At 32.3% G+C, this 72,089-nt stretch overlaps 1 protein-coding gene across 13 annotated transcripts; it reads left to right on the forward strand.

The window, feature by feature from the left end:
- Positions 1-295: 295 nt before the first annotated feature.
- LOC119085744 (homeobox protein abdominal-A homolog) lies at positions 296-45,914 on the forward strand. 13 transcript variants are annotated; one of them, XM_037196226.1, is made up of 7 exons: positions 296-2,656; positions 5,629-5,870; positions 9,818-9,871; positions 12,545-12,592; positions 38,609-38,832; positions 40,007-40,124; positions 44,916-45,914. In XM_037196226.1, the coding sequence occupies exons 1-7, from the start codon at positions 2,406-2,408 to the stop codon at positions 45,038-45,040; spliced, it is 1,062 nt and encodes a 353-aa protein (XP_037052121.1). In that variant the 5' UTR covers positions 296-2,405; the 3' UTR covers positions 45,041-45,914. The 13 variants fall into 13 exon arrangements, with proteins under 13 accessions (XP_037052121.1, XP_037052114.1, XP_037052108.1 ...); XM_037196219.1 differs by having other exon boundaries at positions 298-2,656; positions 40,007-40,258; XM_037196213.1 differs by having other exon boundaries at positions 299-2,656; positions 40,007-40,208.
- The last annotated feature ends 26,175 nt before the right edge of the window (positions 45,915-72,089 follow it).

Genomic DNA, 72,089 nt, shown 5'->3' on the forward strand with positions numbered 1-72,089 from the left:
ATTCAAAATCGTAAAATTGGATTCACGTTAATTAGTGTGAGTGAACGAGACAAAGATTTATAAATTTGATTAGAACTAATCGTACGGCTACAAAAAATGAACCCGAAAACTATTCATAAAAAAGTGTGTAGAATAATAAATTGTTTATACCACAAAATGACAAAATACACATTAAACTAACCAATTTAAATGTGTAATAAAAATTCCATGCACACTAAAAAGATGAATTACTATAATACTAACGTATGTATATATGGAGACGCATGTATATATAGAGGATTATAATAATTTTATTTTCACACTAGAAAGAGGTATGTGTTCAAATTAAAACCACGAGAAAGAAAAAAAAAACAACAAAATTGTTCAGTACGATATTTATACATACACCCATTGACATATTCCGTCTACCTACGTATAGAGTGTGTTTTTATATTAGATAGTGAACATATCTCTAACCTATTCAAAAACTAATATAAGACCGTCTGAGACTATAAAGAAAAAAAAAATCGAAATAATTATGTATTTTTTATTAAAATAACGATGCTATTAATATACAACAACAAATTATCTACATAAAATAGAGATGGAAACTAATTTGATTCTTATACGACAATCCGATACTGTAAATGTGCGACAAGAACAAATATCCTGTTTGGTAATGGGTAATACCAACACAAAAAATAGCTTTCGCTCGAATATCGCGCTGTACGTTAAAACGAGACATAAGAACCACAACCATGCTTATGTATATTTGAAAACGTGAAGCTTTTGTATTGTGCCATAAACGAACTACTTCTCATAACGCAAACAGCTTCGGACTAAAACGATTGAAAAAAAAAATTTCAAATCGCTTCGTTGATTTTCGAACACTGTTGCATCCGTTTTTTATTATACCTCTTGCATTTACCGACGACATAATAATAAAAACTTAAAATCCCACCATAAAATAATAACAATAACAATAAAAATAATTATCTAAACAGTTTCGTCTATTATAATTTTCGTTTTTTTTCTTTAATAACTGCAATTTAGTGAATTATTTAAAAAAAAAAAAAATTTTAAGGAAAAAAAAATAATTTTTTTCTTCTAAAATTTGGTCAAATTGTGGTGTATGTTGTTTGATTGAGGTGACAAAAAATATTTTTTTTTGTTTTTATATTTGTTGTATTTTGTATCCGTTCATAACTGTGTGGAACGACGGGTATGACATTCGCTGACTACGACCATCGTCGCCGCCATTACTAGAATACGTAACCACGTGCTACAAAACCATAAAAATGTTGAGAGTTGTTAGTTTTATTACGGTTAAATTTAATAGCCATATTAAACGATAACATTAATAGACATATGCTGTTTAATATTATATTTAAACACGGATATACGAATTAAACTCCATAAATGAATTCGTGATATATATATGATGTACTAGATGTGCAATTTTTTTTATATATATAAAAAAAGAAACGAAAAGTCATACCGAATCGGTTCTAAATCTGAGACAACAGACACAAAAAGGTTACTGAATTGAATGCAGACAAACAGTTGAACAACATCAAATGAATCATTAACACTGCCCGAATTGTTAATGCAAGCATATTCGATGCATTGTGGTGTAACACAACGGTTAAGTTACAAGTGAAAGAAAAACAAACAGTGCTGCTGATATTGAATGGGCTGCTGTTAACAGAATAGACGTAACATCATCGTATTTTATTGTACACATCATAAACCCAAAAAAGGCGTTAAATCATAAAAATAACGATAATTAAACGGCTATGTTTTCTGACACGAAAATTGGACACAATTCGGTTTAGTTTAATGGTTTCAGTTTCTTTTGAAAAATAAATTCGAAGAGACCAAACAAACAGCACGAACAAGAGCCACCAAGAACTCTTTAAGAACATATATATTCAGAATATACTTCCAATAGTTTTTTTTATTGAAAGTATTCCATCAAGTTTGTGTTTAGTTTTTTCCGTTCGTTCGAGACAAATACTGTATCGTTGCCGGTCATTGTTATGTGATTGTGTATTTATTGCTTGCAACAAATTTTATGGTGAACTATAAAACGTTTTTATAGACTATATATTTTAAACGGAGGCATATTCAGTTAATGGGGGACTAAATTCCTTTTCAAGCAATAAAAAAAAGTTAATTGTTTCGTCGACCGATTTGTTTTCATTATTGTAACAAGTGTGAATATTGTTTTCGACAAAAAAAAATTATTTTGGCGGGCTACAGAATATTATGTGATGATTAGTATAAACAAAAATTAATTGAAAGCAAGAATAAGTTTCGCGTCTCTCAAATTGGTCCGTGAATAAATATAATGCCTGCTGGATGGAGCAAAACATTTGAAATAATATCGAGCCAAAAACATTGAAAATACCAAGTTAATATGTGCAATGTCCAAGTTTTTATTCGATAGCATGCTGCCAAAGTATCCACAATTTCAGCCATTCATTAGTTCACAAAGTTCGACATTAACCACATCAACATCGGAAGGCAGTCCGTTGACAAGTTCCGAAGGTAGTCCGACATCGCCACCAACTAGCAAAATGTATCCATATGTTTCAAATCATCCATCATCGCACAGTAGTCTGTCGGGAATGCCAGGATTTTCCGGCCTGGAGGACAAATCATGCAGGTATGTGATGTAAATAAAACTTATCTTATTTATTACATTTACGTTCCAATTGGAAGCTTTTGACAATAATAACAATATCAACACAAAACGATCGTTACCAGTGGAAAATCTGATTCACATAATTTTCAAATTAGAATTTTCTTTGTTACTTCTCTTTAAACTTTCGTCAACCATCATTCTGCATTACTATACCGACGGCCGTCGGTCCACCTATTTTTTTTTTTTTTGTTGTTGAAAGTAACCCCATACGTATGCCAACATGGCGTTATACTTTTACTCATATTGTGGTATAATGGAATCATTTAGGTATGAAGGGTGCCATCTTTTTATGGCCATTTCCCAAGAAAAGGGTATGGTTTAACGAATAATGGTGACGATCGGGGCGAAAAGTTTTTCAATTTAATTTTTACACAAATCATTTTCAATAAAAGTTTTAAGAGTTTTTCGATCAAAATATTTACTTTGGCCATTATGTCCTTTCCTTTAACAAAATTTATCATTTTAATGAATGAAGTAATTTCATATTTTTGCGGTAATGTTTTCGGAAAATTATTTTTGTAAATTATTTGCTTAATCTTTTGGAAACGGTTAGCGTATTGCCACATTAACATTGAATCTGTTACATCTTCTGTTGAAAGTATCTCCTAGAGTTTAATACAAAATCTATTACTTCATTCGATGAACATATATTTCACTATATAAGAACACGTTAACCGGCTGTCATCGCTTATTTTTATCATTCTTGTCGATAGCGATAACAGATTAGTCGATTAGTCGTTTATTCACGTCCTGTCGAATTTAATTATCCGACACCGAAATATACGTGCCTCAGTGGAGGTTTGAATAGCTCGTTGAGTCCATGATGTGACCAGCCTTACCATAAAGCTACTCGTTCACAATGAACCGTTTCGAAATGTTCAATTTGCCGTTTCATACACATAGATTGAATGTTGCAATTTTTCCGACATAGACTTATACCGTCGGGAAGAAGAAATTAACTTAAAACTCGTTCATGTGTCATACAAGAAACTGGATATCTGAGGGTTATTATGTGGTTTATTATGTGTTGAGTGAAATTTTTATCATTAGCAGTCTTTATCTCACATTTCTAAGCTACCTAAATCTTACAGTCATCAATACTTTGTCGGCGAAATATGTACCGCTTTTCTTTGATTATGCAAAGCTGAAAGGTACCACACTGAAATAGGCAACGCAACATTTCGCTTCTAATCTGAGGCCTCGAAATTTTCACCTGTGAAACGATGGGAAAATGGAATATTATTTTGTTCAAATCAAAGCGTAGGTGGAAGAGAAATTCGTACATTTTTGCAATCATTTCAAAATGGATTCACTTGAAGCGGTAAATTGACATGCGCACAAATATGAAGAGTGTACCTTGCGCTTCACGTATTTCCAATTTTCGTCAACAATCATTGCGTTTTTTGATTTAAGAAGCTAGGAAGTGAAGGGTCTTAATGTAACGGCAGTTGAATAAAGAAATATTTTTTTTGTACCATTTTTAGTAGTGAATTACAAATAGACTCTTAAAAGCCGAATTTAACAGCAACGGTTACGTCGACCTGAATGATTGGTAAGCGCGTGCTTTGCACATTAGAACAAGACGTACCGGTGAATTTAAACACACTTTCCGTCCAAACAATCAACACTTGCCGACACTTTGTTGCAGAGTAAAAGTATACCGAAATGAACTGAACAACAACAGTCGTTATAATATCGCAATGATTTCATCTATTGTATGAGTCTTTCCATTTCGCCAACATTTGTTTCCATTCAGTAAAACTTAAAGAAAACATTCTCAAACAGTCGTTCATGCCAAACATACGAGCATTTGATAACTTTCTGGATATCATTTCGTTTTCATAATTAGTTTTGTGTGTTTCGTTTCGTGTACATTTTGTATCACGAGTCTGTGTAAATTGTCTTCTTAAAAATTAATTAAAATTGTACAACACCGAGGATACGTGGTTACAATTTTATTGTATTCAATTTTAACGATTGCAGCGCAATACATATTCGGTGAATTCACATGCACAGGTACAGAGTCAGACATGCATTCTATTCCACATTTGGTTAACACAATAACTACATGCACCTGCTCGCGTCAACTTAGATTTTTTGAACTGTGTCTTGGGACTTTTATTGAAAGATTCTGCATTTATTTGGCATACTTTAGTTTAGGAAATTATTTCTGCATTAGACTTGACGTGCAGTACCTCCATTACGAATTTATGAAATGAGTTCGAAACGGATAGCATCTTAGGAATATTTTCAGGTTGTTTTCCTAGATTTAGTTCCTGTAATTGAAGAGATTCAACAAGAAAATTTTGAATTTTTAGAGTCCTTTGACCTGTGCCAGTTCTGTTTCAATATAAATTTTATTTCAAGTTTTCCAAATTAAAATTTAATGAATCTCCTCTGTCCTACTTAATTTCTAAGTCCAATGGATATAGACCGTTGGGATGTGAGTTAATTTGTTAGACTTGAAGCTTTATACAGTGGTAATGGTAAAACTTATGATGAGTAAATAAACTTACAGTACATATTAGTTATAACAATTTGATAACGCTAAAAAATGTTACCGAACATTGAACAAAAGTTTCAAAGAAAATGACATAATTTATTATCACACTCATATCTTGCACTTAACAACAATTATACTTTAGAATATAAAAAATATTTTTATTCATAAACTTCTGCTTGCCGTTGCCATGTGTAATAACTTATGTACATTTACGTTGTATAGACGAAGGAAAGAAAAAAAAACCGACAACACCAACAACAAACTTTTATTTTAGATATTTGTCGCGCCCACTATGCAACGTTTAACAAGGGAAATTGTAGATATCATAAAATAACAGAACGCTTTGTTTATGAATTTTATTTTGATTGCCATTATTAAAGACATGCTGTATGTTTAATCGATAATTCAAATTTACTGACAGACAACCAATAACTTACAGGTACACAGATAGCGTAATGAATAGTTATCAATCCATGGGGGTTCCACCATCCGCAAGTTTTGCACAATTTTATCATCAAGCAGCTGCTGCGTCAGCCGTTTCAGCTGCATCGGCTGGTGTGGTCGGGGTCGATTCGTTAGGAAATTGTACACAATCGTCAACCGGAGTTGTTTCGACTGCCGGTTCGACTGGTGCTGGATTACCAGACTTGCCGAGATATCCTTGGATGGCGTTAACAGGTGGTAATTATTTTTTGGATGTTGTCTTTTGCTTTTGTTTGCTTCTTTTTAATATATTAAATTGTAAGTACGATTATTTCAGATATATATCATTTATGGTTCGGTGGCGAAAGGTCACCGAACTATGGATGCAATGTACAATTTTCGATAGCCTTTTTAATTTGAACAATATTTTGGCTAGTATATTTTGCTGCTGTCAGGTCATTTTTTTATTTTTTGAATTTATAAAAAAAAAATAATTTCAGAGAATGTCACCGTTATATCTTCAGTTAATTCATATAATTTTCCGTACCCTTCTGCAACGCTTTAAGGAAAAGATCACGTTGCAGAAAAAAAAATTAATTTCAAGAAGTTACATTTTCTATGCAAAATATATCACGAAAATGAGCATTGACGTTAACATTACATTGACCTTCTCAATCTGAATTATTCACATTGACATCAGTCCCATGAACAACATGTTTATCAGATTCAACATAAAATCAGTTGATGCCATTTATAAAATTCAGCCTAAAATCAAACTAAGAGGAAAAACAACACTGAAACCCTATCTTATTCGGTGTTTTGAAGTCTCGTTGAATAGTGCAAAAAAAATCGTCGTCTAATTTTGTTCTTTACTATTTCGTTATTTTCGCCGTGCACCAAAATGTATTTACGTGCTACAATGTAGCATTGCTACATGCGTCGAAAACCGTACTTTTCATGTTTCAAGCACTACCTTCGACGCCCTCAGCATGTAAAATCCATTACATAACTCGGTATAAAAATGAAAAGTCTCGTTCTCGTGTGTTTATTGACCTCGGCTTCGCCTCGGATCAAAAAAATTTACACGAAGACTCTACTTTTAATCTTTTTAATCTAGTCATGTAAACTATCATTTCAGAGTCTTTCGGACATTTTTATATGTCAAAAGGTTATCAAATGTTGTCGTAATGCTCAGTATTCAATATTCTTGCAGAATAACCCCTAGCATTACTTGAAGGATGTTAAGCCATTAATCATTTAAAAACGTTCTGTTTTTCTCCCCACGGGTTAACAAACCGCAGACGGATCGTTATAATAATCGTGAGATCTGCTACTTCTTTTCACTTTTTCAAAAGGGCATCGCTCTGGAAAGATGTATCCGTTAACCTGTCACATATATAGATTTATCAGTTTGGGACGATCCTTTGTTTCCATTCCCGGTCATCACTTAAATCATGGCAGCCTTCCTGTTGCCGATAGGAACCTTTCTAAGGCGTCAGGTCCTATTGCAGCAATTTCCGAAGGAACCATCTCATAGTCTCACTGCATCCTGCGTCTTAGTTGAAGAAATTTTGGGCAGTCACATATTAGGTGTGCACCCATTTCTGCTTCTAGATCGCAGGAACATCTCGGAGCGTCCGAAAGCCTGTTTATGTACTGATTCAGCCCGCAATGTCCAATGCTCTTTTACAATCCGACTGAGGAATCGGAAGATGTAGTTCTGTCCCTTTTGCCTGGGCCGCTAAGCCTGCTTTGGCCAGCTTATCAGCTTCCTCAATTCCCTCCACTACACACCGATCAACCGATTAAAGATACTTTGATCGGTGGAAGTAATAGACCCGATAATAATGCAGGTCATGCTTGCCGTCTGTAACATGTTAAAAAAATTAAAAATTAAAAATTAGAAAATGTCATTCTATGAGAAAAAAAATTCAAATCATCACTGGTTCCCTTGGGTGGCTTAAATTACAAACATTAATTAGTAACATGTGTAAACGTTGTATGGATTGTAAACATTCATTGACCTTTGTTATTATGTCGTTAATTAATTTCATAAATTTGTTCAAACTGCTCACTGTGTATTGTGTCTTTTTTAACGCTGACTTGGACAAATTGGCTGTGATAACCATTGTGCAATGTTGTTCAACTCAAAAGTCGAAAAGTCAACGTAACGATGGTTTAATACTTTCGAATACATCCAAATTCTGAGCGAACGGTTTTCTTTTGTTTGTTATGTCCTGTTTAACGATGAAAATTATTAGGAATAATGACGTCCGTAGCGAGGAACAACATTAACCTTTTGTTTAAACCTACAAATTGTAAGAACATTGGTAAATTGGGAATATTAATGAATCGAAATGAAAAACCGGAACGCTCTAGTACATTCGAACGAATTTCGGAATCATTATGCAGAGACTAATATGCTAATCTTTATCACACCCACTCATCAATTGTTGTTAGCTGAACAATCTGTCTCAAAAAATTGACCCGTCCCTGCTCCATTTCGCGTCTTTTAGCATAAACAATGTTGTGAATCTTTGTAATTCGAACACTCTGAAGAATAATATTTTTCTTGAATTGCTTTGCTCTTGATGTCAATTTTTGTTGCGCTCAAATTTAGCACAAACTAATTTATTGATGCACTTATTTTATGTATCGTTTATTGGGTTGTTATGCGTTATGGCTGATGCAACATTGAAAATATTTATAAATTTTCTTAAGTGTATAATGTGTTTCAATTATTTTAATAAATATTTGTGTGATTTTCAAGTAGTTGCAAGTACACACAATAATCATATTTATTTGCGAATATTAGCTGCCGGCACAATGAAGTGGACGGATGTGTCCGAAAATTTCTGTGTTCTTTTTCAGATCACTCTCACTGTGTTGTTTGAGCATAACAAAGTTTTTAGATAATGATGGTTATAAAGGCATTGCGCAATTATACTCAATGTTTACCCGTCCTATTACCTATCTAACAACGGATGTTATTCGCTTTTGAACTTTCTGCTTACTGGCACAAAACTTCTGCAATTTATTTTTTTGTCTTTTCCTCTCAAACCCGGGACTGTAAATTCACGAGAAATGAATCGAACTTCAGCAATTCGCAATAAATTCTGCTGTTACGATTGTGAAAAACAACGTAGAAAATTTAAAGTCCCTCAGGAAGCAATTTTCTTACACAGTTGCAGTCAAAATACGGTTTGAAGGAATATTTTGATCTGAAATCTATTTGACAATGAAACAGAAACTTGTCAGATTGCACTCGGGAGATTAGAGAGACAGGCCGAAGGGTTTTTAATTTGTGTATTGTTTTATTGGGTAAAATCACAGAAATTCGTGAGGGTAATTACTATTGGGATTAATCGGAAATATTTTGGGATTTATTTCGAGGATTTTTTCTTTTCTTTTTTAACTTCAAAACGATTTTCCTCAGTATTTAGATACAAGAAGCTCCCAAAAGACCAAGAAAAAAACCATGGACACTAATTACCTTCTCGCAGAAAAGATATTTTTATTGTTGCGTAGAATGCACTGACTATTTTGAGAAAAACATTCCCAAATTCTCTCTTATTTGATCACATTTTTCCAAAAATATTCTTTGAAAAATGAAGGAAAAAATTAGAAAATTGGGAAAAAGGTGAAAAACTTGGAGAAAAAATTGGAAAATGGAATGGCACATAAATGGAAATAGAATCTTATACGGAGCAACTCTTTGAGCCAATCATATCTTTCATCAATCAATTGATTTCAATTGTTTCGAATAATTCCGTTTTCATGGTTCCTTATTCATTATATCTTCCCAGAATTATTGTTCATAAAACGTTAATAATGTAAGTGATTTCAATACCAACAAAAGCGAAATTTCTCATAGTTCACAATATTTTGCTCACAAACAAAATTTAAACTGGTTGATTTAATGCAACTAAACCACTTAAGATGCTCGATAATATTCACGTTTTAAAGTTTCGTATATATTCTCACAATGCTCAAACATTTAGTGTGAAACTAAGTGTATTTCGTGACGTTGGTGTGTCATCCTAAATAAAATATTTTTTAGAAAACTTTTTACAAAATCTGCACAAGAAATCTATCTTTTTTGTGGAAAATGGTTTACGACAAATACAAATTCTTAGCCCATTTGTACATTTACTTAATTCTAATTTAATCAATTTATTTACGCCAATATCTCATTCTCTTTGCAGGGCTGGTAGACAAACTTCCTAACCAAAATTATTTGAGTAATGCTGGTTATAAAGGTAGGGCCTTACATATTTTTGTGCCTTCAAACAACAATTTAAACTTTTATGTTTCCTTCCCTCATTTCAGTTCTTTTTAACATTTCTTTTTTGTAAGGTCTATCTTAATTTGGGTGTCTAACTAGGCCATTGCATGACCATATCAATATTTTAAATCAAACATTATTTTTTCTCGCTTTTTTGAGTATATTGGGTAGAAATTGCTTTTGTTTCATTTTTGTAATCCGAAAGTAACTTTCGATAAATATTATGGTGCTATGGTGAATTGTTTTACGCGAAGCGACAGAGCCGACAAAATTCTATAGATTAATTTATATACCAATGAAATTCTAATTCACTTCCATCGTTGTTTATCCATTTCCACAGCAGTGTATGTATATACCATTCATCAAAGCTATTTCAATTAAAAAGAAATTTCCCAGCATGTAAGACATTACAATCGTGCCAGTCTGGTAAATAACATTGAATTAATAATGTATATCACTAAAAAGAAAAGAAAGGCGTGATACCATACAAACATATAACAAAAGTAAAATCATCGCCCCCGGTCTTACGGTCTGACGAACACTTCAAATTATTTATTTTTATTTTATTTTACTTCAATTAGACCAAACAGACACACAGTCATTGCTCCAACAGTAAACAGTTTGCACAATTTTGTTGAAGAAATTGACAATGAATTCATTAATTTCTGGATTATAGGTCCAATTAATTTACTTTTAATTCGTGACAATCACGTACTATACATGAATTGTTCATCGATATATAACTGAACATTTTCACTGTCGATAATTTACCTTTTCTACAAGATGTTATGCATATAGGGTTTCGTGGTTTCGTATGAAGTAATCTAGTACGAAATGCACTTTCAATGAAAATGATTCTCACGCCTAATGTTACCAGCACAAAGACATTAGTAGAAAAAACATTTACACAGAAATTTTTATTATAAATTTCTATGTATAGTAACTTCGAAAAGAATAGATTGTGTCTGTCTGTTCACTATCAAAATTATTCCGACAAATTTTATAGAGTCATAAACACGGGGCTCGAAATTAATTAAATGAAACTCAGACATTTTACTTATCAAATTTCACGCTAGTTACATTTAAAGTTCGTAAAACAGACCCGGTATGTTAATTTCATTTCTAAACCCCATTTCATTCTTTCAAAAAAAATGACTTAGCCAAGCCTGAAGACAACTTTGTATTTAATGGCTGGTAGTGTCAACTACCGTAAGAATAATAACAAATTTAAATCAATATTCTAATAATCAATCGGAAATATTTTCTTCTATACGATCTATGGGTTGTTATCGTCAGATTTCCACGTCAGATAAATGTTTTAGCTCAATTCACGCCAGCGTTGATAAATTTATTTGTCATAGAAAAATCTATCTCAAATTGAGATTTCTCCATAAACTTATGGTAGCCCCGAGGCTGGTTTTTGCTAGTCTATCAAAGAATTATATTTATCATCTCTGACAGGAATCAACCTAATGTTAGCTTCGAGGCTAGTTTCTTACCGTTTGTCGACGAATTATATTTAACATCCTCGATAACCTGCGACGCGAATGTACCCATTCTAGAATCTACAATGTAGATGTCTGTTATGTTTATCAAACTATCCAGTTAGGTTGGTTCTACATCTAAGACTAAAAAAAATCCAATTTTCTTTTTATCCCTAGAACAACAAGTTTGTAAAGGTTGCTTAATGAAATACTGACTGGATTATTGTGTAGACTTGGTCTATAAATTATATGAAATTGTAAGAGTCTGTACGAATAATATTATAAACGAAAAAAAAAAATTGTTGTCTGTTATGTGTATAGTTGGTTGGATATAACAACTCAAATAATGTTTTATTATTCATTCGGCGATACAACATAACGAAAAATACATTTTTTTTATATTTCCATTGCTTTGTTTATTTTGGCTTATATATTCCAAGATGGTTGAATAAATAAACACATAAAAGAAACGTTTATCTTTTTATAAGTATGTAATAATAAGGAAGGTGCGCACATAACTATTATTCTAATTTATGAGATTTATTTCGGTGTGTATTTAATCAAACGAAAGCCATTTTGTGTATGTGAAACTTCAACAAAAAAAAAACCCGAAGAATTTTTAACGTCAGTGTTTATGGATAAAATGTTTGAAAACCTAGCATTTCGAATGAGCTTGTTTCTTTGATTGTATAAATACACAAAAAATCTTAAACAAATTAATTAAATCATTACAAAAAAAAAATTGTATATTCTATGGTTACACACGCATTCATGGTTGGTTGTTGGTTTATATTATTTTATTTCTCCTTTCGTTTAGTTATTTTTCTTTACACTTTTTTTGTTTAAAAAAAAAAGTTCGCATGAAATTCCAAATGTCTATCAAAAGAAAGATATCTCTTCATGATATGGGATATATGCGAGAAACTATAATAAACTCGCTATAGGTCAACAATTTCAAAATTCGTTTATTTTAACACAAAATCTTTATCCAACATTTCATTTAATCTCAACTAAAAACAAAAAATATTTTAAACTTTGCTTAATTTCGGATCAATTTCATTGTCCATTTAACTGTTGAGTTTATTTTCTTTAAAATGGATATACTTATGCATTTAACATAAAATAAAAATTTACTCGTTACTAATTAATAACCTTATTTTCAGCAGACTGGATGGGACCTTTCGATAGAGTTGTGTGCGGAGATTTTAATGGTGAGTAACTCTTCGTTTTATTTAAGTAACTACCTGTAATTATTCCAATAAATTTTCTAAATTTATTTAACACACACGAAAGAAGGAAGAAAAAAAAACATAATCGAGAGCGTAAATATTTTGGTTTTCGGTTTGATAATTAAATTATCAGTAATTATTAATTCTGAGTTTGGGGTCGACGCAATGATTACATTGGTTTTTATGCAATGATTATTTCGATGAAATGTTAATAAACACTTAACTTATACCGTACATTAATTGATTTAAATTTATTTTATTTAAATGATTCGGTTAAGTGATATAACGGAAGATATAAATTACCACTAATTGGACTCTTCTTTTAAATACATTTCTTTCTTTTTGAAAAAACAAATATACCGACAATCGTACGCTTTCAACAGATTCCTTCCTCGTTTTTTTTAAGTATTTGCTTACCAGCTTACTGTTTTTCCAACTCTTCTCCAGCCATTAATTTTATTTCTGATTGAACGATTTCGTTAAATTGCAAAATTTGATAATGAATCCGATGATGCTATACAGATTAATCTACTGCTTTAATCTCACTTAAAAGATTTCCAACTGTGACCTAGCAAGAAGACCCATCTACCTTTTATCTTTAATCTTCTGTCTTTTCTTGCTGGAATATTTGCAGAAGTATTTTTAAGTGAGATTGAAGCAGACAACTCTTTTAAACGCTTGTATTGAAAGTGATGTCATCCACTTCACTACTAGCTACACTATTGAATCTATTACTTCTTTTGATTGAATAAACGTTTCGTATTTGATACAAAATCTTTTTCTTCAATCGTATTAACATACATTTGGTATAAAGAAGACACCAACAGTAGGTCATCGGTCATTTTTGTCGTCGGTATCGACTAAAACCGATGACTTGCAGTTTCAGAATGTTTCACATCGGCCTGTATTGACGAAAATGAAAATCTTTGAGCTTTAAAATGTAGCACTCCGGAGTCATTTCAGTTGTATTTTGAGGTCCTTTTTTGTGCATTGATGGTTTCTCTGGGGGTGCCATCACAAATACCAGTACTTTTCATATCAATGAATCAATTGGAAATGATTGCCTTTGTATAATATTTGCTTTCTGAACGCCGTCCCATTAAAATTGTTAGTTTTTTTTATTAAAAAACAGAAGGTAAATTATAGAGTCATAAAATTGTCGAGAAAAAAAACCAAACAATGAGATCACTTGCTAGATTGTTGGGCCATTCTTTAAGTCTTCTAAAATCTAACATGAAGCCATCATATTTCAGAGTTGGTAATATGGTAATACAATATTACTACTGAATCGACTAGCATGTCCCCACAAATTGTTACATCTATTCCAGAATAATAAAGAATTTGTAATTAATTTGCCATTTATCTTTCCGTATTACCCATCATTCAACTTGAAAAATTATTTTAAATAACAAAATGCATTACGGTCATTGTATAATACCTTAACATCTCCAATTTTACAAAACATTTTATCTTTGATTCTAATTTCTCTTAACCGTATCTAATACGACAGAAAGGGGTATAATATAACTTTTACGACGTGAAAGTTTTAGTGTTTGCAATAGACGGAGACATTTATCCATTCAACGTATAATATTTACCACTGAAAAAAGGGTATAAAAAACGTTAAGGGTTAAAAATTTAGAAAGTTGTTAAAAAATTGAAGGTATTATCAGTGTTCCTCTCGAATGTGAACAGACGATAACTTTCTATACACGTATACCAACAAAATATATATATTCAGACATTGGACACATTTTGTGTAATGTATCGTGCTTCATGTTTGAATGAATAATGTTTAGGTCCTATCTGTACAATTGACATAAAAAATGTTGCATAGGTACCATTTTTTGAAAACGTCAAATTCATTTATCGGATGCGTAGGTTGTGTGAATAGAATTAAAGAAATTTTTTTTTATTTTCAAACGAAATTATGATTACGTGCGAAATGGTATTCATAACATGTGTCATATGATATTACATTAATATCGATATTACGTTATTTGAATATACAAAATGGTTATTATACACATGTACGGAGTAGTCTCGCCTCCCGTCTTTTATGATGCACATGAGAAGTATGTTAAATAAATACAGGAAAATACAAATGAGAGCTGATTTGTGGCTTGACTAAAGAAATGTTTTTGAAATGCCTTCAATTTGAACAAATAGTTTGTCCTTTCAATTTAGCCATTTCATATTTTTCGCTTAAATTTGTCGAATTTGTTTTTCGAAATTTTTTTGACGACCCTTTAGTTAGAGAAACAGTTAGATATTTTGTGACACAAAACTGTTTCTAAAAAATAGGATCAGCTGCCTAAGAACATGAAGACCTGTAGGCCCTAGTCAAAAAAGGGAATCGTAATAGGTTAAAAAACACTGAGGAAAAAGAGTTGAAAATCTCACCTGTAGCTGGTAATTTTGACTCCAGGTAATCTACAATAGCTGCCACAGCTGTAGCACCGCATACAAAAAATACAGCTATCGCAGCAATTGTAGATTACCTGGAGCTAAAATTACCAGCTACAGGTGAGATTTTCAACTCTTTTTCCTCAGTGCATCTCAAAATAAATACTTCAGATTTTGTTTTTTTTTCAAGTGAGAGTGAGAGAACCTATTCCGCTATAATTTCTAATCTGGTACTTCATATGTCTCACGTCTTATTTGTCATTACAAAATCCTTCGTTAGTTTTGCTCATCGCTCAATTTTCCAGTTCATATTCATGTCAGTAACAGAAGATTGGACGTTTTAATTAAAATGTTAAAAGTTTCGATTATAAATGGCAAAGCATGGGTTTGAGTAGCACGGTGTCTAACAACAAAAATATGTTGCCACTGGCTTCTTGGAATATTATTAGGACGTATCAAAACAGTGACAGTTGATATTTAAACATATAAGTGTATCTTCGTGAACAGACATATCCATTCGTTAGAATCATTAAATCTGATACTTCATTTGTTGAAAGTATCTCAGAATCTTTGTTAAAAATTCTTTTACTTCACTAGTTTCAAAGAAAACAGTAACCAATTGTTTATTATTGTCGTTGTTGTCTATAGCAAATGTCTAGCCGTCTCTGTCTCCCAATTTCATTTGCATAAAAGTCGACAGTAAATTTGTAATTACCAGCATTTTGTCTGATCAATATGGACTGCATCAACAAAATATTCTGCTGACCCATCACTGTATACACATATAGGTATGTGGGGTTCTTTTTTAACATTTTCTCCACATTCTGACAATATACAACCAAACAAAACAAAACAATGTAATTGCACGTCGTCGTATATATGTTTGTATCAAAGTTACTGTCCCCTTGATAATCACAGTTTTCATATTTTTTGTACATAAAATTGTTAGAAGCATCGAAATATGTTTCGTCGGGCTAACTGAACTTGCACTGTATGAGGTTGACTCAAATTTCATGAAAGTAAATGATGGGACATGACACATATGATAAGGGCATGAAACGATAATGGTTCGATTTATAAATTTTGTTTAAATCATGGGTCGCATGTATAGCGATTAACGAAACATTTTTTTTTGTTCAAAAGCGTTATATACAAACAATGGATAAATTTACATGCTACACCAGCGTTTGTTATCGTCATGTTTGGTGATAAATATCATAAAGGCCAATTAAATCGTTAAGTCGAACAGTGAAAATTTGTTGTTATGTATACAACAGTAAATAGCGTGTAATGTAAATGTGCAGCATTTGTGAAAAAATAGCATGCAATTTGCTTCAATGATTTTTCAAATCAAAATTATAACGTTTCAGTTATACTACAATTTATTTATGTGCATTTCTCATGCAACTAGTCGCGGTTGAAAGTATGTTCCTAAAAAATTTTGTTTTATTTTTCTGGGCACAAATTTTTTTAATGGTCATAAAAATCTGATCACGACGAGTGTCACCTCGTCTTGCAAACCTGCTGCGAATTTATAATTTTTCATACGCCCAACTTATATGATACTTTGCACACGTAACGAGTCTTTATTACATTCGAATGATTTCGACGAGATATAAAATCAAAGCTGTGTGTAACTAAAAATGTCGATCACATTTTGCTGTTCCATTTACATTTTTATTTACAACAAGATCCATATCATTTTATCTGAAATAGTCTCTAAAAGTTTCCTAAAAAGTTTCTTAGGTTAAAAACGGCTGTATATACCCCTCCTTTACAAAAAAGAAGTTTTTCCTAAGTGCACCCGAAAAAAAGAACGCACATCGATTCAGGGAACTATTGGGAGCTCAGAACAGCATTCAGTAAAATCGGACAAGTTCCTTCCCCATACAAAGGTATGACCTCTGTCTATAAAAATTAACTTCGATCAAAATATGTACAATCACTGAACTTTTGTGACAAAACTGTTTCAGAGGGGTGTATGAAATTTCATGAAATTTTGTATGGGGAAGGAACTTGACCAATTTTTTTTTAATGCTGTTCTGAGCTCCCAATAGGACCCTGAATCTATGTGCGTCCTTAGTTTTTGGCTGCATTTCGGAAAAACTTCTTTTTTGTTGAGGAACGGTGTGTGTAGTTATTAACAACTTTCTTTGGATTTGGGATTAAAGAACTCATCTTTCCTTGTGGTCTCTGTTAACGGCTTACGTTTCTCGCAAAGCAATTTTTTTAGCAAATATACTACTCATAAGTTCTTGAAATTTTATAAACGACAAGTGTAACACGACATGATCAATCTGAGTCTTATGTCCTATGTTGAACGTACTAAGACCCAGCTAACTAATCCTTACGGTTCTTACGAAACTAAAAGTTTTCCAACTGAACTGGAGGCAGACCATATCAAAATTAAAAAAAATAAATTCGAAAGCTTGCAAATGTTGACACTCTTCTAATCAGTTCGAAAGAAATTGATTATTTTTACTGTCCAAAAAATTCCTTATCGGTAAAAAATTATTTAATATTTTCTTTTCTGCCGAAGTTATTGTTCAATGAAAACATTCTAATCAGCTCGAAAAGTGCCATAACAACAGTTTTATTTCTAGATGTATCGTGATAAAACTCATATATATGCATTCATATACATTTTGTGGCCATACCAAAACATCTACGAAAACGATTATTGTTTATAGCGTCAAAACGAGTATGTGTATAATATAAAAAAAGTGTAAACATCGCAATACTCATAAAAATATTGTTGACCAATGTATTTTGTTATTTTTTTTTCTTTTTTGTTTTATTTAAATCATAAAATTAAAAAATGCAGGTTCAGCGAATAAAACATATTTTTCTTTTTCAAAAAGGAAAAAATAAATTTATTCATTTTTCGTTTTCAAACAATAAATTTGTTTAAAATGTCAAATAAATCAAATGGAATGTTTGAATTGAAGAAAATGGCAGAGGGTGTAGGCCAAAAAAGTTTACTATTTATGAAGCAATAACATGAAATTTATTAGCATGCAAAAATGCATATTCATGAGAATTAAAATTGTTGGTTATGGTAATGAAAAAGGAAACAAGTTTTTTTTTGTGTATGCAACGCAGTCGCAGATAATATAAATTTTACTATGAACAGCAGGGAAAAAAATCCCATCCACGAAAGAAATTATATTTTGCACAATTACAATCTCTATGTGGGTAATTATAATTAAAATGGAAATTTATTTTCGTTTACGTTTATATCAAACAATTTTCATTAACTAACATTAATTGATTTATTTTAACTAGTCGTTTTTTCCGCAATACAAAGAGCCACGAATAAAATACTACTTCCACGCAACTATTTTGTAATTACCTGTAATAAAATCTCTTAAAATCACGATTATTTACCTTTAATCGTACGAAAGAAAAAGAAGAAGAAGAAAAAAAAAATCCTCCCAGCACATTAAAGATGAATGCTTTACGTATTTTATATATGTTACGTATGGTAGACAATAACTGCTGAAATATTATAGTGAATAAAGCAGGCAAACTCTCTCGATTAAATCGAAAATTGTTTGCATAAATTTGCCGCAACGATCGTATCATATAAGATAATGTTAACCCATCTCTATCTGCAAAATACCAAATATACCAATGTTCGTACCTAATTTTAAAGGTAGGAAATAAATAACATAAAATGGAAGTTCCAAAAATAATCTTCTCGGATAAAAAAAAATCGTTCGTTTGAATAAAATTTATAATTTTTTGAGGATATTAAGCTAGTCTTTATTCGTTTTATAGTTATTCCTTTTTTACCCTGCGTAGCTATAAGCGAACACACACAAAAAAAAACACACGAACCGAGAGAGCGAATATATCCTCGTAATGTATAGCATCCCCGGTATGGATATATATAGATTTTTGTATATATAAATGGCATATCATTTTTGGGTGTATCCATATTATGTTTCATCTGTACATGCGCAAAGTTTTAAGCGATCAATACAATATAATTTCGCACATAGCCCTGAACTGGAAATAGCAAGTTACCGCACCAAGCTCGTGGGTAAAAATTCAATACATAAAATATTCAAGACAGGGTCTGTAATTTTGTAATTTATGAAACTTATTTATAAAGTGGGTGTTTTTTTAATGAAAATATATTCATTTCGTTATGTATCCGAAATACACACAGCAGCATTTATTACACAAAAGAGCTATTACGTAAACAAAACACATTCATATTACAGCAAATGCTGAAACTAAAGCTCGTTATTACGCATTTACAGAAAATTTCGCAATCGCTCGACGTCTATATGGTTATGACAGTTTTCAGTCTAGGCCTTTATATTAAGTGGGAGGTTTCACCCTTCATTTCACTTTGTAAATAGTTATGTACTGACAGCACAATACGCATAGTGATATGTAACGAGAACATTTTCTTATAGCTTCCCATAAAGACAACTTACAATTAGGTATATATAAGTAATGGATTGTTGCTACTACAAATACTGGGATAGTGATAAGAAAGAGGCGTACAGTCAATACGATTATACCTTCAGTTATTGTTATGCGAACAGCCTTTTAATGCCGAAATGATATTCAAGGAATATCAATATTATATACCTTGTCGGTCGTAATAGCCATGAATCACATCGTAAAACTATACCTGCAATGTCAATACGAAAAATCGAATTTGACATGACGTAACCGATGATTTCTTTCTTCTGATCATTTCTTTCGACGAATCCATTTTCAGTTCAAGGGATTTAATTAATAACAGCGATTAGCCATTTCGTTTTATTGGCCGTTTTTTTTTGCACTCACTGCGGTTTCTGCATGTGTTCCGTTTTGAATTTATTATTTAAAGCAATCCCCAGATAAATGCCAACCGTTCAGCCATCATTAACTGAGTGAGAAAAATTGGGTGCATGATGAGACTTGGATTTTAGAATCCAACCAGTCAGTGGAAAGCTTAATGGAATTAAATATTAAATATTCTTTTTCTTGCGAAATTTGTATGCAAACTAGTTGGTCGTTTCTTTTGTTATGCTCTTTGTAGCAGCGAATTAAATTACAATACCTGCGAATTTGACTGTATGAAATTTTGCCATGATGTCTGTGCCTCTTCAATGTCCTTTGCTTATACGTATTCTATAAGACCGTTGAGATGTAGGTACGGTACACATTGCATTAATTTTGTTCACTTGAAATCTTTCTGTAGTTTGGCATTGCTATGTCACATCTGCTTTTTATGTTTTGTTTAGATACAAGGGATACATTTTTTCAGACTGTAAGTTGCACAACAAACCCAGCGGTCTTTGTGTTGCATTCAGTTTTCGATCCTCGAATCCAGCCGCTCAATTCAGCCCAATTTTTTATCCTGAGAATAACCTAATACGACATAGTAGAATTAATTGGTTTCACTTCAAATTCGAGATTTCAATCGAAAGTGTAAAAGAGGTTTCTCTATGTTGAAAGTTGCCGTTCAAACAAAGAATCTTACGTTTTCAGACGCGCGGGCGCAGGTGAGAGGGACAACCGTAGTCACATTTCTGAACAATATTTGAGAACTTGCGTGTGGAAAGTATAATATATGTAATATATGACGCATGAAAACCTATAATCTCAACATGGGCTAACTTTATTATGTTACTTTGAAACTCTTTATCCATGCTTTGAACACCTTACATCATTTATTCTATTAATAGACTACTCTTTCCGATTTTTAGTTTCAAAAAAAATTGTGAAACAAGCTTCTAACAATTCCAAAAATGCTGTAGCATAACAGAAATCCTATTTAAAAAAGTAAAAAGTCAACTTTACAATACGAATTACGTAACGTAATTTACGTTACAATATTGCTTGCCAATTCAAGACTGTTGACCTTAGAATTATTATTTCCCCCGATACTGTCCAATACAGTTAGAAAGAAGTGAAATAAAACATGCTTCGCTTATCGCATGCAATTCGAATGATTTCTATCAGTTTACCATAATACAGTCAATCAATCAATCAATAAATCATTCAATTGAGTATTGTTATATTCAGTCTTTTTTGGTGTAAACCAGTTTGAATAAATAACACGGATCATTAATTCATTGTTTACCAACCGAACACAAGAGCTACGTTTGCATTTGAGCGTGCTTTTTTAATGTCCCTTGAAAATTGCACCGGCCGGAATCCCTTCGAATGATTAAAAATAAGATAATATTCGAAAAACAATGTGCTTATGCTGTCACTAGATTTTTATTAGTCAGTTGAAATGGAAAATATATTTTTGAAATTAGGACAGACTGTATGGAGAAGAATAGTACATTACTATACCAGTGAAGTAATTTGATATCTCGTATCCAGATGAGTAAAAGTATCCGAGGGCTTAAGGGTCTTCACTAGTGAGGGAAGGGCCACATTACCTCACTAGTAAAGTAAAAACTATTTAACATATTGCCTATATATTACCGATTCGGAGATGATTCTCTTTGAATCTTTTACTATAATGACAAGTTTTTCTTAAAATCAATTAATCTGCTACTTCTCTTGTTCAGAAATTACTTTTCAGGTCTTGGTAGAAAATATTTTACATCGTCAGTTGAGATGTGTAGTTTCTATAATAAAACAACTCTAGCTGGATGTCATCGCACATTTTGATAGTCCTTGTCAAGGCAGAAGCTTTCGTTTCTTCTAATTCCAACTGAACGAAGATACTCCACTTTTTATCTTACCTTCATATAAGATATTATGAACAATAAAAATTGAGAACATTACATCCATTCTGAATGCAGCGTCATACCACCGATTTCCGTATATATATATCATCTGCTCTACCTTCCCTCGTATGACCACAGAACAGTGCATTTGGCTGCAGTCCAAATTCAAAACAATACAATGCAAGTGAATTTTTATTACCGAAATAGGTATGCTCCCCGTAACGCCAAAACATTGCCAATTCGATTCGGATTAACTATTTTCAAATGTTTTGGTGCAACTGTTTGCGGAGGTTCTTAAGTCTAAACGAAATTGAACGAGATAATCGTACGTATAACACAACAGACATTCATTATTACCGCTTTACGAATGAAATAAAACGGTTATTTCGTTGTTTTCTTGCATAAATTCAATCCAAATAGCCTTGTCATCTAAATAAGGATCTAACTTAATTGGAATCTTAAACAATTTTTTATGTGCCATGTGCTGTGAAATTGTTGTACGCTCACAGCAAGAAAAAAATGTATCTCGTTATTTATGAATTTATTGTTTGATCCTATTATTCCCTCGCAGACGTGTATGTTATACAAATTTAAAATGTGTGATAGGCTAAATCTGCGCTATATATTCTAGCACAAGGAGAATAAAAAAAAGGATTTACAAAAGAACAATTTTTTAAAGCTAAAAGTTGTTACAACAATAGTTAGTAGAATGTTATTTTGGTTGTTTTTATTAGAAAACATGCGTCTCTCTATTCTATCCTCTATAAACACAATTTCAACGAAACGTATGGTATGATATCTACAACACACGTATATACATCTATGTGCTGTGCGCTTATTATTCGGTGTTTGTACATAACAAAACTTTATCCCCTTCAGAAGCCATTAAATGCAGGCAAACACAAAAGATGTTACCACCGCGTACACATATATTATCATTCCCCTTGAAAAAGAAATTCGACTCTTACTATTCGTAGCAGCAGAGACAATAAATTATAACACCGTAATTTCTATTTTGAAAGCTCGCGGGTACTATTTACGTATATTTTTTACTATTATATTGTGTATATATCCCTGTATCTTATCCTGTTTAATATTCCGAAACTTCCCTTAGGATTTTTTAAATGTTATATAAATAGGGGGGGATCGAAATGAAATGGATTTGCGAAGAAAGTTGTACGATAAATCATGCACATCTGAGGATGTTACCGTAAATGGAAGTTAAGTAAAAATAATATTATTGAAAAGAGAAAGTTATAAAGCCAATTTATCAACAATATTTTGTTGTTGTTGTCGTCAAGAGTGCATCGACAATTGACATATTTTATATCATTCAATTCGTTTCACACTTCAAGATAATTGAATTTATTTCCAAATATTTTCAATAAACGAAACGTTAGGTTACATAGATTTTTACAATTTTCCTATTTAATAACATTAAAAGGCTTGCAGACATATTCCCAGCACCAAAATTGCCTTTAAGCAATAAGCTATCCAGCAGCTGATTCATGATCATATTTAGGCATGTGAACGAAATGTTTAAATCACCAAAATGGAAAACTAATGAATCGAATAAAATTGATGTTTGTTCATATTTTCGATGAGAAATTCGCCTAAATGTCGTTTATGGTAGACCTTTCTTCCTTATTCAACTTAATTGCACGTTTACATTTAACCAATGGGGCAAATTATTACTCAATCTCGTGAAACGGAAATATATTTTGGGCACATAGAAGCGCTAAGAGCCATGGACGTTTCCGTTGCTTCCGTTGCTTGTTAAACTTTCAGAAACTACAAGAGTATGAAAGTCTCCTACTTTTTTCGTTGATAATACTAAATATTTTACTTCATTAATTTCACATACCTTGCGTTGATAGTTGTAAGAGGTTTTACGCCATAGTTAATTGTTAATTTTGTCGTCGTTATTGATGACAGTTAGAGATTATGCTCAGGTTTATTTTAAGAATGAGCCCTAAGGTTTGGGACGTAATCCCTCAAAATTCCTAAAATTTCTAGAGACTCCGACAAGGTCAACACAGTTATTTGAATTATTATTTAGTTATTTAAATTAACTAAGAATTTGACGTACTCTCACATACGATGAACGGTCGCCTCAATTGTTGTCGTCGTTAGAATAATGATTGTCTCAACGCAAGAGATGACTGAAGAGTAGTGACTAAGGGAAGAGCATATTTTCGGAAAATTTGATTTCCTAAATCTTTCCAAAATTTCCTAAAATTTAACAGAATATTCTAAAGTTGTCTAAATTTTAATAAAACATTTACAAAAGTTGCTAAGATTCTAGGAAATCAATTTTCCAAAAATTAAGAAGAATAACTTGAATAATGTGAATTTACAATTTTGGTGGGCATATCACGAACTTTCGAAATCATTTTCATTCTACTACACTACTGTCTCCAATTTGCCATGATGCTTTTTTGAGATGTGTTAAGAGTAATTTACTAAAAGGCCCAAGAACTGTAATTTTGGTAGTTTCAGTTGTCTTCCCTATGATTCTTAGAAAAAAAAACTCCCATAACTTTCAAGCAATATTGTCTGTGAAACGATTAAAACGCATCTACTACTTCAGAAAAAAATCCCCCAATATACCAGAACAATTGCACACAGGTACTTTTCCCTGTTACAAGTAACACATTGCCGCACATATTTCGTCTCGGCAAGGCGATCAATGATATCAATTCAATTTTTATTGTTTTTAAATAACAATAAAATTCTTATTAATATACAATAAAACACCAAAAAAAGATGTTGTAGATCAAAATAATCAATCATAAATTATTGATTACCGCAAAAACTGATTTTATAGATAATAAAAGTGTAATTTTTATGATGCGTGTTAAGCTGTTTTTGTTTGCAATAAAATTAGTTGAAATAAAAGAATCAACAACATTTATATGCTTTATTTAATTCCGATTCCAAAATCCACACTCAGCTTTAACATCCTCAGTATCACCATTATTATATGTCTCCCATTCACATAAATCAAATTCTTCAATAAAATGTATTTTTATGACCATTAAACGAACTGTTTATAACTCATTAAAATGGTTTTATTTTGACATTAAAAAATTATTGGTAGGAAAGGAAATGTAACATCAAAGCTTAAAGGCAGAAGCAATTTAAATAAAAAAACATAAAAAAATGACAAAGTTTGTTACCATTTAACTATTTCGTGAATTTTCTTTTGAACGACTTTTACTCGCTATTTTTATAGTTTTGTGACTGTTGAACCCACACATAAAAACACTCCTGTACCTGTGCATGTGTGAGTGACTTGTGTTTACACATTAAACTTTGTTGTATTTGAAAAGTTTTAACATACACCTAATGCCATGGGTAGTTAATTATCAATAATTTTTGAATGAAGCGATAAATAGCTTAACAGAAAATTTGTGAATGTTTGTTAACTTAACACAAAAGTTTTTGTAAAGAAAAAAAAATCGGTTAGCTAATGGATCTCATTTTACATTTACACATTTTTCTGTTTTGTTATGTGAAATATTTGTTGGTGGAAGGCACGTTCTGCAGACGAAATTGATTTAAAAAAAATAAGAATAATTCAGCGATCTCTAATTGAAACATAAAAAATGACTCGTTATGTGATAAACACTTATTGTTTACAAAAGACTATTCCTATATAGAAATTGCAACTATCATAAATACAATTCGAATAATGGCTAAAGAATGAAGAAATGCGATAACATTGCGCGAGGTCATATGAAATAAAAATGACACTGTAATCTTTGATGTTTACGGCTTAATCGATTCATTATTTCTTCATGAAAAATTAGGAGTGGAATTTCACATTTGTTTATGAAACTTGAATCACTGTTACGTTGACTGTGGATCGTCGAAATTATTTGAAAAATAAATTTCATCTCGTTAGATCAGATAAAGCTTCAATCGTAGACGACTCAATCGAACGAACAGCTCAGTCAGATATACCTATCACAGAGTTGTACGTATGATTGCAATGCGACCAAACTTTGCAAATCCGTCAAATAGGTTCCCGACGTTAATAATTTAATAAATAACGTTTTAGCCGAGTGATAATAGTTATTTTCCCAACGCATGCTGAAAGGCTTAGCACGAGCTGGACGCGAGTTCTGGAACCGAATTCGCTAAAAAAAGCCTTTCAGCATAAGTTAGAAAAAGCGTTCTTCCTAAACGCCTAAACACCAGTCAAGGAAAATGTTTTTTATCTACTGCAAGTTGAAAATGTTCATAATTTTCAGCGACAATCTAGTTAGCAAATGCAGTTGATTTATTTGAGTACTCAATGTGTTGCCGAACTCGCTTCACTCGTATCAGAAAACTCATATAATGCGCAAAGCAACCCCATTTACTAACTAGTTGCCAAAATAACTATTTAAGCACTGGATGTATAGGTTGTGACTCGATACCGTAGGTCAACGAAAGTTTTACTTCCCGTTACTGAGTTGAGAAAAGCATGCTCTACTACAAATTGTCCTGGCCTTGTCTTGCCCAATCGTTGCTCTGACAATATAAATTCACACTAAACTTTTGAATGATATTTCTTAGTCATAGGTGATGATATCCTTTCCCAAACTTTATTACGTGTTTTATTACAACCCACTCATCGTAACACTAAAAAAATTTGCTTTGTTCATCCTGGTCTTAACATTTTGCAAACTGCTAAATAGCCATTAAATCTACTACTTCTTTTGTTTAAAGTATTGCCTAGCGTCTGATGTAAATTCTTTTCTTTCATCAGTTTTAACATATGTCTGTCAATCGTTGTCAATAACAGATGACTGATTTTTTTTTGCTAAGAAACGTACAAACGTGCAAACATCAAATTAATCGACTTCTCAAAAATGTTACTCTTAGAAATTTACCTCAAGTCAAAAGTTATACTCAACACACACAAAATTTCTTTCGACCTAAACTTAACATGTTCAAGGTTTTTCAACATCGTCCAGCTAGTTTGACACCGAAAACTTGCGTATTACCAACTTCCGTTTTTCATGAAATGTAATCTAATTTGTACAGCAATAAATAAAAGAAAAATATTTATTTTTCACTATCGCTAAATCAATAATAGGCTCTTATGCAATTTGAGCGTTTTAAAAGCAATTTTCAATAATATTTTAATTGTTTTTGTAATTGGATTTATTTGTTGACATTTGTTTAATAGTAAAAACATTGTTCGAATGTTTCTCATTTCAAAAATGATATACAATCAAATAATAAACAATGAACGAATTTATTTACAAAATAAATTAACTTTGTAATTAAATTATTTGATTTTTCGTTTATAGTGGATGCTAGGTTGTAGAAAATTGAGATAAAAATATTTTATTTTTAAAATGTGAATCGAAAGCATCGGAACGCGTTTAAGACATCATTGCACCGAGACATTGGCGAGTTCACGAAATATATTGTTTAGGTGTTTACAATTTTGCAAATTTCAAATGTAAACAACATAGGTTTTGTGTGTTGTGTAATCCTGAGTTGTTTATATAAATTTTTAGTCGTGTAGTATAATTAATTTCGTGTACATGTGCGAATTAAAACAAAAATATTGTGAGACTTGGTGATCATATATTTTCAAAACATTTTAAGTTTTCATTCTTGTTGCTGTTCGATCGGAACTTTTTTTTTTACTTTTAGAAAATTCATTTCGATGTTCCTTTGTTTGTGAATTAAATTTAAAAGAAATATTTTCAATGAGCGAGATGAAAGGGACGACAGATCGTTGCTGTTCACAGCTTGTTAGCAGCGAAATAATGATGATGCACAGGCTATTTATAGAATCAGTTGTGGGATGTTTTAATATAGATTCAATATAAAGTTCAAAAGCGAAAACTTGACATTTTCTTCAATTGCATCAGAAAGTGATAATAAAAAATCGAACAGATTGAGGACACCCATTTTATTTTTTCGTTTAGTCATGAATGTTTCAACGTACTTTGTGCGATAAATATTTTCATATCCGTTCCAAATGGGTTTATTAAAGGGAACACAAGATAAGTTTTTACTTTTCTTCCACTCCACACGTACGAGTCAGTGCAAAACGCCTCCCTTTACGTTTCGTTTGTTGACAGCATGTGGAACGATATGGAGCAAAAGGTGGAATTGCAATTGCAACGATGGCAGACAAAATGCGGGTAAAATCCTTGAAAATCTACCAGAAATGGAATTATTAAAATTCTTCGAAGTATTTTCTTTCGAAAAGTCCTTTGTCATAAACTTACAAATATCCGCCCCTCGGACAGGAGTCTAATTTCACAAATAATTAAAACGAGAGACCTACTTTACTCAAGAAAATATTTCAGATCTACATTCGTATACCTCCACCAGTTATGATTCCACAAAAATCGCATTGCGGGTCCCGCTATCATACCCCTAATTTCAATATTCGCAGTACTTACCTCTATGAGTGACTACAGTATCTTGTCATCAAGCTCTCGTTTGATTTTATTATTGACGGCGTCTTACCATTTCGTAAATGTCGAACTCAACAATTTTACCAGTTGTAATTCATAAACTCCTAAAAAACCATCCAAGCTGTTCGGTTTGAACCCTGAAACCGTTTCGGCAGTGAAATCGTTTTTGCTAAATCTTACATTTCAATATCGATTCAACTGTATATAATCATAACATATATTGCTAAAATTGCCAAACCAAACATTTCCTCACTCAAATCTACTCAACGGACTATTATATGCAATGTTTGTTTTCGAAAGTCAACGAACGCTAGATAATCCAATAATTTTTCTATTTTATTATTTTTAACTAGGGTGACCAAAAATATAAAAATAAACGGCGTCCATAACATTTCAGTAATCAGTGTAAAAAAGGCACTTGTGAAACACGTGTCTCACATTAGAAAGCATGAATCGTGCATGTCTTTATGTTTGTCATTATAATTTTCCCATATTTGTAATGCGTTGATGGTCAAATATAATAGCCACCATTAGAGCGATAAATAAAAACCAAAATTTTCAAATGTGAATTCCGTTTATCGCATATAGAGGGAGGGAGATAGACCCAGCCATATCAAAGTGCCATTACAACTTAAATCGTTATCTGAGAGAAATAACAACAAACCATTTTCAATCACATTCAGAGTGGAGTGGACTGCACAGTCCATTAATTACGTCAGCAAAAAACGTTTGAATTTTGCTTTTACCACCAAAACAAAATAAACAAAATTTCGATTTTAAATTTTTGTTCGATTATGTTTGGTCTGAATGGTTTCGAGCGTTGAAATGAAATTTACGATGTGAGTCACTGAGCTTAGTTGGATGTGTAGTAGAGCTTATACAAAAAAGGTGATACCAATGAAATAGTGGAATGTAAATAGGAAATTGCTTAGTTTAGGAATGGAATTCCAAGACAAGAATTCCGAAAATAAATATTTAAAATTCGAAATTGGTCAAATATTGATTGTATGTAAAAAAAAAACACAGAAATTTTTCTTCGTCATAGACAAAGAAAGAACGTCCCATAGGGCCTAGAGCGAAAGGATGTTTTAGTGTTCTCTCTAACGGACTTATGTAAGGTTCTAAGATGCCCTACACCTATCTGTCCTAGTAATTTGGTTGATTCATTAAGTGTTTCACATGAACCCTCTTCCTAACATCTTTAAATTTCCACATATTTAACTGCATCCCTACATCACAAGATGTCCTTTACAAACAGTTCCAATTGTTTCTCATTAAAAAACTGAACAAGGGTGAAACCGCGTTCATGGTTTATTCCACTCGATCGAACATTGATCATCTCTAATTAATTTTGTTTTTTAATTGAACGAATGATGCACTACGTCTAACAATGCACAACAAATTTAAATTCAAAAAACAAAACGTGAAGTCTCTACACAAAAAAAAAAACGGTTTTCGTTTTGTAAATCTGAGTTCGTCAGTCGCGTTACTGCGAGCAATTTAATTGGATGAATAAAACCCATCAAAATGCATGTAACATTTGGTTTTAATTGAAAATACATAATTTATATCTAAATTCAGTAGAGATTATTGCAAAAATTGCCTACGAGGCGTTTTGCATTATTTTCATTTAAAATTAAAACAAAGTCAAACCCCATTTAAATGTACATATCTCCTCTATACTATATATACTATGCATACATACATATATACAAACATGAGAACTCGCCGAGTTGCTGTTGTTATGTTTATAGGTATTCGAATGTACATAAACTTTGTGTCTACACGATATAATATGATTCTGTAGCGTTATAAACTAGGCCCCCCCAGAAAACAAGTTTATAATTTACAATTATTCGTTTTATACAAGCAAGAAATTAACTCTATAATTTATATATAAGCCCCTTTCGTTTTTATGCGCCCATAAATAGCATTAGTTCGCCAATCAGATGGGGTGAAACACAGAACATGTTTCGAAAGGATGAAAAAGTTCAAATATAACCCTTGTTTTGGGTTGTAAAAAGTTCTCCTCGCACCATATTAATGTATCGAAACAAAAATATTGACATTTAACACCAAAATTTATTAACAGAATCACCCTTCTTAATATATTTTGATATTAAGAAATATAAGACGTTTTCGGATTATTTTTGTACTACAGGCGTATTCCATAAAGGATAATATTAATTTTGTCTGTGCTGCTATTATGTGTTTTGTGAAATTGCTTTTATTGGCACAAAAATCAATTAAGAAATTTGCTGTGGGATTAAGAATAAGAAGTAAAACAAAGTGTGACATTACATTATGTCCACGAATCCCCCATAAGTCCCTAATTTATTGTCAATTCTACTTTCCCTTGTCATTTGGGGTATATATATTTCAATGTGCACATAATGCTAATGCTACCGAAAGTTAACGTCCACCACACACAAGAATTTTAGAGACCGATAGAGAAAAAAGAAAACTATTGTAGTCGATTGGATTATTAGCTTTCGACTTTCGGTTTGCTGCTAAAAAAATGGTACAATTGACTGTTGGGAATAATATTAAAGTCGATATATTTGCTTAACGGCCATATTGTCGTCGCTTTTCGGCGTTTTGCAAACAGCACGCTCTTTTACTTCTTTCGGTCGAAGTAATTGGAGCGCATTGATGTTAAATCTTTTACTTCATCAGGTTTAATTGTACATTTGCACTAACAATTTGTTATAAAAGGCAATGATAAACCTCTTCGTTTATTTTTGGTTTCGTTGCCGGTAACAGATGTCAACAGTCATTAGGCCCGTACTTCTTTATTGCAAGTTGAAATTGATTATTATTGTCGCCTTATTAGCTGTAGAGCTACGGAAATAGAAGTATAACGAAAGGTACTCAGTTTATTGTGCAACTGTTTTCCCATCATTCTCGCAGTTCTTCAGTTAATTCTGCTTTAATATTTGTAGTTAATAACTAGTAGTTATCCCAACGTATTTGCTCACAGTGAAAAGTTGTAAAATCAAAACCCGTAGAATGTGCACTTCTCTAAGGGCACTCTTTATTGTGAAAGAAAATATCCTTGAACAAACCTTAAACCTAATTCTTATACCAATAAATGCGTTAATCTAGCCAATCAACCCAAAGTATATAAACACTGACGGTACCGCAGATCCGGAAAAACACGCGGATCCCTACTTTCGGGTGAATATAATTTTCATACCGTTGGACTGTTGGACAAAACGCACAAGTAAAATCGAGTAAAATTCACTTAGTATAGGTTGCATCTCAATACACAACACAGAAAATTTTATACTGAGCAATGCAGTTGTGACAACATTATTACGCCAAACATCACAAATGCAATATTATAAATCTGACATTCAACCGAAAGTCGGCATCCGTATTTCTTGCTATTCTCTGAAGGTCTACAGTACCTTCAGTGTTTATATACTTTGAATTAAACTAGAGACTAGGAATGTTCAATCGATCGATTAATCTTGAACGCAATCATAATTTATGTCGAATTACTTCGGAAATGATGAGTGCGTTCACAAAACACCTATGAGCTCAGGGCTGACATTTGATCATACCTATTCTATACTTTCATTGGATCTAGCGGTGAATTTTGTGATTTCTATTTCTTCTGTCACATTACCAAACAATTTAACTTCCAATTCTATCTTAATAAATTAACTCTGACATCCACTCATGTTCTATCAATGGAACAATGGAGCAAAAAGGAGGCAAAAATTCCCATTACATAATCTGTTGTCTGATTGTTTTTTTTTCTCAAACAATGAATCAAATTCTACTTTTTTTGACTGTCAAAGATAACGTATCTCGAATTACAACCTCAATCGTTCATTTAAATTTACTGGTCTACAATTCCCCGTGTGATAGTCCAACTGTAATTTTATCATACTCAACTTAAAAGTTATTACGTCAAGCTCGACTTCACGTATTTACATACAACTTCCTTTAACACTTCATATTCTCAGTTACGTTTTATGTAAAGGTTAAATTCAGTCATATATTTTAATGGTCCGGCCAAGTATGTCTTTGTGTCACAGAATTATGAATGGAATATTGTAAATGTCAACCGCATTTTTGTTGTACCAAACGACAACAACAACAAAAACAACAACAAATCTGAGAATTTAACATAACAAAACAAAAACTCTATTACCTTTCACTAATAAACAATTCCAAACATAATCACACAGTATATACAAGTTTTTCATTTTGGAATACCAATCCTACTTATACGACCACAAACAGAATAATTTATTAATTTTATTTAAATTGTTCCGAAACTGGTCTACAAATAAATAAATCTTACTCCAGACTTATTATTTCAAGAAAACGAAGAAGAGAACTAAAAAAAATGACCTCGCACAAAACTCGTTATGCAAAACATGTCTCCGCGCTCATTTTATTCTCTTGTGTTATCTATAATTAAACCTTATAAAAAAACACAAACACAAAACCTCTTTCAATTCAATACGAATTAAAATATTCACTCATTCCCACACATCGTTTGGGATAAATCTCTAAATACAAAAAAAAAATTCGAAGGAAACTCATAAATTACGAAAAAAAAGAAAGGTTTATAAAACAAAAAAATTATCCATATCATTTATCACTCTTTACAATTACAAAATATTTAAGCTTGAGTCAGCTCAGACGGACTGTATGAATATATACATAAAAAAAACCGAACGTTGCATACTATACCATTCTAAACCGAAAACGAACATCCATATACACATCCATATATATGCGTCTATAATTTGTATACACAAAGTTTTCATGATGGCTTCGCGGTTGCTATGCAACTAACCATAGCATAACGAAAAACCGGTTTCCTCCATCCCGTTTTCTCCCTGCTATCTCTCTATGCACTGAGCATATGACTCCTCCTTTACCGTTCACATAAAGGTAAAATGAAAACAATAATTCCCATTTCTAATGGTGCAATAAATATACGAACTACAGTTAATAACGCAGCATATTATTTTTATGCTTTATGAACTCCGCCGAACAAAAGAACCTCTCTCTGGTGTATGTGTATAATATTAGTAGTAATATGGCTAGATTATATATATGTGCGTTTCTTTCCATTCTTCTCTTTCGCATTTGTTTGTTTTTTTCATTCTATTTTTTAATAGCAAATTTATGATGTGTTTATAAACACTAATAATTTTTTCGCACTCGTTTTTATCAATGAAACCGTGAAAAGAGAGTCTACTCCTCATGCCATCTATTCACCATTTTTTTTTATATAACATGGAATTACCAACCAGATGATTATAATAATAAACGTAAAGTGTGCAATAAAAATCATCATAATGTTCTATAAAACTCAGGCAAACAAATCTAAACTCAAATAAACACGTATTTAAAGATCGTAATGTTCTTATGTATGTATCTAAGTCAATGAATTTTGAATTAATATTGGCTTAGTTTATAAATTAGTTTATTTAACATTTTATTATGGATACAAACAATCAGATAAAAGATTGTTGTAAATTTCATTTATTATTGAAGACAATTTTTTTGTTTGTTTAATTTTATTTGCATATTATAAAATACCTATACACGTTCATAAACCGCATAAATGAGCAAAGCTTTTTTTTCGAGAAAGTGTGCCAAACGAAATCGGTTCCATACGTCATGTTACGCGCCCGCGATAAGTCATATAGGAGAAAATGTTGTACAACACATTTCATTATGACGGCAGGTAATCACGCTTCCATTAGACCAGTACCTACTTATTACTGCCGATACAATTTGCTTAACAGTTTTATTAGCTCGCGTAAATGATGTTGTTATGCAATCGGTCTATACTGAAATATATGTAGGTCTCATGGCCGGTATTATTGGTGCTGTGCAGAATTTTATTCTTTAAATGGTAGATAAGTCTATAGTTTGAAAGGCTATCTTCAATTGAATGAAATAAAGAAATTCTCAAAGAGAGCTGTAGAGCTTTGAGCTTTGAGGGTACAGCATTCAACTTTAACGCTCAATTCCAAGGCCACTTGCAAGAGCATAAAGTTGCAATCGAGAGGTGCAAAGCTGGTACTGATGTTAATTTTTCTCAAGTTTTCAGCACTTATCATGAAATTAGTGGTTTTTTACATTTGTACTATTTGTACAGGGAAACATACAAGGTTGTTAAAAAATATATTCTTCCCAGCACGAGAAAGTTGTAGTTAGCGTAGCACCCTTTCTATTATCTTCAAGAAAATATATTTTTACGGCAAAATGAAATAAAATGACAGCAAAATAAAATGATCGAGTCTGGTTTTTGACAATTGAATTTCAATTGTTTAAAACCAGACTCGATCATTTTATTTTGCTTTTACCTTACCCATAAGAAAAGGTGTATTTTTCCTAAGCTCGGCTGCGAATAGTCTTACAAGTATTCAAAATATACATCGTTTTAAACTCCTAAAATATGAGGATTTTTAAAGTGTGGGAGGCCTGAACTCAGAACTCCAAGAAATATTTTCTTAAAAGCAGCCTCTGAACTGCTACAAAGTGAGATAAAAGAACAAGTGATGAATAAAATCCACCACCACTCGTCATTGTAGAGAAATTTAATTATTACCAGATGATACGTTTTATCCAGATGTTCCCAAACGAAGTTTATTTGATTTTTTTTTTCGGTTTTTCTTCTTGGGATTAAGAAAATTGCATTCATTTGAACTTTATTTTAATTTCTGAAAATTAAAAGATTTTCCGCGCAGTTATGTAAATGAACTTAGTATTCAAATGATACGGACCTGATTCAGCAGGAAACTTTATATCGAATTTGCTGACAAAGTAAAACCATGGGTACCAGGGCCTTATATCTACGGCAACCATTATGTTATCATAAAGAACTAATAATAATAATAAAAAAATTGCAATTGAAAAATCAGGGATGATAAATCCAAAGTTTTTGAAAAATTGAGAAATATAAAAACACAGAGAGTGAAGCATAACAAAAGCGGCACAGACATAGCTATGACGAATGTTAAAATTTAGAGATCGATTTAAGTTTTCATAAGACACAGTCCTCATTGAGCAATCGTTTCGGCCTCCAATCACCTCTTATTTCCTTTGTGATAGTATCTCAAGAGCTATGTCAAATCTTAAATCCTTGGTTGTCATTTAAAATTCGAGTGAAAGTCGTTTAGAGTCTCTTGACAATAATAACAGAACGTGACGAGAGGGGCAAATCTTAAATTCAGATGCACAGATTTATTTTTCAAGAAATTTTGCAACCTTAGATACTCTCTGCTTGATGGTAATTTAAAGTTCAACCCCTAATTTTCTACCGTCGATAAATATTGTTCCTGAAATTTTTTAAATTGGTCACGTGTGGGTGTTATGCTTGCTTATTAAAAATGAATTTACCCAATAAATTTCCGATGTAATTTAAATTGAGTTTTAAATAGAGTTTCAGAAGTCATTTCACCACTTCAACCTTTAATAATCAAAATCTCTTCCCCGTAGACGATTCTCTTGTATTCCTATCGCACTTCATAATCGTAGCTCCCTCATTCAATCGTTGAAAATAATCTATCTATTTAGCGGAAACAAAGTATATGAATCGGATCACATGAGCGACGCGGCGGTACATACACAAACTATTTATTCGTCTCATTAATTTAGTTAATGTTTCGTACTCAATTGTTCGAGAAAGAGGCATAGGGAAATGTTAGACACTTGTAGCGCCATGTCAGAGTTTATCAGAGTTTTTGTTGTTGTTGTATAATTTTGTCTACTATCGCCCCAGGCGATAATATATCCATAGAAAGAAAAAGTCATCTAAAACATATAGAGGCGACAGAGAGAGAGCGAGCAGCAAAAATGTTTTCGTTATTTCTGACATAGTACGACTATTTTTGAACATAGCATAGGTCTTATACCATATGTGTAAGTCTCAAAATAAAAAAATATCAGAGAATCTGTTGTATATATCTGCCGAAAATCAGTTTTCGAATTGCCTTGAAAAATTATTTTCGTCATCTAAATGTCCCATTATTTGAGTGATTTACCTGAATTATAATTCAATTAATACACAACCTGTGTAAATGTTATGAATATATCAACATATTTCTTTGATTTAGTCATATCAATATGTGGTATGCATGTGACTGTTGAAAATGAAAGTGATTTTATTTGGTTGCTAATAACACTCAATCACGAGGCCACCAATAAATTGATATACGCAAGTGGTAAACAGCGAATATGTTTTTCAACAGGAACGTCGAAATTAGAATCATTAGCGACATAGAATTATGTACGGGATTTATTAACTGTAAGAGAGTCTATTTGATGTCATCGAAGACTATTACAATTGCACTAAACAGAACCAAAAGTACCACCGAAAAACTCGCATTACATTGTCGCTTTCCATCTGCATTCACTTTAATGAATCAAATTAAACTTGTAATTAAATAAACAGAGTGAAATGCTGTCTCTTGCGCTTGATGCACATGATTCCAAATGTATCGTAAAGCCAATCAACAAAACTATAATTTAAGTTATTTTGGTAAAATCAGACGAATAATTACTCACTAACGAGTTGCTTTATGTTTGTAAACTCTTTAAATCTATCCTATTGCGGCACATATATATTGGCTAATTACTTATTAGCTTACAATTTATCATACCAGTGGTTCGTATTCTTGAAATGTATAATCGGTTGGTTATCTGCCCAATAATAATGAGCGCTACTTTGGTAAATATATTTATAATGAAACCATGGAGAATTGATTTGATTTTCTCTTTCAAATAAATACATATTCCGAGTGGTTTAATTTACTGATACTTTTTCCTCTGTTGTCGATTTGATATAAACCAAATATACTATTCAGTCGTAGAAAATATACCATCTGAATCGAGTTAGTCACTTAATAAAAATAAATTCCAAATATGAAATTGGAGCGGAATTCATTTTGTAATTTAGTGGCGAGAGCAGCTATGTTTCATTGCTTGTGTTTATAAATAAATTTTCTGAGTTTCAATAAACTGATTGTAGATGAATTTAAGTTTTCTTTAAATCGTGATGATGGTTTGGTTAATTATAAAGATGGATGCTGTTGTGCTATACAGAAATAATTTCATAAATGTCATCTGCTATCAACAAAGACGACAAGAATAAGCGATAAGTTCCGGCAAGTGGTCTCTTTTATAGCAAAATGTATGATAGCAATAGTGAAGTGATAGATTTCGTATCAAAGGTTAGGAAATCAACAACCCAAATGAAGTAACAGATTTAATAATTTTGTTATAAAACACGAAAGAGAAACATTTCTTGCTATTTCTCACTTAAACTTACTCCTAACAATAAACTAGACTAGCACAAATCTTGATTTGCAAAAATCGTAAAGTTAAATTGAAATTGTTTTCTTTGTTGTTACCTTATCGCTATGTCAGAGTTCGATTCTTAACGAGTCTATTCGCGGGAACCATTACAAGTCAAAATTAGTTCTGACATACCTTGCTCAGAATAAGTAACGGAGCTCATCACTTATCGTTATCACACAGTTCATTTATGAATTATGTCAAAAACACCATTAGCAAGGAGAGTAGACATAGCATGGCATGGTGAAAAAATTGACACCAAATATTTATCTGAACAATCGTGAGGTTCAAGCGCTAGATTATACGATTTTGAATCAATAAATGATACAAAATAACTTCAAGAAAGATGGACCATAAGCGAATTTGTTACTCTTATTGATCTATGTTTCTATCTATGTATCTACGCATACAACTTGCCATATACGGATTACGTTATCCAGAACTCATCGCTTATTTGCGTTGTCGCTGTAGACAACAGAATTCGTAGCCGCACGCAATTTTTATAGTAAGTCAAATGCATATCGTCCTTCTGATTTGTACTACGTGCGAAAGTGCTAATAAAATTACTTAAGCGTACATGACGCACTCAACTAAATCTAGTACTTTAAGGCGAATACATTTTATCGATTAAAATTGAGAATTATATAATTCACATAAAAAGGAAGGGAGCGGTCGGGTTTGCAACTTATAAAAAAACCTTTTCACCGATACAATTTCAGTGAATTGAAAAATTGATAATTTTTTGTCTAGCCAAATTATCAGTAACGGAAAATGTCAGTGGCAAGAAACCATCGATTGGTATTTATGAATCCATTTAATATACCGAAAATGAAATATATCTACCTGTCGTAACATCAGTTTTTTTTTAAACATTTATTTGCGTGTCATAAAACTTCTACAAAATAATAAAATAAAAAAAAAATTCTTATACCCGTCACATTTACGTAAAACTGAAATATTTCCTTCGAAATAACTTTCCATCCATATAACATACAACATTACGTTTGTGAAGCCATAAAACATTATTTTACCCTTTTTCTATATTTTTTGTTAATCAAGAAATTTTGTAAGATTGAACATACTTTCTAATTCCATTGTGCGATTGTTATTTTATTTTCGTTTCTTTTTTTACATTGCAGGTCCAAATGGTTGTCCGAGAAGGCGAGGCAGGCAAACCTACACACGTTTTCAAACATTAGAATTAGAAAAAGAATTTCATTTCAATCATTACTTAACCCGCCGACGAAGAATAGAAATCGCCCACGCTCTCTGTTTAACGGAGAGGCAAATAAAAATTTGGTTCCAAAATCGAAGGATGAAATTGAAAAAGGAACTTAGAGCTGTTAAGGAAATTAATGAGCAGGTGAATAAAGTTTTAAAAAAATATTAAATTTTTGGTGAATTTTTCCAATCTGTGCAGCGCCCAGTCTCGGGCCCAATGTACAGATATATTTCACTAAATCTCAACAAATTTCACAAAAAATGGCTTAATTTGATGAATTTTTTAGTGAAATTTGATGAAATTTGATGAAATTCAGTGAAACATTCTCAATATTAGTCCCTGATGACACGGGTCTGATTTACGTGATTTCCGTAAGATTTTAACATTTTCGGGACTGTGTGGAGAAATTTTGCGAATCAACGGAAGAGTGAACTTAATTTCGACGAGATGAACGTAATTGAATTTAATATTTTGTTGTTGTTGTTTCTGCGATGAGTTTACACGCCGTTGTTTTTTTGTTTCTGCAGTTAAACAGTTAAATGAGTGTGATAAGTGTGTCACTGTTCGGTGCAGTTTTTATTAATTTATTTTATTGCCATATGGCCCCATCTACTCGACACAGACTGACATTAATAATTTCGTACATCTCAGTCGAATCAACAAAATTTGTCGGGCACGGTATTATCTCTGTTCTAACGAAATATTAAGCCGAATTAAATGACACCAGTTTCGGAGATAATTAAATGGTAATTTAATGAGATTAAAGTTTCTGGTTTTTGATTTTGTCTGTATATCACACAGTCACAATGGCAATGTCCATATTTTTACAGTTTGTAGAAAAATATTTGTTTTGACCGTCGCGACATTCTGCAGTTTTGGATGTGCATAGATGGTTTTCCCGATAAGATGTTGAAGCTATCTCTTCTTATATTTATGGCATTTAGTGCAATGCACTAATAAAAGCTGGTCATCTTAGGGTTTCTTGCTAATTGTAATGAGAACATACACTGCTACTCAACTTCTACTGTAACCGTACTTGTTTTAGCTTTTGAGCACGATAGCATAAATGATTCTGTAACAAATGGAATTTTGATTTTGATGCAAGAAGACATTACAGTCTATCGTTTTCAAGGAATAAATCCGGCCGAAACCTTGAGACTTTACAACACACGAACATGATGACTATTCCGTTTATTATCCGTTAATCGTAATTAATGGAAATTTGATGGACGCGAATGACACAATCAACACGTTACGCCGTTTTATTTTACACATTTTTTTCACACAAACTCATGCAAACAATTTCCGTTTTTAGGCTCGTCGCGATCGAGAAGAACAAGAAAAAATGAAGGCCCAAGAATCATTGAAGTCCGCCCAGCACAATAACAAACATTCACATCAAGACCATCCCATTGTGCCACAAAACACCGGTGGTAATACACATTTGCATCATGTAGTTCAAAATGACCTGAAAATGGGTCTAGCTGGCATGAGTCTCGGAGTCACTAGCAATTTAGGTATGATGGGCGGTCTTGATAAAAGTCATAATCAGGACATTTTAAAGACGGTTAGCAAAGTTAATTAAAAATAATTTTTCTAACAATTTAAATTATCAAAACAATTTTTAAGAAATCTAAAACTAAAAAGAAAAAAAAACGAAAAAGAATTACAAAGAAAATTAGAAGAGGATGAAGCCAGTGAAGTTTATGATGAAGAAGAAAAAAAATTAGTGTGTCAGTGTTACAATTTTCTTTATAATTTTGTTTTTGGTTTGTTTGTTTGTTTCCAATTTTGGCAATAGTAATTATTCCGATTGCTAAAATTATTGGTAAACATAGAAACAAAGCACTGTATTATTCGTAAGATGCAAAAAAATAAGAAGAAGAAAAAAACACAGTGTGAAATGGTCTGGATATATTTTAACTTGGAAAACTCTTGTCCTTTCTTTTCTTATAAATTATTGTCCGTGATATAAAATGATTTGTGATTTTTGGCGTTTTGGGATGTTTGATTGGAGTGTGAACCGAAATTAAAATGTTTCGAATTTTTAAAGTTCGAGGAAATTTGATAATTTAATAACACTTATTGGTTGGACTGTCAAATTTCCTCGAATAGAAATATAAATATTTTGGTCGTCGCATGTACATTCACATGCAAGTGAAAAATGGGCTCTTCAACTTCAACCTTTTATCACAGAGGTGAAGGAGAAAGTTTTCCACTGACTTTCACTGACTGTAAATTTGATGTTCAATTAAATAGGAAAAAGGAATTAAAACACTAATCGAAGACGGGGAACCATGAAAGCATGGAACAGATGAGTTTTATAAAAGAAATAGACTTAAATCACTACCACACGTTACACACGAACAGTTAGAAAGCTGGTAACAAAATTCGCATTATCCACTGACTCGGTGAAAAGATGATCAGCTGAATTAAATTGGTGTGTAACCAGTTGATTTTGATGTTTCGATCGACTGAACACGAGCTAGTATTGTGTTCAGTGTCTATGTATTGGTTGATATTCGACTAAATCACCAAGCAGTAAATTTGTACTTAATTTGTAACGTTTCTGCGTTTGATGTCCGTAAAAATCTGGAATCTGTTTGACCAGAACATAGTCTTAAATACCATTCAAATATTAGTTGTTCGCAAACTGTTGTTCTAAGCGATTGCGCAGTAGATTGATTAGAAATCTATTACTTTACATGTTTTAACATTATTTTGCTGTATAATAATCAATTCATAGCCTGCCGCAAAAGGTTAATTTTTCAGTGGCTTATCGATATACTAACTCTTTCATCCGGTTTTATTTTCTGTTGTGACAGACAAAATGTGTCTTGCGGAAATATCCGTGGAATTTCGAAATCTTCTTCACCTTTATTCAGATAATATCCATTCTACAACATACAACAATCAGGGTCTGCACGTTAAAACGTCGTAAATTTTTTTTAAATCTAAACATTTTCAACGTCAGAAGAAAGGAAAAATTTAAGATTTATAGTCTGATCAAAGCATTAGATAAGCAGAAACAATCGCTATGTGATCACACGTAAAATGGTATTTGGAACCAGTTCTCCGATTTAGTTGAAACAATTTTGTGGTTCAATAAAAAAGTGGGTGATTTTGAATAAGGTCGTGTTACATAACCAGTTATGTTAATGAATTGGAAGAAAGTTTAACGGATGTAATGTCCTATCGGGTATTAAGGGCGGAGTGTTCACATTTCTTCTGTCGTTTGTTAACAATCCAGAGACATTGCTATCAAAGAAATTACTCCTGTAATCACTAGAGAAGACAGTAGATAAAGAAAGCATCAAACAATTTTATTGGTGTGCTTACTTAGCCCCTTCAAATCTATAGACAAGATAAAAAAGTGTAATTCGTTGTGTTTGTGGTACAGACAAAAAATGTTGGGTGTGAAACCAGAATTTATTCCTTTCATAAAAGAATTACAGATGGAATTCGGAAAGGGTAGGTGTGTGAATACAATCAAATTCCACCATTTGCACCCTAGTTTTACTTTCCACATCGGAAAAAGAAATGTCGAAACGTGAATATTTCATAGACATTGAACGCAATTTCTCTTCCTTCCAAAAAAAGAGAAAAACCCTTAAACCCTCTGAACATACAACCGAAAAAAGAGACTCTAAAAATTAAATTTCCTTACTACAATTCAGTACGGAAATATTGTGGTTGGTTCAAACGAACCGTGTCAAATATGAATGGTGGTTTTTGTTTTCCACTTTTTTTTTAATTCAGCTGGGTGAGGCAACACCTAACCCACCTAATGTTTTGTTTGTACTAGACAAAGATTGAATTTTTTTTTTCGCCATATCCATTAATATTACCAAAATAAACAAAAAAAGAAACACACAACACATTCTACTTCCACCGAAATTGTCGTGTAGAAATTTAAATAAGATAATGTCACATAAATATGAGGGTAAAAACTCAACAATCTGAAATATATAGGAATTCCTTATCACCGTATACCATCCACGCATATATATATCGCTGTATACATATCGCATTTATAATTTACGAAAAGCAGAGAAAAAACGAATCTCATGCCACACATGGAGTCAATTGTGACATCTATCCAAATTATATAGCAGGCCCCTGTCATTTGCATATTATAACTTTTCTTCGGGTGTATTATATGCTATATAACATCAACAACATATGATATAACTACACACTTTCGTGATACGTGCTCAGACTATATTTAAAAATCATATTTATATGAACACACGAAATGCATTTCTTTCTCTCTTCATTTTTTGTTTTGTTTTTGTTTTTTCCATAACAAATAAATCAAAGAAACATACTTTACACACACCATATTTATTATGTCAATGTACTTTGTATAATTTAGCCAGACATTTCCAATCCTGTTTCAAATGGTTTATGGTGACGGCTCTTATCTATACAAAACGAAAAGTAGAAAGGAAAAAAAAATAATTGTGAAGCAAACGACGACGGGTTACATGGAAAATATTTTTAGCAAGTTGAGTCAATTATACGATTTCCTTTCCAAAGTGAAAAGTGAAATTTCCATTAACTAATAAGAATGAATGGTTTCTCTTATTGGAATCGTCGTTTGGTCGGGTGATTATATGCATCAGGGCCATCTTCTTACCACTAGCGGTGTCAATGTCTGAAAGCTATTATACAGATTACACCAGTGATGTAATTCAATCAGTTAATTGTACTAAAATTCCGTACGATCGACAGGTTTCCATTAAATTTCACGTACAATTTTAATTTGTTATATTGCAAAGAATCTCTGCTCGTTTCATTCGACAAAATATTTTTCGCTATAATCGATGACAATAGTTGGATAAGTAGTTAAAATAGTTTAAATAATCAATCAATCTTTTGTGCCATTTTATATCACTATGATTTTGACAAATATTTTGAAATAAGTTTATCAAGCATCACAACCCATCATACCGTAAGTTCTAATGTTCTAAAAGACGAAACATTTTATCAAAATATGAGACAATGAGACTGAGCCTAAGATCATTTTAGAGGGTTTATCTCAATTTTTTGTTTATTTTCTTTCTGAAATATCAATAATAGAACAAAAGCTGAACACTGAGAAACGGCTGGTCACCTGTTTTCGACCCCCATGACAAAAATAAGCGTTGTTGTCTGATTCCTGTACAGTATTGTCGAAAGTTCAAACAGATGAAGTAGTAGAAATTGAATTAACCACTAGGCAAAGTTGTAAACAAAGAAGTAATAGATTTACATCTCAATTCTATTGTAAAATGTTATGGGCGTAGAAAGTAAGGATTGATCTTATTTTGATATACAGTCGAGTTAATGAAGTATGTGTGTCGTGAATTCGATTATATCGGTATGCTAGATGCGATGGAACGAAGCGGTAGATATTAGGATAGATGTGAGTTTTTTTTTGAAATTTGAAGGCTTTCGTAATATTTTGTTCAGTGAATGTTAAAGATTTTCGTTTCTTTCCTTTTCTCAGAAGTGCATCGAGGAAATAGAAATTTCTGGGATAAAATCCAACCAATTCAAACGTTCAGTCGTTATACGTCTAATATGACTTCCAAAAAAAAATGACCATCATCTGTTAAAACCAATGTTCAGATTGATGCTATGATTCCAATTCACTTTTCGATAGATCGAAGTCGTATTTTAAAAACGTTGCAAATTGAACGGAAATACAGTTTGGAGAATAGGTAGAGACGATGATTAGAAAATTAGACATCCTCTCACAAGTAAGCTCATAAGTTCGACCAGATTAGTCTGTTTGAAATCAATCTTTACTCATTGAAGATATCAAATACTCTATCGTTGAGACATTGTAGTTTTTACAATAATTTTTAAGCTCATTGCTCCGATTATTCTAATTGAGTTTGTCTGAAATTCACTTGAATTTTCTGGTGTGAATCAAACACCTAAAAAATTAGAAATTAGAAAATTAGAAAAATTTTCTCAGTCAATTACGGTAACGAGCCTGTAGCTCCTGCTTTATTTTCATTATTTATTTAAATTTAATGAAATCAAAAGTCAGTTGAATGTATTCGTAGAATTAGAAACTTGTACTTAAACGAGCGCGACAAATTTGTAGCTTTAATTTGAGAAAAGTGAAATTCGTTTGTTTTTAATTTTAAAATTTTTAAATTTACACAACAACAACAAAACAAAAACTTTTTTAATTCAAATTTAACTTATTTATTTTTCTATTATCCCTATAGAAATGCCGGGAAGGCTTTTAAACTATTCTATCCGGAGTTCTTCGCCGGAAACTCCACCCAGAGATCATCGACATCAAATGTATGATGAGGGTCCACTTAATTACAATATTAACCCAATTAAATAATTTCATTAAATTTTTTGTTTTATTTTTTTTTTTAAATAAATTTCTTCATATGAGAAAAAAAAAATCGATGTACGTACTACAAATTATAAAATATAAACAAAAATAGAAGAAGAAGAAAAAAAACCAACAAAAAAGTATTAATTACGAGTCAGTCGACTGATATTTTTACTTTTTTTTCCTTATTTGAATGGAATGAACATGTTGATGAATACGAATAGATATATAAAATTGAACGTATTTCCGTATTTATTACTGGTAAAGAATATTAAATGCATTTTCTATTGTGGACATTTGGTATGAAGAAGACAGAAAGTCTTATTAAGATTCAAATTGATTGAGAGAATTAAGTCAGCAGAATAAATTTATTTAAAAAAAACTACAGCAGAAGTAAAATCTAATCTATAAAACTAAAAATGAAATAAATTTAAAAACTAAAGCCGAAAAAAATGATTAAATGTACAATATTGATAAAAATGAAACATAATGACGTAAAATAATGAAACAATATTTGGAAATATAATTTTCAGCAACCATTTCACACTTCCCTCCATTAAATAAAATCAAGTATTTTCCGAGAATAGATGTATTTAAATAATAATTGAAATTAATTAAATATAAAAGGCAATAAATAATTTGAATGGAATAAAAAGAAATAAAATTAAAGAAAAACAAATGGAAGATGAAGAAGTAAAAGAAATACTAAGCAGCAAGTTAAATGATAAACACAATTATATACGTACTAGAATGTAAGGTTATAGCTTTTAACACTAAATTAAATTATAAAATTAAAAAAATTAAAAGTAAAACAAAGTAAAGAAAGAAAAATCGTACTGAATTGTTTCCATTTAAAATTCTTAACAAAAATGAAAAAAAATTTATAGAATTGTAATGTAATGGAAACTAAAATTATAAAAATGAAAAAAAATTAATTAAATAAATAAAAAAAACTAAAAATATGTTGCGTAATATATACACACAAGTACTACTACAACAGACGGTTTTTTTAAATGATATTTTATAATAATTATGTGACATTAACAATGTTCAAAAAGAAATCTTTTCTAATTAGATTTTCTTTTCTTTTTAAAAATTTTTTTTACCGTTACGTACGTCCCAGTGGTTCCGTTTAATTATTATTTTTTTATTTAAATTATTTTTTTTACATTGTTTCGTTAAACATTCGTTTTATTTAAAAACGTTAAAGAAAAAATTATTTTTTCACATTATTTTTACGTAAAATGTTTCCAAACAAAACATTAAAAATGAAAAAAAGAAAAATTTTAATTGACGACAAAAAAGTTTTATAATTTGGTTTTTGTTTGATCGAAATTTACCAATAGTTTGTGTTTAGCCGTTCATGTTTTCTTTTCTTGATTTTAGATAGAAAAACGGAAAAAAATAAATTTAAAAAACTGTTTTTTGTCTTTATTTTTTCTTTAATGTTATATTTATGAATTTTTTTTATATTTAAAATTTATTTAGTGTTCAGTTTTCGATTTTACAAAAAAGAAACTTTAAAATTTTGAAAAGAGAAACAAAGAAGATGAAGAAGAAAAATTACTTTGTTCAATAGTCGTAATTTGGTTTAATTAATTATTCACTTGAACGTAAAATCAATATTTTTTAATGTAGATGTGAGACGTGGTGATACATTTCTAAGGTAGTTAGTAGCTAAATTTGATTCGCTTTATCGGTTTGCATTTGAAATTAACTACATCGAGACGAGAAGTGAAATTAGCAATGGAATGTTCGCCGGTGTATTACTTCGCCGATATTACAATATATTTTAAAATTCCAATGCTCCAAACGAATGAAATCTTTCTCTAGCTTTTCACATTGCACTTAAACTCTTAATCTTGAAAATCGGTCAACTATCTTGAAGGTATTGGCAGATAGTGGTTTGATTAAAAAAATTCCTTTATTTTAAAAACTTAAAAATGATTACCCTCTCAAACCACACTCATATTCACTCAGCCGTATGAAGAATGAAAATGATACTAAAAAAATTGATAGAATGCTATGAAATTATTATTGTAGTCCCAAAAAGCCTCATCGCTTTGAAGTATCTGTCAATCCTTACCTATTCTGCAATAGGTTCGCTGTATTCGTTCTGAATGGTTTAAACGAAATCATCATTGACACTTGAGTGACATTTAAAAGGTATTTGATGTTTAGTGGCCGCTAGTGTGGATATAGGAACATGAAAGCTAACCCAAACAAATGATGTATTCAGCATAAAAACGGACCATATTTTCCAATACTTCATCGTTGATATTTATTGTTCTAAAAGACAGACTATGGAAAGATCATAAAGCTTGATTTAGAAAACTTATTATGAACAGAAATTACAAATTTTCTAAATCAATTTTTTTTAAAAGAAGAAATCAGTTTTTTAACTAAATGTTGTGCACAATGTTGTCGGATGTTTCGTGTTTAACTTAAAAGCTAAAATTGAAAGAGTTTTTTTTTATCTAAATTACAATTTTTTGAATAAACTTGTCTAAATTTAGCTACTAACTGCATTAGAAACAAAAATAAATGAAGGAAATGATTTCACCGAAGAGAAAATCGAAAATCACAAAAATTAATTTATCGCATTGCTACTACACTATTAATTATCGTTCAAACAAATTCGTTGTGTTATTTTTCATGTGATGTGTTTGTAAAATGTAATTTATTTATTATTTTTATTCATTTTATATTTTAATCATAAATAAACTAAGTATTAAGGTACTAAAAATAACAAGTAGCCATATTAATTATATTTAGAAGTCTACATTTGTAAGGATTACATTATAATAAAAAGAACAAAAAAAAAATTAATATTTAAAGAAAAAAAGTAAACTACACAATTTAAGTAAAATCTTTAATTTAATCAATAAAAAAGTAATTAAAATTAAACAAAAAACGAAGAAAATGAGATGAAGAAAACAAGGGATGAAAAGAAATTGAAAAGAAAAGTGAAACCAATTCGTGTGGAATTTATGTGCCAAGTTTCGAATTCAGTAAATATTTGTGTGAATGTCGAATGAAACTTCGGAATTAAAAACAAAAACAAAAAAATTGAATGTCTTAACGTAAAATATTTAATTCAAAAGAATTTCCCCTTAATCCACAGAGAGCATTTTTACTTATTTTCTACAAAACAAAAATTGTATACAAAATTATTGCAACAACATTTTTTTTTTTCATTTTTTATTGACGGAATTTCAAAGGCATCATAAAATTTCTAAAGAGAAAAGGACAAGAATATAAAACTCCCGTCAGTCAATGATATGCCATAATTTCATCAATTTTCTTTCTTTTTTTCTGTGCTGATTGATGTGTGTTGAATCACAGTATAAAATCAATTTCTTTTGAAAATCAATATGTCGAAATTACGATTGTCTCGAATTAATTTCTCTTTCAAATTATTTTTTTCTGTCGTTATGATAAGCATAATAATTCATATTAAAATAGTTTTTAACAAAGAAGAAGATAAAAATCCAACTTATTTGAAAAACAAATTTACAATTCAAGGCGGGAAAAAATGAGAAAACTCTGTAAAAAAACATATTACCTTTTCAGCAATAATTCTATAAGAGAAACATAAATGAAACAAAGAATAGTAAAAAAAATGAAGTAATAAATTAAAGGAAAAAAAAAACTTTTTTTGTCAACAAAGTAGTGATCATGAAGAAGAAAATCAAACAAAAATATACGTAATTTTGGTCAGGGTAGATATTCAAAAAAAAATAAAAAAAACAAGAAAAAAGTAAAAAAAAGTTATTTTAAAAAATTACGAATTAACTGTTGGAGTATAACAAAAAAAAATGTCAAAAAAATTTAAAGATTCTATTTGAATAATACTGTAGATTTGCATGTAAAACTAAAATAAAAATACACAAATGTATAAACGCTTAATATTAAATGTGTTTAATTCAGTAAATTGGTTATTTCCCCCTCGAGACTAACTGTAGCTACACACAACAACGAAAAAGAGACCCAATTCAAATTTGTCATTCAAATTTCAAATTTGACAAAAGAACAAAAGAAAAATTTGAATTAGTTCTATTTCGCGCAGCAACGCACTTCAAGAATGAGTGGTACTATGAAAGAGAGTACACAGATAGAAATATGTACTTGGACCTAGACTTAAACCTTTTCGATATTAATAGTAAGCGATTGAATCTTTTTTGGAATTTAAGAGGCATCTGTACTTTGCTGAAAAGCATACATTAGGGCGATTTTTAAATACTGGATTTTGGGCCCCTACTGCACACCTGTCTAGAATGTTTTCACTGAGCCATCAGGACCAATTTTTGGGAAATTGATTTCCGAAATTTGCCAAAATTTTCCAATATTTGATAAAACTGGTGTTAAGGAATCTCGCGCCGCGTCATTCACAATAATTCACAAAGTGACATCTTCCTTATACAAAATGTGTCACACTTACTGTGTGAATCGCTTATTACTTTATGATAAATTGCAAAATTTACTGATAGGGGTTTGCTTTCCACTAATATGTCTTATAAATCCGATTAGCTAGTTCTGCACTTAATTGAAGAATATTCGAGGAATTATTCGCACTGTCGATAAAGTCTCCATAAAAAAACCGCATTTTATAATAAAGGAAATAACTCCACCTAATACCACATGTGAGAACCGATCCCGCAACCAATTGATAAGGAATTGTCGTTGTGCATGATTTTTAGGACATTCGATATTTTTAACATTGTGCCTTGGCAATGGACCATTATAGTACATAAGTTGAAGCGACAATTGACTCTTTAAATATTTTTCTTTTGTTCTCTGCTTGCGTGAGAGTGAAGTCCATACGCCAATACGAATCCCTTTTATATCTTTTACCAATTGAGCTGAACACTACTCTAACATATGGTGGACTAAGGCTACGGTAGTCTTCTACAGAGATTATAACTAGGTAATACCACTTGATAAAAAATGTCATTACGATTGATTGAATTGAATTTTCCTTTCGCATCTGTCAGTGAAATTTGTGAGGCAAGAAGGTCAAGACAATTCGCAGTAACATTGTCCCGACTTCTTTTGTAAAAGGTACAAGTACAACCGCACCAATTTGCCACGAATATCGAGACCAGTATCACTTTAAAATAACTTTGTCTAGATCGTCGATTGGATCCCAATTGTTTATTCAACAAAAAATGTGTTCAATTCAATTCAAAAACGTCCAAAAAGAATATCTTTACTTTTGTTTATTATGGTTTTAATCCTGTTCTGAACCTCTACTGTTCTGAAAATGGTTAGGTCCCTGTAAAGGTTTAAGGAATACCAGATGAACAAATATCAAATATCTATAAACTGATTGGCGCAGCCGATACCTGAAAGAAGAAAACCAATCCATATATCTGAGCAAAAAATTACAGTCTTCGACATTTCAAATGTCTCACTGTCATTTTTTTCAAAGAATGTCATTGTGAATTCGTAATGACACAATGAAATTCTCAGAAAAATTTGACAGTGAGACATTTGAAATGTCGAAGACTGTATCTTTCACTGATACTGACTCTTTTTGCCGAATTTTCCTAACAATATGCGAGAAAATAAATAAGTCACATTTTCAAGGAATACAATAAGTAGATTAATGATATGAACATGGCAGAGTAAAATAAACCAGGCAGGAGCGGTTCATTTTCGAAACGTCAAATAAGGGACCTAATACACTGGATGAAAATGAACTCAAATGAACACTGACATAAATTGAAAAATTTTGTTCGCAAAAAATATAGGGCTACTAGATTATTCTGGTGCCTAGTCAAATCCGCGCTCCTGTCTGGTTAACTTTACTCTGTCGTGTGATATGAATAATTGTTGATTTTTTTAGCACGACGACACTCAAATCCCGAATCCGAAGGCTTTTCGTTGTATCTTGTGGATTAATATCGAACAAAGTAGTTGCTAGATTTACCGAATTTCGAGCTTTGATGTTAAATCCATCCATCGCTCTGGGTAATATATGGTCATTAATACAGTAAAATCAAACAAAAATCAACAGATTGAAAATACTTTGATCAATGGAAATAATAGACGCGATAGTATTATTATATGCTTGCCGTCAGTAACAGGTTAAATACAGAACAGCAATGTTTAATGAAGGTGACATTCCGAAAATAAAGGTCGGTAATTCGAAATGGAGATCTGTGATGCAGACAGCTAGAAAACGCAAGAGTTAAAATGACTGATAAATAAGGAAGCTAGGACGAAGTAATTTTTTCTTGTGTAGTAGTGTTAGGTAGAAAAAGGCTGTAATTCATTAGCCAAAGTATGCTCATTCGGCTTAAAATTCAATCTGCTACTTCTTTTCTTCATCATCGCATAGTGTTTGATAAAAAATCTTTTAGTTTACGCAAACTTTTTATTATAATTGTTATAATAACGAGTCAGCGTTCATTTCATTTTTTTGTCATCTCTGTTGTCAACAGATGTATTATTGGCAAGTGGTTCTTGTCCCTCACTATTCATGGAAATATTTTGTACTAAAATCTATTAATCTAAGTTTCCAAATGTATTGTCCCTTGAGTTGGCTTTACTACTTTGCTAATCGAAACAATACTGGTCGATGGTGACCCAACTAAATGTTTTATTTTAAATAATCTAGTGAAACTCATTATTTGTGTGCGAAGGCGAACAAATATCGAATTCAAGATATAACACGTATATCATGTCATACTAAATGGTTTCGACCCCCTTTGTGTGATGCATTATTTTAATTGACCACAGCTGAGCTTCTCAAACGAAAATTAGCAATTTCATTACTTATCACAATTCCATCGAATTGTTCCAGGTATTTGGTAGAAGTTAATAGACTGTAACACTATAGCAAAGAACGTATTTTACATTAAAACTTTTAGTTTAGTTCTCCATCTAAGACCATCTTATAGCCACAGCGATGCTCTTTCTGCTTTCGTTTCAATTTGGTTTGAAAAGTAGAGGAGCTCTTTTACTCTTTTATCTTAAAATATTTTTTTGAGCAGTTCATTACAGTTGTAATTAGGGAAAAAATTTGCAGGTAAAATTCTCAACTCGATGGATCAAATTTAAATCTAAAATTTTAGTTGTAACATTTCTTCAGTAACATCTTTGTAGGCATGGAAAAACAGGCTGCAGTTAGGTATTTAATTAAGCAGGAGAATTATACATATAATTACATATAATACATATAATTTGAATCATTCACCGTGTGATTGTGAAAATTTACGTTTTTGGTTATGAAAGACCGCAGTCCTACTGCCTGTGAACCTTAAACGCACACACAACGAGCGATTTTTCGACCCTATTTTAGATCCGAATACCATGTTTCATGTTTTTAATCAATTAAAGTGAGTAACTCCGAAAACTGAATTTTTATTTATTCAGATCATTCATTCAGATTTATGATATGAAACTGCTACCTTTTGGTATAATTCGCATGCATACGTTTCAAAATGCGATGAAAATCACTTCCCAACCCCTATTGTTTCCTTACCATCACAATTTGATTGTACGTTACGACGATAGTAGTCAAACACTTTTTTACCTTATTCGACTTTATTGGACAGTACAAGCCATTGTCAAAGTACGTGCGATGCATGCTATGAATGGTACAGTTGACAATGAATTTATATTACCACATATCTACTGTATGTAAACCACGGTTTTGCGATGTATACATTGACAAATTTTCAGTTTAAAAGTTTCAATAAATTTGCTTACTCATATTAATTTAAAAAAATTTACACAAAGGTTTAAAAAAAAAGTCGGAAAATACTTTACTGATACTAGCACCACACGGGATATGAATCTTATATAGGCAGTTAAACAGTTGGTTAAAATTGAAATTGAAAATGCATAGTCAAAATTCCGGATTTTTGCTATTGATTCGGTGTTTTGTTTAGGGTACTTCGAATAGAAAATTTCGAAATTCATCAACCTCAAAAACTTTCAAAGCTGTAATTTGAGAAATATTTTGGAATAATACCCGCCTAGTGTTGAGCGTGAACATTATAAGTCTCGGTGAGCAAATGTAAAAGTTGGAACACTTTTCAGTCTACTTATGTAAACGTAAACTAATGCAGAAGTGATTCAAGTAGCAATCTATGCTATAAAGCAAGATGATATCAGTACTAGTAGTTCTTTTCCAAAATCTTTTTACTTTAAATTGTAGAATTTACGAAATGTTATTCCTAGATGTTACAATCAGGGACAGCCTGACCATTTGGAAAATATTCTGTACATACAATGCATAGGCCCATACAATTTGAAAAAGTCGAGTAAATTCAATGTTTAATATAAAAATGCAATCGCCCAACTTCTAAGTATGACCAGTGCGGCAATGTGTTTCAATCTATATTTAAAAATCATCACAGAGACATTTGACTAAATAGCAGTTTCTGGTCGAAAGGTATCATTTAGTCGTCCCGTTGTATCATTGAATTACCGTACATTTTTAGCATTTTCGAATGGTTCGCATCCTGACTGTGAACCTTGTGGTTTTGGTGAGTTTAAAAGCTCTACAGTAAAAGCTGTATAATCAAATATAAGAATGCAGCAGAGAAAATTATCCATTGAATTGGAATAGTTATTGAATAAAGAAATCGGGTCATATAAGGTTAAAAGGCTATCGTGGTGAATGGTAAGTGTCAGGGTCTGATTTCAATTGTTTAGCAACTCCTAAAAAAAGAAGGAAAATTGTTTTTATGATAGATTTAAAAAAAATTCTCCTAAAATTCAAAAGTAATCAATAAAAATGGAAATTGCACAGCCTAAACCAACTGTAAAAATTGATAAAGGAATAAATTTTCGTAGATATTTTCACTTTCAATTACACCTAATTCAGTGTTCCATTTCTCGAATGTCAAACAACAGAGATGGGTAAACATGAAAACATATGTACCGCCTATGTTGAGCAGTCACTTCACTTCACATGAAGAGTGTGCACGATGCCGTGTATCTAACATACTCTGGCACATGTGAAAATTCAATGGTTGATGTTATTTCCCTCGTCCAAATATAGGATGTACTATTTGTTACACATAAATCGGAGATGGTGAAATGTAACATCTGTTAATCCTAAGTTTCCTAAAACATCACGTGAAAATTGGGCTACAGAAAATCAATAGTAAGAGAAAGTTGTTGGAACATACGAGTTTCTAGGTCATGCGCTTGACTAGGTTCTGGTACCTACAGTCTCTCAGACGAGTTGTAAATGTGTCAAATTTTGGATATCGCCTGTAGATGAGGGGTATTCCTGTACTTACTTAAAAGAAATCTTCCAAAGAGGCAAATCTGTGTACATTCAAAAATTTTAGAAAATCTTGATCCACAAAAAATCTTAGTCCAACAAGATCTCGTTTATGTGACCAAATTTATGTAAGTAGCCGATTATCACGACCAATAAAAATGTCAATTTATTTTGGTGCCGCATCATCCATATAAAAAAAAATCATCTACTCTAACAACTTCCAGTTAATGATTGCTAGACTACCCCTACGAATTCTGTAACTTCGATTTATAAGGGAGAGCTGATATCTCTAACAATGGGGCGTGTCCATTTAAAAGAGAACGACTTAGTATACAAGCAATCTAAGCTTTAGATGTTTGTTCCTGGATGAACGAGACATTTTGGAATATAGTGCCCTCGTACTATTGAAGCGAATGAAAGAAAGAGTAAATCGTATGATATCATGGGGAAAATATCGACACATCGACGAAAGCATTTCATCTCATACACTGCCTTCTTCAATGTGTTGTTTTTCTTTCAGTGCAGAAATTTCTTCAGAATGAAAGCTACGGTCAGCTGACAGAACCGATTTATGTTTTGTTTCCGAAATTTCATTTAGTAAACTGAATTTATCAATTCGATTACTTAATAATCTTAGTTATTAGTGAATTTTGACATGTGTCATTAGCCTAATTAATAAAACTTTGTTGTTTATTTCATTTGAATTTATTAAGGAAATTTATTCCACACAAAACAAGGTCTTGTGTTGCTACAAAAAAGACGAGTAATTTTGTAATCAAATTTTTGAGTTATATACAAACAACACAACACTTTTTATACGAATATAGCCACTATTTGTATGCAGATGGCACGCACTACTCACATAGCTTTAACAAACGAGAAAGCTCTTGCTCAACTTATTTACTTTCGAAATTCTAAATGAATCCGAAAATTTTCAAAACGAGAGCAAGGAAAGACAAGGAAAGGGGAAAGAGGTTAATCGATAACAAATGCGATTAAAATAAGAAAACTACGACTTGTGGAATGAAGAACTGGTAATATTTATTTGACAAAAAATGTAGCTAAAATTCTGGGGCTAGATTCTTGGGTTGAATTGAAATTTTTTTTGTGCGGATCCGACCTGCACAGAGACAACATTATTCTATAGAGTAAATGCTTTCATTTTTGTCTTAAAATCTATCATCGTTAGAGTAGTGTGCCGGACGCGGCGTAAGGGTAGTATGAAAGTACTTGATAAAGTATTCGTCTGAGTTAAGTTGTAAAGTCGTTTTCGGAGATCGGAAATTTCAAACTATAAATTGGCCGAAAGTTCTAGTTTTGTTTGATTTTGTCATAAAATTATCAGCAAACCTAAGGCTAAATCTGAGGTAAGTTGGCCTTTTATTTAGTACAAAAGTTCTTTTCGACACATACGAAAAAAATCAAAAATAGTTATCTTTACCTAAATCCTGTCTATCTGATAAAAGTGGTAAAATAACTTTAGATTGTTCAGTCAAGAAGTTAGACAAGTATTCCGAGTCTAGGCCAACGTTTATTGTAAATGTCTCTTTTCAATCGCACATTTTTCAAATCAAGCTTTAACATTGCGCTTTATATGTTTTGTTTTTTTACTTCAAAAGTTTTGGTTTGTGTCTGCGATTCAGTTGGTGAGTAGATATCCAAGTGGTGAAGTTTGTTTTGTGAGCTTTGTATCTTTTAAACTAAACTTTGAGAAAATAAAGTTTATGATCAGCATAGAAAGTGATGTATGTTATGAAGAAAATCCGTCACAACGACGTAGGTAAATTATCAAGGGCTTGCAATGTATATGTATATGCCTATGTTTGATTGGTTTCTTTTAAGTTTCAAAAATCACAATTCGCCTAAGTGTCTAATTAATCATATTTTATTCTGACTTTGACCCAGTCGTATATTAGACTCTGATTCGTTAAGTAGAACAATGGGAGACGAAATTTACCACGGTTAATGCGTATACGTGATCAGTAAGCAGAATTGTCGAGCAATACTAGATATGGGATTCAGTTGTTTATCATTATATAATCTATTGATCTATCTCCTATCCGACTTGGCTAACTTGTTGTAAATCCCCACGAAGTTATTCACTTTCGTTGCCATTTTCCAACAAACAAAATTAAAATTGGCACCAAAGTTTTACTTTTCCGTTTAGCAATAATTTTACAGGTTTTTTTCTAGTATTTTCTTCTAAGGTAAATGGAGAGTTTTTTTTTTTTTAATTTTCATTGATTATTGTACAATTATTATTACGGAGAGTTGGCAAAACTCTACTATGAACTCAAGTTCTCCAGTTATCTCGACAAGAAGTAAAAAAAGTCTAGTTAATACGTTGTAGGCTAACTAATTAAAATTAATGAGTTAATAAAAATGCAGGGGTATCGTTGTCCTGTGGTTAAAATTGTGAGTCGTCATATGCTGGCTTTAATAGGAATGTTTGGTTTAATAGATTTAAATGAAAATCGTCTGATTGCAATAAGTAGGCGAAATTAACGTAAATGCTATTGGAAAGCCACGAAATTACACGAAATTTTGAAAATTGTTGCTGGTGGTATACACTTGATGTAAAATGAAGTGAGTTTCAAAATAGGACCCCTTCTATCCCCTTCGTTTCAAGTTTCAACAGCAATTCAAAGAGGTTAAATTTTGTGAGTGTGTTTGTAAAAGATAAGTATTTTTTGTATTGGTATTGTATCAAATCGATTACCTGCAGCGTACTGGAATTTCCTTATCACGATTTTCAACAGGACAACTTTACATTTGGATTGAAACAGTAGTGTTTCATGTTTCTTGTGTTTTTTTTAAATTTTATTTGGTTACTTTTTATGCATTACAACGCAAAAATAAACGTGGAATAAAGAATATTAAACCAGAAAAATTATTTGGAATAATAGTACATTACTTAACAATGGGGCAATTGATGGAAATGGAACTTCTTGTGTGAAATTTGCAGATCGAGGCGTAGCCGAGGTCGGTAAACACACAAGAAGCATCATTTCCATCATTTGCCCCATTGTAAAATAAGGTATTTTATTCAAAAACTTGAGGTAAAGTTTTGGATCCCTGCAGTAAAGTCATATTTTAGAATAAATAACAAAATCATTTACAATAACAGCCTATCAGTGTTTCTCCAACCCAATTCCATGAATCTAACGCAAATAAGACGTTCACACCTTCGTGATTTAGTACAGTTGTTACGTCGTTCTCGGACTAATTTTAAACTCACTGAGACACAGTTTCACAGCTTCATCGTTAAATAAACTACCATTTCTCTTAATGCTCCCATAAATGTCATTATTCAGTTAATTCGCATTTATCAGCTCTTCCTGTGTCTCATGAAGTAAAATTTACCGGCGTTAGTGTAGTCTCGTATAATCCAATCTTATTTTTAATTACGTTTCATCTCATGCAATTCGCTCTTTAACCATTTTGTCAACTTTTTCGATTTAGTACCTCTTTTACATGAATCTCTTAATCACCTTCGTAAAATGATCTGATTTTTGATTCACACCTGTTTACCGAAAATTTAAGATATCGCTGGCTTCAGATCGGACGACTCATAAACGTTGAGGTAGTACAAACGTACAATAGCTGCTATTTACAGAATTGAAGAATAAAAGTTATTTTATTGAGATAGCGTCAGGTTTTGTCGTAGAAAGTTATAATGACTTATTTTTTATCAGAGAGACGTGGTATCAGACTCAAAATCATGTTTTGCGATTTTTAGCCCCGTACGAAGTACTGGGGGCTTATAAGATTAATATGCCGTTTGTAACACGTCGAATTGGAAGCAGACAGTAAGGGCAAAGCATTTGGTTATGTTCATAGATAACGAATCCGCAATAAAAAAAATGTCCGTCCGTCCGTCCGTCTGTGACCCCTCTAGCTTGAGCAAATCTCAACCTTTTTTCAAAATTCTTTTTTTCCCCGATTGGTATCGACAAAAGTAAGGTCAAGTTCGAAAATGGGCATGGTAGGGTCGGCCCTTCCAGAGCTAGGGCCCTATAGGTGTTTTTCAGTCTTTCGACGATATCTACCGAAATACGCACGCAATAGCTGCTTGTGATATATCAAATGAAAGGTATTGATGAGTAGAACAAAGTTGCTGAACATTGTTTTTGTGTAAGATGCAACGCGGGCTTGTTGGGAGGGCTCATAGGTCGTTACTCGGCCCTAAGTGTTTTTTGCACATAAATCGAATAAATCTCATCCGATTTTGCTAGATTTAGTTTTTTATGGAAGGTAATTGAATACCGAAAAGAACGTGGCGAAAAAAGTTTCAAATTTGGGCCCTTGGACTAAGGCCGCTACTCGGCCCTAAGGGTTTTTTGCACATAAAGCGAGTAAATCTCATCCGATTTTGCTAGATTTAGTTTTTTATGGAAGGTAATTGAATACCGAAAAGAACGTGGCGAAAAAAGTTTCAAATTTGGGCCCTTGGACTAAGGCCGCTACTCGGCCCTAAGGGTTTTTTGCACATAAAGCGAGTAAATCTCATCCGATTTTGCTAGTTTTTGTTTCATTTGAGAGATAATTGAATACCCAATAGAAAGTTGGCAAAAAATTTTGGGTTTCTAAAATGATGTCGTAAATTGTTGGTTTTATTTGAGAGGTACTTCGTACGGGCTTTCGTAATTGCGCTATGCGCAATTTTAAAAATGAACACTTTCAGTAAATTTGACCATGCCCAACTTGACTTGCATTTTGGTAACAGACGCATTAGAGGGTTGTAGACGTATTAGGGTTGCGGGCGTATTACGGCTACGGACGTATTATGGTTACGGACGAAATAGGATTACGGGTCGTACGGGGCTAAGTCGTAGCAAACGCTCCGACTGTTCTGATGCCTTGTTTTTAATTGTGACAATGTGAAAACGTTAATTTTGTTAAAACTATTCCTTTCCCTAAATGTGACTTAAGCTTAATGGTGGTGAGGGCTATTTTTAAGTTTTAATACAACTGAATTTATATTATTTGATCATTGGTTCGGGTTGGCTTTTGAAACTCTGAATTTTATACGATGAATCCAAACGTTTTAAAACTACTTTATCCCGCTGCCTTTCGTGGGACTTTAGGAGACTGACCGAGTGGTCTCGTTTTGAATATTTTACGAGAATGTAAGAGACCGACCGGGAAATGAGTCATTAAAACGCTTAGTGAGCAAAATTACTTAAGTATTTGTTTGGAACGTTGTATTTTGTATTGTTTAAAAATAAATAAATAAATAAAAAGTTCCAAACTAGGATGTAAGCTACTATTCACAGTGGCTTAGTATAAATAAAATCACAACCTTCACACCTAGCAAAATACAAAATTTCAAACAAGGATGTAATCTATCATAATTTTCTGAATAAAATCAATAGTTCCCTTCTTTCATCAATATATTCCTTATTGATAATCATTAGACAAGAACTGTCGTTCTAAATGAAACACTTCTACCGAAAAATGTTTATAATTTCTATTTAATTCCATTCGAATGGTTTTACCTTTGAATATGGGGTGTCCAAAAAAAAACAGTGAGTTTTTAATGATTTTCATTGGTCAGTTATTATGGTTTGGTGGTGAGAAAATAATATTACTGTTTTGGTGTTGTTGTTGTGGATTTGATATTAAAAAAAATTAGGGTAAAGTAATTGTAGCACAAGAACATAATGTTATAGTACATTGAATGACAAGGGGCGAAAGTAAAAAAATTCAACCGTGTGCGAGAGTTGATGCCCGCGCCGAAGGCAAGGGCCTCAATCGCACAGGTTGAATTTTTTTACTTTTGCCCCGAGTCATTCATACTATTTTTTTTGATACCAACATTGAAAATTGATACGTATCGCAAACATCGCAACAAAATGTTGAAATAAAAAGGCATTTAGCCAGAAAATGCGGGGTCCAGGGGCGGCAGCCCCCTGGTATATGAAAAATTTAATAATTTAGCCATCACAACAATAACACACACAAAAATTAAGATATAACTAACAAATCATTCAGTAACAAAAAGTATCAACTTTGTATGCTAATTTCAATAAGAACACTGGCGCACAGTGTTTTGCAATTTTGATCAAAGTATTCTGCATAATATGAGCGGATTTTGTTGACAACTCGACTCATTTCTCTCATTTTCTGTGACGTCAGTCACTTTCGCTGTTCGTTCAGTTGCGTTCGCTCTTCGTTAAGTACTTTCTCCCCGTGGGATGCATTTTTTTACTTTCGCCCCTCATATGCGGGGCGAAAGTATCATTTTTCAATGTTGGTATCAAAAAAAGCATTTTGAAGCAATTATACAACCTTTTTTTGTGGATACATTGTACGGTACGTCATGCACGAGTCACGCCCACTCTCTAGAAACACAAAAGATGCTCTTGCTTATCTACATATATTTACATAAAGAAATAAGAATAAGGCTATGGTTATATGCATATATGGATGGATACACCATATAGACGAACGTTTCGAACAAAAATATTTTACACGGAAAAATGTGAGGCTATATAAGTACAAGAGCTGTATTCATTCATTCATTCAAAATTGTATACCCATTCAATCAATTACTAAATGCGAAATGACTTCATTAATTTTAAAGCAAATACTCATGTTCTATCAGGCCATTCAAATGTTTGCATATTATTGTGCATAAATACAAATAAAAAGCAGCAAAGAATATTATCGGTGCATCCCATAATAACTATTCCGAAGAAATGAACAAACCTTAAAAAAGACGTTGAAAATTGTACTTTTTATACACATCAAGGCAAGCGCATGAGCAATAAAAATTGGCTTTATTGATTTTAGTAGCACTTTATTTCTCATAACGATGAGAATGTTGTTTTCGCAGTAATAACTGGAACGAGAAAGGAATCGTCTAAACAGAGATTCTTATCTTGATGCCACCGTTTTCTTTTGCATGGTAGTGGCTTAGAATGGGGATGGATTTTGTAAACAGTGAGCGGGGAGCAGTCTATTCTAAACTTTGTTTTATAAGAAAACTGAGTCTTATTGGTCGTTATCGTTTTAGTGAGAAAGTTTTTTTTTCTTCTCTTTGCGCTCTTTTATATATATTTCCTTCGTCTTATCCAACGCCGTCGTTCGTATAGGCGGCGCGGCGCTTCATGAACGAATAAAACAAGTGAGACATGCCTCATAAAAATAAAATTAATTTAAAAAAAATTGTAAATTGAATTTTTGGACGATTTAAAATTAAGGCAAACCCGTACGGCTTAGTAACAGCTTATGGTGGTAGTTTTTGTTTTCGAGTTTTTCGTTGACAACTAATTGTACTACTATTAAAGTGAAAAATAAATCTGGGAAAAACTTTACCGCTCGCTATTTTCAAGCATATCATATCTAAGTTCATTGTTATTAACATTCAAATGAGGATTCCGTTTTTCTGAATCATAAAACTTAATGATTTCAAATATGCCAAATGTTACCAATCAAAAAACAATTTCAAAGGCAATTCAAAAAATATCAAATCATCCATTAGAAGACATATTTTCTTCAGAGGCTTTTATTGGTTAAGATAGAATGTTGACGCGAAGAAGATTTTTTTTCACTTCGAATCCATTTCATTCAGCGTTTTATACCTTTTAGTGTTCGTTTACACATTTTAAGTTAAATATTGAGCTAGCTCTAAGAGGAGCAGCTGTGTGGAACTGTATGGAAGCTATACCATTGGTGGAAGTATAAGACTCGATCATTACATTGGCGATAGACAGTTTCACTGTAGATATGCTTGCCATCTGTGAAAGGGTATACACACTTCAACGATGACCATTTAAGTTAGCATGTTTTCCGAAGATGCATTGGCCATTGACGCCGTAAGTTTGCTGAAAAATTCAATTTGAAAAGTTTCAAACCCAACTAAAACGCAGCGTCGTATATCAGAAAACGTTAAGATCTACTTTTTAATTCATTTGTTCATCTACTGATTCATTCAAAATTCAAATTCTGAAGCGCACCTATGACGACTCCTAGGATAATAATTTTGATGGAAAATCATCGCGCGTAGGCAAAAATAGAATATGAATCTACTTCATCACTGAACTAATAACTCGTTGATAACATTAGGCTGCAGAGACTACAGAATCGTTGCATTAAGGCGCTGTATCGTTTACCACATCTGACGCGTTCAACGTATCTTTACTCAATGAGTTTTCTACCTGTTGAAAAACTTGCTGTCGTCGAAAGGGTCGCTCAACTCCACAAGATCGTGAATGGACTAACTAAGCACAATTTCACAATTCGACACAATCGCGATGTTCATTCCCATCATACTCGCCATGCGGACAACTTAAGATGCCCCGACTATCATCCAATCTTGAAACAAGCCACGCATGAATACAACAGCCTCTGTAATAACCTTCGAAGTTTGAAGTGTATAAAAACTTTCAGGTCTAAGTTGAAGATCGAAGTGATGAAAGGTGCCAGGTGATTATAATGTGATATCGCCTTACTTTTACTTGAATTGAGATGTGCAACTTGAACTTATTTATTTATCTGGCTCTGTGATAATCTAATCGCTGAACTAAAATTTCTTAGACCAAGTTTTCGATGAAAATGTATTTGTATTTATCTGTAAGATTAATTTATGATTTGTTTCGCATATGCTTATAGTATTCCCCACATTATAATAAAGGAATGATAAAATAAATGAATTTAAAAAAAAAACATAATTCGGAATCATAGCTACTCCGACATTCAGAGTACTCAGAGCGCGCCCAAGAAATTTTATGTTTGTAAAGAGGTGAGATAGCACCCTCACTTTACTTGAATTTCAAACGATGTCCGATATCTGTTTTTTTTTCGAAACGGCCCTGTCTGATGTTGTGAACCTAAATCGATTCTCCATTCTGTGCAGATTTTATTTGTAAATTGAATGGGGAGTCAATTTACTATCTCATCAATCGAACTCTCAACCATGTAGAAAGGACAAGGTTATCACAATATAATCGGTAAATCTGCTGCGACTTTTGTTTAAAATGTCACCTAGTGTTTGATAGGAAGTTCTATACTTCGTTGTTTTAATAGGGCACAACCCAGAGCTCATTGTTCACTTTTCTCGCTGTTGTCAATAGCAAATGATTTTTTTTAATGAACCTTGGCGTTTGGTTTGGTACACCAGTGAAAAATCTTGAGTTTACCCAAATTTTCTTTTTCTTGATTTTCCTCAGCAAATTTTGTATTTTTGGCGATTAAAAAAGCAAAAGTAAAATCTGTGAGAAAAATCGTCAACAGTGATTTTAAATCTTCCAGGAATCAAAAAAAATGTACAAAATGTGAAAATTATCCTATAAAATATCGCTAAAATGAAAAGCATTGGAAAAACTTCCAAATTTTTTCTTTCTTCTTATTTGGCGATTTTTCTAATTTTGGCGAATTTTTCTGTGAAGTTGAAAATTTTAGCGATTTGACTTTGGCGATGATATTTCACGAGAATGAATTTTGAATAAATAAATAATCTTGATTTACGTGTCGAACTGACATGGAGAAAAAGTAGACGATTTCGGACGACATGGGCTATCTTGTTCAAAAGCCAAAGGTACAAAAGTCAGACATGCGACAGTGAAAAATATCCTTCAACGATCGCTACGATCAGCTGAAGTACCTGCAAATTTGGAACCACCTGGTTTGGTTGCTCTAGACCAGATGAGAAGAAGCCAGACGGATTAACTCTAATATCCTAGGAAAAGGGCAAATCATTGCTCTGGGATCATACGTGCAGAGACACTTTCGCTCCATCATATTTGAGCTCAACATCGAAACATGCAGGACATGCAGGACATGCAGGACATGCAGCCAAGAAAGCAGAAGTTGACAAAATCAATCACTATACCGAACTATCAAATGAATTTTTTTTCGTGCCGGTCGCCTCAGAAACTTCTGGAATTTTCGGAAAACTTGCCATGAATTTGATAAAGAAAATAGGGAGTAAAATTTCCGATGTAACAAACGAAAAGCGCTCAACATCTTACTTAATTCAACGAATAAGTGTAGCTATACAATTATAAACTAGAAAGTTAGAAATTCAGGTCCGAACCAGTTCCAAAAAAATCATTTTAAAATATTGGCTGCGTACGAAGCAAGGGACTGTACCTGAGTTCTTCATTGAGAAAATACTGCTACACAATTTTCGTCATCTTTATTTACATGATTCGGTCACGATTAAAAAAATAATTTTTTTTTGTCAATGTCGAAGAAAAATCTCACACTGAGCGAAATTTCCTACGTGCTATGCGTATATATCATTCATGCCCTCTGTGTAGTACTTTCGAACAATCTTTTCAAATAATTTTAATTACACTAATATCCTGTGAATAAAATAACAAGTTATACAGCAGGCCCGAATATAATACGTGCGAGACGTATTTCTCTTTGATAGAGATTTAAAAATATGAATTTTATTGAATTCATCTGAGATATTCACACCATATTAACAGTTTATAGTGGTTATTATTCATTTTAGCAGTTATGCGCAACAAATAATTCAAATTAAAAATTGACTTCTCCGATAATTGAACGGGATCATGAGCCAACGATCTTTTTCATGTTGCTGTACAGAAGTGTTGATTGACATTTCTTATTGCTGAAATGTCGTTCTTTAACACAATTGAATTTAAGTTCATAAATCACGAGCTACGACTTGATGGCAAGACAGTTATGGAATTGGATTTGAATTTTGTCTCCTTCGTGTTTGTTAAGAAATATGAATATGATCCAAATTCAATATTTAAGACCAACATCCACTATATACGTTTAACATACGATATGTGCGCCTAACTTCCGCCCCACTCGTAAACATTCCACGTACATAGCCACAATACTTTCCGCATGAATATACAAATCGAAATACGTAACTACATTTTCAACGTGTCTCACGTATAGAAAACATTTTTCATGTATCATATACGTCAATGAAGTATATTACACTTCTCAGACGAATTTTACACATACCCAGAGTATTGTCTGAATTTTCTTTTTCTGGGTGTATTATCGATATAAAATCGGAAAAAGCATTTCACTAATTCCTAATTGGGAAACTTAGCAATAAAACGCTACTCCGCTTCTACAAATTGAAGAAATCTAAGTTAACCTTATGTTGAAGCGTCATTCATGTAATTGAACAAATACTTTTTCAGATACGTTTTGATCGTTATATGGTAAAATTTTAAAATTAGTAAAAGTACAAGTAAGGGAAGGCTCAATAGTAATTAACGAAAACTCGACATGATTTTGCATGATTTTACAATAAACAATCAAGAGCTAAAAGATCAGAAGAAACTTTTTTTTGCAATGAAAAAAGATACCACAAAAGATGATCCGAATTAACAATTCCATTTGTCGGACCACCCTCAAACTGAAACTAATATTCGCTATTTTATATAATTATTCACCAGAGAATTTCGTTTATAAAAATACCTTCCTTTTCGAAGTAAAACAAATATATTTAAAACAAAAATTTTTTGTTCTTTCTTCTTTCCTAATTTAAAAAATTTTAATTAAAATAATAACGATAAATTTTTCACCCCTCTTGTATAAGATAAAAAGCTATAATCATCTATCTTTCATGAATACATTATAACATTTATGTTGAATATATACCTATCAGATGTGTTCGTGTGTATATATATAGAGATATAGAGGAGAAGGTAAGAAGATAATAATTTTACGAACGATATAACATGTGATGCCTGGTATATACTGTGACCCGGGCTTAGAATAGTATAAATTAATTTAAATAATAAAAATTATATTCTCATTGGAAGAAGAAGACTCCTGTCGCTTATGTTATTAACAGAGAATTTATTAGTTAATTATATCTATCCACAAGTTTATGTCTTATTTGCTCATATACATACAGATAAATAAATAAGCCAATTTTTTTTTTGTTTCCTTTTCATAAAAAAAAGATCTTTGTCGGTCCCATATATACAGTAAATTTCTACTTTTGTAATAAAGATAACATTAAATCAAGTAGATTTAAATCTTTGCTTGGGTTGTTTTTTCCAAGCTGTTGTATATTTATTCACCAATTTTTTTTCTCTTCTTCTTCTTTTTCTCCGGCTTGGCGTTATAGCCATGTCTATATACTATGGTGAAAAATCAATATAGGCTTTAGGCTTTCGGATTATTTTGTTTGCATTGATAAAGGATGTGGTTTGGAAATTTAAAATGTGGCTTCATCGCGGCGCGGTTAAACGATAAACATTGCATGCAATACTTGGATACGAGATATGAGGCCATTATGGGCAATAATATTTTAGGTGTGCTGAGTATTATATGTGTGCATGTATACATATCGGGTAAGGTATATTACATTATGTATTAGAATTTGTAGAATGTGTGTTTTATGGAGATAGTATGCATAATATCCTGTTACTAATGACAGATTTATACTTTAATGTTGGTTTTTTATAACACAGCAGCTTTTTATCTTTACGATTTTAGTTTATTTATTATGATAACAATATAAATTCTAGGGCCATATTGTTTTCATGAACTTGCGGTTTGATTAATGAGCGGTAAAATTGGATTTTTTTTTTCGTTATTCGTTGAATAAATTTATTTTTATAAAGCAATTAAATTTATCTAAATCGTTTATTCAAATCCAGATTTACGCTATGAAGGAATACCCATTTCCATATCTTAATGGGTTCGGAAGAAATGTAATGTTCAAAGTCTTTGAACTGTCGATACCGATAACCGGTGTCTACATCGTTTGGGATGCATTTAATGATTGAAAGGATTTAGCATTTCGATGAGTCAATGAAATTTAAATCATGTTATATAGAGAGGGCAACATAACTAAAGGGCGTAACTACTATTCATTTTAGATGAATTAAATTCACGCAAATTCTATGATTTTTCCGTCACGTCTTAACTATTTCTCTAACATAACGATAGATCGACAGGCCTCCATAGTTTTTATGGTTTTTTAGTTGTTTTTGTGTTTCTGAGCGAAATCGACTAGCATGAACTAAATCTATGTGACGACGAGCATTCTAAAAATATTAAAATGTGGGACCTTTAAACGACATTCTAAAAAAAATCTTTTCTGATTTTGGACTCGGAAAATCTTTTAAAACATTTCAGAGAAGCTAATTTTTAAAGTTGAAAACCCTTTTTGCCGCTTTTCATGTATGTTGCAATCATTACCAGTGGGATTGTCGACCATTTCTATCGAACTAACAGCCGCATTGACTTTATTTGATACTCAAAAAATCAGAAATAAATTAAGGTTTCAGTGGAAAAAAAAAGTTTATGAAATTTGATTGATTAGTCCTAGAGATATGTAGTGACGCCGTTTAGTCCTCAATATGGTCAATAAATAGAAAAATAAAAATAAAATGGTCAGAAGGTAACCTAACATTTGCACCAGTTTTTTTATGAGAACTAAAGAAACCTGCGATTGAAAATCAATTTTATGACTTAAGTTGACCTTTCACAAGAGGCAAGCATTCGTCGGTGGTACAAAGGGTCTGTTACTTTCTTTGTTTCAAGAAATAAAAAAGATCTTCTACTTCCTTTCTTTAAACATGTACTGTGCAATATTGGTACAGGATGACTCCCCACCCACTCCAAGTGGTCGAGTCGACACTAACTTTTTGCAAAATATATCTAGCACTTCACTGTTTGAAATACTTTCAGAAAGTGTTAGTCTTTAGGCTTGGATGACTAGGCTGGTGACCTCATAATGTACGTGTTTCATGTGTTTTTGTCAAAAGAAAACGAGTTACACCAAAAATATTTAATAGCTTAACTGTGCGACCTTCTCAAAGGCAAAACTTGGTTATCCAGATCGGGTTTTGATGGAGGTTTCTTGATTAGAGAATTACTTCGTTGACTAACACAATATTTTCCAACCCTGAAATCTTTGCTAAAACCCAATGAATTCCAATGTAGAAGCAGAATTCAGACAAAATAATCTAACTTGATTTAATAGATCATAACAACCTATATAACTGGTGATAAAGACATATGTATGATGTGCGTATGTAAATGAATTATAACTGAGAATGTAATTTCAAACTTTTCCTAATGATTTTCTTAACCTCGTCCTGCGAATGGTGTATGTGACACCGTACATCATCACAACAATAACGACTGAATAAAATTTGGCGTATCTTTTTCTTGGACCAATAAAATTAATGGTCCGAAACAACGATACTGCAAAGTTTAACCAATAATCAGCAAAAACAAGGATTACCATGTGTACTACACAATACAATTTATTGGAGACATGTACCCGAAACATAGAACACAAAAGCATTCTCTCAATTAAAAAATATTCGTGCATTATCTCTCTTCACTGAAATATAAAAGCGTTTGTTAAAGTTTGTAAATTTGCTCATTCATTTAAACAGAAACAAAAGTCTTTATCTGGATGCTGGCTGAATCACCACGCTATATGCCATTTGAACAAACAAACAGAGGAAAAAAAAACTTTGATTTAACACAAATTGTTTGCGAATATATACATTATTTCTACTTTAGTAACACAATATTCGCATAGTCGTATTTGCGGTACCTATTATTGTAGTTATAAATTCTGCTTCCAACCCATGCACACAACATCCTCTTTGCAATAGTAATATTTTTTGTGAATACATTTATGTGTATATACGTATATGTATGTGCTTCCCGTTCCACCCTGCCATGATTCTATTGGTTAGATGGCGTTATAGGTTAATCTAGTGGAAGTAATGAAATGGGATTCATGGACCGGAAACTCCGGATGCAAAATTTATTGTGTTTACTATGCGGGATGAAAATTTTGGGGAGTTTCAATTGGAATGATCTTTTCAGATGAATTTTATTCTATTTTTTTGTATAAATATTTGGATAAAAATTATCTCTCGGTTCTTTTTTTCCTTTCCGAATTTATTTACTTTGTCGGAATTAAAGTCTGTCTATATAATGGAGGTACTATGGCAACGCTATTGAAATGCGCTATATAAATTAATATTTACTTTCATTTTCGAAATAATTTTTAATTTTATTTAACAACTGTTTAAAAAGAGAATGCAGCAATCTTTCACATAAATGTAAGGACTCAGATAAATTTGGTTCATCTATGTTAAGACCGTCTGAAACAAGGCATCAGAACAGTCGGAGCGTTTGCTGCGACTTAGCCCCGTACAACCCGTAATCCTATTTCGTCCGCAACCATAATACGTCCGTAGCCCAAAAAAGCCCGGAACCCTAATACGTCTACAACCCTCTAATGCGTCTGTTACCAAAATGCAAGTCAAGTTGGGCATTGTCAAATTTACTGAAACTGTTCATTTTTAAAATTGCGCATAGCGCAATTACGAAAGCCCGTACGAAGTACCTTTCAAATAAAACCAACAATTTACGACATTATTTTAGAAACCCAAAATTTTTTGCCAACTTTCCATTGGTTATTCAATTACTTCTCAAATGAAACAAAAACTAGCAAAATCGGTTGAGATTTACTCGATTTATGTGCAAAAAACACTTAGGGCCGAGTAGCGGCCTTAGTCCAAGGGCCCAAGTTTGAAACTTTTTTCGCCACGTTCTTTTCGGTATTCAATTACCTTCCATAAAAAACTAAATCTAGCAAAATCGGATGAGATTTACTCGATTTATGTGCAAAAAACACTTAGGGCCGAGTAGCGGCCTTAGTCCAAGGGCCCAAATTTGAAACTTTTTTCGCCATCATTCTATTCGGCATTCAATTATCTCTCAAATAAAACAAAAACTAGCAAAATCGGATGAGATTTACTCGATTTATGTGCAAAAAACACTTAGGGCCGAGTAACGACCTTTGAGCCCTCCCAACAAGCCCACGTTGCATCTTACCCAAAAACAATGTTCAGCAACTTTGTTCTACTCGTCAATACCTTTCATTTGTTTTACCACAAGCAGCTATTGCGTGCGTATTTCGGTAGATATCGTCGAAAGACTGAAAAACACCTATAGGGCCCTAGCTCTGGAGGGGCCGACCCTACCATGCCCATTTTCGAACTTGACCTTACTTTTGTCGATACCAATCGGGGAAAAAAAGAATTTTGAAAAAAGGTTGTGATTTACTCAAGCTAGAGGGGTCACGGACGGACGGACGGACGGACGGACGGACATTTTTAGCCCCGTACGAAGTACTGGGGGCTTATAAGATTAATATGTCGTTTGTAACACGTCGAATTGGAAGCAGACAGTAAGGGCAAAGCATTTGGTTATGTTCATAGATGACGAATCCGCAATAAAAAAAATGTCCGTCCGTCCGTCCGTCCGTCCGTCCGTCCGTGACCCCTCTAGCTAGAGTAAATCGCAACCTTTTTTCAAAATTCTTTTTTTCCCCGATTGGTATCGACAAAAGTAAGGTCAAGTTCGAAAATGGGCATGGTAGGGTCGGCCCTTCCAGAGCTAGGGCCCTATAGGTGTTTTTCAGTCTTTCGACGATATCTACCGAAATATGCACGCAATAGCTGCTTGTGATATATCAAATGAAAGGTATTGACGAGTAGAACAAAGCTGCTGAACATTGTTTTTGGGTAAGATGCAACGTGGGCTTGTTGGGAGGGCTCAAAGGTCGTTACTCGGCCCTAAGTGTTTTTTGCACATAAATCGAGTAAATCTCATCCGATTTTGCTAGTTTTAGTTTTTTATGGAGTCTAATTGAATACCGAATAGAATGATGGCGAAAAAAGTTTCAAATTTGGGCCCTTGGACTAAGGCCGCTACTCGGCCCTAAGTGTTTTTTGCACATAAATCGAGTAAATCTCATCCGATTTTGCTAGATTTAGTTTTTTATGGAGTCTAATTGAATACCGAATAGAATGATGGCGAAAAAAGTTTCAAATTTGGGCCCTTGGACTAAGGCCGCTACTCGGCCCTAAGTGTTTTTTGCACATAAATCGAGTAAATCTCATCCGATTTTGCTAGTTTTTGTTTCATTTGAGAGATAATTGAATGACGAATAGAATGATGGCAAAAAAAGTTTCAAATTTGGGCCCTTGGACTAAGGCCGCTACTCGGCCCTAAGTGTTTTTTGCACATAAATCGAGTAAATCTCATCCGATTTTGCTAGATTTAGTTTTTTATGGAGTCTAATTGAATACCGAAAAGAACGTGGCGAAAAAAGTTTCAAATTTGGGCTCTTGGACTAAGGCCGCTACTCGGCCCTAAGTGTTTTTTGCACATAAATCGAGTAAATCTCATCCGATTTTGCTAGATTTAGTTTTTTATGGAGTCTAATTGAATACCGAAAAGAACGTGGCGAAAAAAGTTTCAAATTTGGGCCCTTGGACTAAGGCCGCTACTCGGCCCTAAGTGTTTTTTGCACATAAATCGAGTAAATCTCATCCGATTTTGCTAGTTTTTGTTTCATTTGAGAGATAATTGAATGACGAAATAGAATGATGGCAAAAAAAGTTTCAAATTTGGGCCCTTGCACTAAGGCCGCTACTCGGCCCTAAGTGCTTTTTGCACATAAATCGAGTAAATCTCAACCGATTTTGCTTGTTTTTGTTTCATTTGAGAGGTAATTGAATACCCAATGGAAAGTTGGCAAAAAATTTTGGGTTTCTAAAATAATGTCGTAAATTGTTGGTTTTATTTGAAAGGTACTTCGTACGGGCTTTCGTAATTGCGCTATGCGCAATTTTAAAAATGAACAGTTTCAGTAAATTTGACAATGCGCAACTTGACTTGCATTTTGGTAACATACGCATTAGAGGGTTGTGGACGTATTAGGGTTCCGAGCTTATTAGGGCTACGGACGTATAATGGTTGCGGACAAAATTGGATTACGGGTTGTACGGGGCTAAGTCGCAGCAAACGCTCCGACTG

The sequence above is a fragment of the Bradysia coprophila genome, chromosome X, assembly GCF_014529535.1.
Source record: "Bradysia coprophila strain Holo2 chromosome X, BU_Bcop_v1, whole genome shotgun sequence".
Lineage (NCBI taxonomy): Eukaryota > Metazoa > Arthropoda > Insecta > Diptera > Sciaridae > Bradysia > Bradysia coprophila.

Excerpts from the sequence above, each read along its gene's own strand:
- LOC119085744 (XM_037196213.1), top strand. The coding sequence starts at position 2,406 with ATGTCCAAGTTTTTATTCGATAGCATGCTGCCAAAGTATCCACAATTT. Across the intron at positions 9,872-12,544 it reads GAGTAATGCTGGTTATAAAG|CAGACTGGATGGGACCTTTC; the intron begins GTAGGGCCTTAC and ends CCTTATTTTCAG. Across the intron at positions 12,593-38,608 it reads TGTGTGCGGAGATTTTAATG|GTCCAAATGGTTGTCCGAGA; the intron begins GTGAGTAACTCT and ends TTTACATTGCAG.